Source organism: Phocoena phocoena, chromosome 10, assembly GCF_963924675.1.
Source record: "Phocoena phocoena chromosome 10, mPhoPho1.1, whole genome shotgun sequence".
NCBI classification, from domain to species: Eukaryota; Metazoa; Chordata; class Mammalia; order Artiodactyla; family Phocoenidae; genus Phocoena; species Phocoena phocoena.
In genome coordinates this window covers 84,233,031-84,302,709 of record NC_089228.1, presented here as the reverse complement: position 1 = coordinate 84,302,709, position 69,679 = coordinate 84,233,031, and the positions used below count along the sequence as shown (strand labels likewise).

At 42.2% G+C, this 69,679-nt stretch overlaps 3 protein-coding genes and 13 non-coding genes across 16 annotated transcripts; 13 read left to right on the top strand and 3 right to left on the bottom strand.

The window, feature by feature from the left end:
- Window positions 1-6,222: 6,222 nt before the first annotated feature.
- On the top strand, window positions 6,223-11,732 carry BTN1A1 (butyrophilin subfamily 1 member A1). The gene is made up of 7 exons (XM_065885376.1): window positions 6,223-6,301; window positions 6,560-6,907; window positions 8,737-9,018; window positions 9,847-9,996; window positions 10,492-10,512; window positions 10,611-10,637; window positions 11,059-11,732. The coding sequence occupies exons 1-7, from the start codon at window positions 6,223-6,225 to the stop codon at window positions 11,730-11,732; spliced, it is 1,581 nt and encodes a 526-aa protein (XP_065741448.1).
- Window positions 11,733-15,577: 3,845 nt separating this feature from the next.
- TRNAL-CAG (transfer RNA leucine (anticodon CAG)) lies at window positions 15,578-15,660 on the top strand. The gene has a single exon. It is a non-coding gene; the product is annotated as a tRNA-Leu (tRNA).
- A 5,143-nt stretch (window positions 15,661-20,803) lies between these two features.
- TRNAT-AGU (transfer RNA threonine (anticodon AGU)) lies at window positions 20,804-20,877 on the bottom strand. The gene has a single exon. It is a non-coding gene; the product is annotated as a tRNA-Thr (tRNA).
- A 4,608-nt stretch (window positions 20,878-25,485) lies between these two features.
- TRNAR-ACG (transfer RNA arginine (anticodon ACG)) lies at window positions 25,486-25,558 on the top strand. Its single transcript has one exon. It is a non-coding gene; the product is annotated as a tRNA-Arg (tRNA).
- Window positions 25,559-26,199: 641 nt separating this feature from the next.
- On the top strand, window positions 26,200-26,272 carry TRNAV-CAC (transfer RNA valine (anticodon CAC)). The gene has a single exon. It is a non-coding gene; the product is annotated as a tRNA-Val (tRNA).
- Window positions 26,273-33,435: 7,163 nt separating this feature from the next.
- Window positions 33,436-33,708, top strand: HMGN4 (high mobility group nucleosomal binding domain 4). The gene has a single exon (XM_065885679.1). The coding sequence runs from the start codon at window positions 33,436-33,438 to the stop codon at window positions 33,706-33,708; it is 273 nt and encodes a 90-aa protein (XP_065741751.1).
- Window positions 33,709-43,353: 9,645 nt separating this feature from the next.
- Window positions 43,354-43,426, bottom strand: TRNAK-UUU (transfer RNA lysine (anticodon UUU)). Its single transcript has one exon. It is a non-coding gene; the product is annotated as a tRNA-Lys (tRNA).
- An 834-nt stretch (window positions 43,427-44,260) lies between these two features.
- Window positions 44,261-44,332, top strand: TRNAA-CGC (transfer RNA alanine (anticodon CGC)). Its single transcript has one exon. It is a non-coding gene; the product is annotated as a tRNA-Ala (tRNA).
- A 475-nt stretch (window positions 44,333-44,807) lies between these two features.
- On the top strand, window positions 44,808-44,881 carry TRNAI-AAU (transfer RNA isoleucine (anticodon AAU)). Its single transcript has one exon. It is a non-coding gene; the product is annotated as a tRNA-Ile (tRNA).
- Window positions 44,882-46,005: 1,124 nt separating this feature from the next.
- TRNAP-AGG (transfer RNA proline (anticodon AGG)) lies at window positions 46,006-46,077 on the top strand. The gene has a single exon. It is a non-coding gene; the product is annotated as a tRNA-Pro (tRNA).
- Window positions 46,078-47,422: 1,345 nt separating this feature from the next.
- Window positions 47,423-47,495, top strand: TRNAK-CUU (transfer RNA lysine (anticodon CUU)). Its single transcript has one exon. It is a non-coding gene; the product is annotated as a tRNA-Lys (tRNA).
- Window positions 47,496-53,290: 5,795 nt separating this feature from the next.
- Window positions 53,291-53,387, top strand: TRNAY-GUA (transfer RNA tyrosine (anticodon GUA)). The gene is made up of 2 exons: window positions 53,291-53,327; window positions 53,352-53,387. It is a non-coding gene; the product is annotated as a tRNA-Tyr (tRNA).
- Window positions 53,388-54,799: 1,412 nt separating this feature from the next.
- On the bottom strand, window positions 54,800-54,872 carry TRNAA-AGC (transfer RNA alanine (anticodon AGC)). The gene has a single exon. It is a non-coding gene; the product is annotated as a tRNA-Ala (tRNA).
- Window positions 54,873-58,215: 3,343 nt separating this feature from the next.
- TRNAY-GUA (transfer RNA tyrosine (anticodon GUA)) lies at window positions 58,216-58,303 on the top strand. Its single transcript is given in 2 exon segments — window positions 58,216-58,252; window positions 58,268-58,303. It is a non-coding gene; the product is annotated as a tRNA-Tyr (tRNA).
- A 452-nt stretch (window positions 58,304-58,755) lies between these two features.
- TRNAY-GUA (transfer RNA tyrosine (anticodon GUA)) lies at window positions 58,756-58,845 on the top strand. The gene is given in 2 exon segments: window positions 58,756-58,792; window positions 58,810-58,845. It is a non-coding gene; the product is annotated as a tRNA-Tyr (tRNA).
- Window positions 58,846-59,983: 1,138 nt separating this feature from the next.
- On the top strand, window positions 59,984-62,278 carry ABT1 (activator of basal transcription 1). Its single transcript, XM_065886175.1, has 3 exons — window positions 59,984-60,228; window positions 60,909-61,114; window positions 61,269-62,278. The coding sequence occupies exons 1-3, from the start codon at window positions 59,988-59,990 to the stop codon at window positions 61,647-61,649; spliced, it is 828 nt and encodes a 275-aa protein (XP_065742247.1). The 5' UTR covers window positions 59,984-59,987; the 3' UTR covers window positions 61,650-62,278.
- Window positions 62,279-69,679: the final 7,401 nt, after the last annotated feature.

Sequence of the window (69,679 nt, the reverse complement as noted above, 5' to 3'; positions counted from 1 at the left end):
TTTATTAGCTCTTCCCTGTCTCATTTCTTCCCTTCCCCACCGTGTTTTCTAGGATCACCTCCCAAATAAATTACTTGCATCCATATCTGTGTCTGAGGGCCTGTTTCAGGGAGAACTCAAACTAAGACAAGGTCTGATCAGGGAACATAGAGTGACATCTGTGATAAGAGGAAAACAAGGTGAAGTCAGACCAATAGTGAATTCATGGCCTGCTTCTAAAATACTAAACTCTGTATTTTCATGTTTTCTATAGCCTGTCCTCCAGAGGGTGGATAGAGCCCTGCTTTGGAGGAATTTGCCCCACCAGGTAATGGGAAGAGAGGGTGCAACGGGGTAGATTCTAAGAAGAACTCAGAGTGGTCCATACAACTGCTCCCTTCCCTAAATCTTCTAATTTTTCCCTTGCACACTCCAAATTCATTTTATTGACTCCCATATGTTCCTTTCCTGACCCTCTTCTTTGTTCTAGGAACTCTCCATTTCAAAAGCATTTCCAGGAATATGACTCAGAGATGTCACCACTCAACCAGACCTCAGCCTCTTGCTCCCAGGGAATACATTTAACCTCACTCCACCCCCACGAACCCCGCTTCTACACAGAATCCCATCGCATCTTCTTCAGACCTCTTCAATTTCTTTCCAGTCCCCATTCACATATGCAAACGCTGTTGGGCTACAATGCGCATAATTTCTTTTCTTCCAGTTTTATTGAGACATAGTTCACATACAGCACTGTATATGTAAGGTGTACAGAATAATGATTTCACTTATGTATATCGTAAGATGATTACCACGATAAGTTTAGTGAACACCCACCATCGTATATAGATACAAAATAAAAGACAAATTTTTTCCTTGTGTGGAGAACTCAGGATTTATTCTCTTAACAACTTTCATATATATTATACAAGTGTTAATTATATTTATCATGTTGTACATTACATCCCTAGTACTTATTTATCTTATAACTGGAAGTTTGTACATTTTGACCACCTTCATCCAATTCCCCCTCTCCCCACCCTCCACTTCTGATAACCACAAATCTGATCTCTTTTTCTATGAGTTTGTTTGTTTGTTTGTTTGAAGTATAATTGACCTACAGCGCTATGTTAGTCCATGCCGCACGCCACAGTGGTTCAATATCTCTATACATTACAAAGCGATCGCTACACGATACACATAAATTTAATACAGGCTTGGTAAATAGGGGGGTTATGTCAGTATTATAATGTCAACATATCGTGAGGTCACATCTAGTTATTACCAGTATGCCAGTAGCGAGAAACAGCAGCTGACCACAAAGCTCACTACAAGCCCAGGATACGGTGCTGTGCGTGATGTGCCCATTCGCACCCAGCCCTTTGTCTTAGCTCGGTTTAGCCACGTGCAAAAGAAATAAGCCCAAGACTTAGCCAGAACCATCCCCCAGGGTCATCTCCGCAATTCGTGTAGAGCCAGCAGCTGCCTCGTCAGCTGCGGATTCTGAATAAGGAAGAGAAAAAAGCTCCTGTGGAACGGCAGCAGCCAGCAGGGAGAATCCTGGTAGCAGTCCAGACCTAAATCAGAACGTATTTTTAATAAGACCCTCCAGTGAAGTATATGCTCATTTAAGTTAGAGAAGTGCTGCTCTGGGAGGGATGGGAATGGGGTTAGGGAGGGGTTGTAATAGCACTAATAAATTACCTGAGATGTTTGACTACGGAGACTGTACTTAGAGACTGTTAAGGGCTGGGGAAAATCTGTGATGGGAACACAGAACACTAAACAAAGGAAATAAGGTGAATCATTTAACTCCCTCCCTCCCCCATCCCCCTCAAACACAAAAAGTTGTACAGGAAAGTAAAGGTAATCATATGTGATCCTCAGCTCCATAAAAATATAGCCACAAAACCATGGTATTAGAAACACTGAACAAAAATGATATATTTCTATTGGTGATATAAAAGAATGATATTAGTCAGAGTTCTCCAGAGAGACAGGACCAACAGGATATACAGTATACAGATATATAGAAAGAGATTTATTATGAGGGATAGGCTCACGTGATTATAGAGACAAAGAAATCCCACAATCTGCCCTCTGTAACCTGGAGGCCCAGGAAAACTGGTGGTGTAGTTCCAGTCCAAACTCGAAGAACTGTGAACCAGGGGAGCCAATGATGTAAGTCCAGGTCAGAGTCCAAATGCCAGAGAACAAGAAGTGCTAATGTCTGAAGGCAGGAGCTGGAAGTCCCAGCTCAAGCACAGAGCAAATTCGCCCTCCCTGCATCTTTTTATTCTATTCAGGCCCTCAAAGGATTGGATGATTCCCACCTTGCATTGGTGAGGACGGTCTCTTCACTTACGGATTCAAATGCTTCTCTCTTCTGGAAACAGCCTCACAAACACACCCAGAAATGACCTTTTCCCAGTTACCTGGGTAGTCCTTAGCGCAGTCAAGTTGACACATAAACTCAGCCACCACAAGAACGAAATCATCACTGCTCATGATAGAGCATCGAAAAGTAATATCTAAAAATGGATTCATCAAGAATAGCAACATAAATGTTACTCCTGAGACATATCTAGATAAATACCAGACAAAATAACAAAGCATTTGAAGAGGCTGTTCCTAGGGAATGAGGAAGGATAGGGTGGAAGTGGGAATAGTGCTTTTCTTAAAAGCTCTTTATACTTTTTTTTTTTTTTAATGCTTTGCATGGGCTTCCCCGGTGGCGCACTGGTTGAGAGTCAGCCTACCGATTCAGGGAACACAGGTAATGTGCCCCGGTCTGGGAAGATCCCACATGCTGCGGAGCGGCTGGGCCCGTGAGCCATGGCCGCTGAGCCTGCGCGTCCGGAGCCTGTGCTCCGCAACGGGAGAGGCCACAGCAGTGAGAGGCCCGCGTACCGCAAAAAAAAAAAAAAAAATGCTTTGCATGAATTACTTTGACAGAATAAAAACTACTTCTTAAAAAAAAGGAGTAAGTGGTTGCCTCGGTCAAATGCTGTTGGATGTCAAGTAAGACGAGGAAGAGAATAATCATTGGATCTAATTTATAATATTAGGAAATTTGAATCGTGTGTGGTGAGAAGGGGAGTGTAGGGGGAGAAGGCCTGACATCATGTCATCGGAGGAGCACATCACACTCCTCAGCCCAAATGGTTTCATGTCTAAGAGGAAACAGTTTATGTTTCTAGGGCCCCAGAATAACAGGAACTTGCTCATAGTAGCCCCACATCACAAAGGCACCTAAAAAACAATGGGAGCCATGAAAACTGGGGGCACCTAGAATGTCTGTTCCCTGATTGAGCCTGGACGATTCAGAGATCCTGCCACTGATTGTCCAAAACTGCTAGTTTCTGTCGAAATGACTCAGATATTATCCATCAGAACCTTGGCTGCCACATAATACCTTGAATACCATTTGCTCTCTATTTCCCCAGCTCCTTTCTTTCAGTCTAGCTCTCTTGGGTACAAGTAAAAGCTCTTCCTCCTGCCCCAAATTTTCCTCTAAGATATTTTGACAATGTAGAGCAAGGGATAGAAGTCTAATCAGAATGTGTTGAGGAGAGGAAACTCATTATCGGTGATATTTTTGAAAGTTAAGCACAGATGGGAGCTGAGAATGAGGCAGGCACATTTCAAACTAGGAAAGCCAAGGACTGGTGGGTGTGATTGAAGCTGCAAATTCTACTTCGGTCTATGTGCTGATAAGAGGTCAGAGACCTCAAAGAGCTCAGGTTAGGAGGGGAAGAAAGACTTGGAAACAAAAGACAAAAATAAACATATCTGCATCACTCAGTAGGATCCAGGTCAGATTTGTGCCAGCAAAGAGGGAACAGGAAGTTGTCCATGTCACAGGATAAACCTGGCCCATCTTCCTGGAGAGCTGATTTCACTTGGACGGGGCAAAGTCTAGCTAGAGTCATATTTTTTTTTAATTTCATGTGTAATGCAGCAAAATGTTTAATTTACTTTAAACATTATAGATAAGACCAAAGACTTCAAAAGTGTTTCTCATGTGAGTTGGACAGACTGAGAGGCTCTGGGGAGAAGAGGCTGAGAGGAAGGAAAGAGGGAGGCCACTAGATCTTACAGCACTTTCTTGACCAGATTAAGGTGCCTGAACTGGGTGTTGGGGTCACTAAGGAGACATGTAGGGATTTTTAAGCAAAAAGTGACAAGATCAGATTTGTATTTGAGAAAATTCACTCTCCTAGCGCTCAGGTGGGTCCACTGGAGGAATTATTTTTTGTTGGTCTTAATCATAGTCCCAATTAAAAGGCAAAGACCAAACGAGTGGTGAAGGTTTTTTGCCACACATATAATACAGGGTTGATGTCTTTAATTTCTAAAAAGTTCATACATTTTGATTAAAAAAGAAAAAAGAAAAGCTCCAGAATCTATCTAGAAAAAAAAAGGCAATTAGCTCAAAAAATTCACTTCTGGAATATATTAAAATATATAAACATGAAAAATGACCAGCCTCATTATATAAACACATGTGAAGTAATAATTTGGTCAATATCATCCATTCCATTAGTGATGCTGAGAAATAATAGCCCTCAATGCTGGCAGGAATTAGGTGAGAAGGACATTTCAGTTGATGGTGTGATAGGCTTGACATTTCAGGAAGAAACTTTGACAATATGTTCACACCGTTTGACCTGATGACAATATTTCTGGGAATTCATCAGAAAGTTTATCAGGAAACTATCAAAGATGTGGACAAAGACTTGTGTATAAAGCACACTATTTATAATAGGCAAAAAACTCAAGATGTCCCACAATCTTGGGAATTATAGGAACCTTCAATATGATATTATGTAGCTATTAACAATGTTTCAAATTATATTTACAAAAGTATCAACAATTCTGCCAGAGGCTGTCGTTATTTGCTGACATTATGAGTGATTTCTACTTTCAAAAATATACATATTTTAAAATTTTCCATAACGATAAGGGGTTTAACCCAAAACAAGAAATTGCAGGCCTCATGAATTGCTTTTAGGGAAGTAGCTTTGGCAGAGAGACAACTTTGGGGCCCTGAAAACTGAAAGACACAAATGTATTCCTAGCCTATCTTTAATTTTCAACTCACATAAATAATAATAGAATAACAACGTTCTCTCTTCTAAATCCCTATTATATGCTAAGCACTTAACATGCTTAATCTCATTTAATCCTTGCAACACCACTCCAAAGAAGGTATTATTAACAATACTCCCATTTCAGAGATAAAAGAACTGAGGCTTGGAGAGGTGAATTAACGGCCCAAGGCTTTACATTTTCTTTTAGTGTTTTCTTGAATCCTCTTTCTTTTTTGCCCTGTCCCCTTCTGTTTAGCCCAGGTCATCAATGCATATCCTGATTTCTCAGCTGAAGACCACAAATCCACAGACCTTTTCCTCTCCAGAAAACTTTTTTTTTTTCCCCAAAGTAAATACATCAGGGACCTGGGGGCAGGCTTTCCTGAGAGCACTTCCCCCTTCCTTCTCCTTTAACTTTTGCCCCTGGGGCCACAACCAACTTTCTCATTTGGTAGCAGAAGCTTGTTGGTGCCTTTTCCTCCAACATCAGAGGTCAGTATCTGGGATTACTCTCACCCCCTGAGAGAGCCAGCAGCCAGGAGGCATTTTCTCTCCCCCTGGCTCCTTCCTCCCTAGTCCTAGGCCCTCTACTCTTCAAGCCCTTTAGCTCTCTTCAGCTCCCCTTTCTTGTTCTATCTGCTCCCAATCTTTCTTCCTTTCTCCTCCAACTTATTCCCCTGGTCTCCATCTCTACCTCCATCACTGTATCTTCACTATCATTGCTAAAAGCAAATGCCAAATTATTGTATTTGAAAGAAGAGGTTTTTTAGGGCAGTGGCTCCAAGGTTTTTCTATTTATATGAAACCCATTAATGGGTACTATGCCTCACAATTCCCTTCTCCTAAGTCTCTCTTGGGGATTCAGGGCCCATTTTGTTGTTTTATACAGACAAGATTGACCAGACTTAGGGTGGTCGGTGAGAGCGTGCTGAGGGCCGCCTGGACTGAAAGTCTGCCCTGTGGGGGGAGGTAAGGAGGAAGCTTCAGGTGCAAATGACTCTTTCCAAGTTGGAAAGAAGTGCTGGGAGGACGCTGGGAGAACAGTGTCTCAACAACCCATAGCTATCTCCTATCCCTTCATCTGTCTCCTAGGTTGAAGCTCCTGACAAACTCGAGTCCACCAGCATCTTGCTGCCCACAAAGGTTGGAGATGGCAGTCTTCCCAAACTCCTGTCTCCCTGGGTGTCTGCTCGTCTTCATTCTCCTCCAGGTGCCCAAGCTGGATTCTGGTAGGTCTCCCCTGTCTCTCTCTGTCTCTCTCTCTCTCTCTCTCTCTGGCCTACAAGGTTGAAATTTCTCAGCAATTGTAAACAATCCCATTTGGTTCTCCTTAGCGACTTCCATAAGGGTCGAGATGGACTCCCTTGGGCTGTCGTAGGAATAAGAGAAATGGTGGGAGAGTCTCCGCCCTTCGGCGGGATCCTGGTCTGTATCAGTCCTCATCTCCCACCTCCACATTCTGTCTGACCCTCCTGGTTTTTTGGCAGCTCCCTTTGACGTGATTGGACCCCCGGAGCCCATCCTGGCGGTGGTGGGTGAAGATGCCGAGTTGCCCTGTCACCTCTCCCCCAACGTGAGCGCCGAGCGCATGGAGTTGCGGTGGTTCCGAGAGAAGGTCTCTCCCGCGGTGTTCGTGCGCCGGGAAGGGCGAGAGCAGCCCGGAGAGCAGATGGCCGAGTACCGGGGGAGAGTGACGCTGGTGGAGGACCGCATCGCGGAGGGGCGCGTCGCTGTGAGGATACAGGACGTCAAGGCCTCTGATGATGGGGAGTACCGATGCTTTTTCAGGCAGGACGAAAACTACGAAGAGGCCACCGTGCATCTGAAGGTGGCTGGTGAGTAGACCGGTTTTGACTTTCTCCGGTGACTCCATGAGGGATATATTTTCCTATGGATCTGTTACTTTGGAAGCCATCACATTCATTCCCCAAATCCCTTTTAGGTTGGAAGAGGTTGGCAGGCCTAGGGTAGGAGATGAGTATGAAGGGGGTTCGAGTTGAGAGTGGAAAGGGAGCGGCGGAATTATCTTTCTGGGCGGAGCTTTATTTCAATGATGTCCTGCCTTTCTCTCTCAATTATAGCATAAGCATTTCCCCATGTTATTAATTAAATAAGTGTAAGATGCAATGACTGTATAACATTCTCTTCTATTAATAGACCATAATTTGCTTGATCAAAGCCCAGAATTAACCATTTCAGTTGTGTCTATTTTTCACCATTACATTAAGGCCGTGGTGAGCAACCCCAATGCATACTTTGACGCCGCTTTATGGATTAGTACCCAAAGGCCAATTTCCTAAAATCATGGAGCGTGGCTGCTTGTTAAGGGTCTTGATCTACCTACAAAAGTTTTTGGTTTTGTTTCCTTTCTCCTTTCAAGCCAAATTTCAGAGTAAAACAACAAGGAAAATGGTAAACACTCAGGAGGAAAGTATACATTGAGGTCTGACTTTCCCACTTGGCATCAAACAAATCTCTTTCTGAGCTATATCTCCTACTGTAAAACTGGGAAAGCACCACCTCTCAAGCAAGGTTTTGCAGAAATGAAATAAAATGAGACAATATATGAGAAACTGCTTTGTCAATTCTAAAAGCATTATGTACTCGTAAGATACTATTACTGTACCTCGACTGCCCTACAATGTATAATATACAACTATATTACTTTTCATGTATGTAGTCAAATAAAGTTTGAAAAATACGTGGGTGAAATCTGGGTCCCTGCCTCATAACAGAGTGCCCCACGTGGCAGCATCATATATAACTCATATTTCCTTTTTAGGGAAGTATCTTAAAGTTTGGTTATAAAGCCCTAGAGATTTGATAGCGTAAAGCTGTCGTTGTTACCTTTTCTGAGTGATAGACACCTTTGAGAATCTGCTAAGGGTGGTGGCCCTTTTCATGAAAAGAATACACATTTTCACGTACACGCACAACTTGGTATATGGATTTAAACCAATAGTTGTGGATATGTGTTTAAGAACTCTTCTCTGAAGCTTGCTGTTTTTCTGTACTTTGTGGAATTGTAAGAAAATAATTAGGCTGAACAGAAAGGAAAAACAGCTTCATGTTGATTTATGTCAACATAATAAACAGCTTCATGTTGATTTATGTCAATTTAATTGGGGGGTGGGGGTAGATGAGGTTGAAATCATTCAAGAAAATGCCTGAATCAGTATCACAGGTAAGTGAAACTTAAATTGTCTACTACAATCTCAGTGCAAAGAACATCCAATCCCCCTTCTCCTCGAGGATACTCCTTCTCTGTTTATCCTTACATTCTCAATCCTAGCCCTTTTCCTACCCAAAGCCTTCTCATGATACTTCCAACCACAGAGCTCTCTCCCGTCTCTGGAGCTCCCAGCCTAGACTCACTAACCCACCCCTAAGCCACCGGGCTTGCTGTTCCCACTGACCGGACCCCTTGTCTGTCCACCAAACTCCTGCCCACAATTCCAACACTAAATCCCAACACAGCACCCCTCTCTGATAAGATGTATTCTTTTATTGATACCTCTGTTTCCTTGTGTAATAAAATATGGAGATGAGTCCCTCTCACTCCCAGTTCCCTTGGGTTTCTCTTTCTCAAACTATGTAGTCCTGTGGTTATAAGCCTCCCAGAAGGATGTCCGCTAAAGGAGTAAGTTGTCTCCTCTCTCCATAGCTCTGGGCTCTGATCCTCACATCCACATGGAAGTTCAAGAGAGTGGAGAGATCTGGCTGGAGTGTACCTCAGTGGGATGGTACCCAGAGCCCCGGGTACAGTGGCGAACTCCCAAGGGAGAGGAGTTTCCATCCGTGTCAGAGTCCAGGAACCCTGATGAAGAAGGTCTGTTCACCGTGGCAGCTTCAGTGATCATCAGGGACACCTCCATGAAGAATGTGTCCTGCTGTATCCGGAACCTCCTCCTCGGCCAAGAGAATGAAGTAGAGATTTCTATACCAGGTCAGTGAAATCAGTGCTAGGTTCCTTTTTGACACAGCTTCAGGGCCACATCACATGGGACACCTGCCCGGCTGTAACCTCATGGCAGACTTGTCTATTTTCCTCACCTTAAGCTTTCCCCCACCTAAACTCTTGCCCACCAAGCCCCACCAGCCTCACTAGAAGAGTAGAGATTCTGAAGGCATAAATTTTACCTAGATCTCATACAAATTCCAGATTTTCTATCTTGGGAGATATATCTTGGTAGAGAAGCTTTGTCTCTGGGTGGGGGGGTCTTCTGGATCTAACTAAATTAGTTCTCCTGTTTCCTCCCTTGCCTTGCCTTCCTCCCCATTCCATGCTAGAGCTCTGGCTAAGTTTCCAGGGTCCTCAGGGAAGCAAATCTTCTTATTATTCCTTACACACTATCTCTGGTTCAGGCAGGAACTTTTCCTTATTCTTTGGTCATTGAGTCCCATTCTGTTGCACTCAGATGTGACATTTCCCCTTCCTTATTTACTTCCCTCAACCCCTTGGCTCCCATCCTGCATTGATAGCTAAGGAGAAATTTCCATGAAAACAGGAATTGGTCCATTATATTCTTTATCTCACAGGTCCTGTCCCCAAATGACTCTTGTTCATCTTCATTCCTCTCTTTCTCTGCTCTCTGTTACCTAAGATCAAAATTTATCTGAAAAGCTCAGAGTGGCACTGGAGGGACTATTTTGCCATGGGAGGAATGTGAGAGGTCCAGGTCATCCTCTCTTCCACCCCCTTTTGGAGTCAGGAGAGGAGCTGGACTTGCTCTGAGCTTCTCAACAAATGTCCTTCTTGGGGATTTTGTTTTAGCTCCCTTCTTCCCAAGGCTGACTCCCTGGATGGTGGCTGTGGCTGTGGTCTTGATGGTCCTAGGACTTCTCACAATTGGGTCCATATTCTTCACTTGGAGACTATACAAGGAAAGATCCAGACAGAAGAGGCATGAATTCAGCTCTAAAGGTAAGTCACAGAATCCCAGTCTTCTTTTTGGGAATGCTTCCAAGTGGGGTTGGATCCAAGTCCTTTAGGATGACTGCCAATGGGAAGATAATTGATTCCAGAATTCTGAAAGTCAGAGGGGATTATAAGGCTTCTGAAGTCAGTGGCACCCAATATGAAGAATAACAGAGGTTTGGGGTACAAGACGAGTCAAAACCAGTTCTAACTGAGAGAATAGACCTGATGTTTATTCACTACTCACCTTCAGACTCTATCATTACTTTTAACTTGGTTTCCCAGTAACGACTAAAGATCTGATCCCAAGCCAGTAGGAACTTCCTGCATGTTTCTTAGAAAACAAAACATAATCCCTGTTCTTCACTTATTGATAATGCTTCAACAATCAGGTAGTCATGAAGTAAACAGTTAGTCCTTTGTGTGTTTCTTACACCTGTTTTGTCCCCTCCCTCATGCCCACTCTAGAAGGTCACTAAGGTATTTCTGTTTGTTTTCCAGAGAAACTCCTGGAAGAGCTCAGTAAGTTCTATCTTCTTCTAATTATTTCATCCACAAGGTTTTCTCTCTCTTATTATAAAACATGTCAGTAACACTCTTTCCCCCCTCCCCCCTTGCAGAATGGAAAAAGGCTACACTGCATGCAGGTCAGTGACTCTAAATATCTCAAGGGCTCCGAGGATCTACCTTGCAGGACTTCAAAGTCCTACAGTACTTGGAAATAAAAACCACTAACATATTTTAGTGATGAGGATATAGAGGGGATAGATGATGGCAAATGGCCTCAACATTTTCCTTGAGGCACACAGAGGGTCCTTGGAAGATGGCTAGAAGACAAGTCCCCTCTGACAGGGTCCCACGGGGCACTGGGGACAGTCAGTTCATACATCACCCTGTGGCTGTGGATGGAAGAGAGGACTAGAGACAGCTGAGCAGGCCAGGCAGCTCTCTTCTGGAGGAGACCTGTCAACTGCTAGAGCAGTGTCCCACTTCTTTGGAGAAGAAAGGATAGTTCTCTCAACCTTTAACATTCACTGATGTTCAGACTCACTTTCTCTCTGTCTCTAGTTGATGTGACTCTGGATCCAGATACCGCCCACCCCCACCTCTTTCTGTATGAAGATTCAAAATCTGTCCGACTGGAAGATTCACGTCAGAAACTGCCTGAGAAACCAGAGAGATTTGACTCCTGGCCTTGTGTGTTGGGTCGTGAGGCCTTCACCTCGGGGAGACATTACTGGGAGGTGGAGGTGGGAGACAGGACTGACTGGGCAATCGGGGTGTGTAGGGAGAACGTGATGAAGAAAGGATTTGACCCCATGACTCCCGAGAATGGGTTCTGGGCTGTGGAGTTGTATGGAAACGGGTACTGGGCTCTCACCCCCCTGCGGACCCCTCTCCCATTGGCGGGACCCCCCCGCCGAGTTGGGATCTTCCTGGACTGTGAGTCAGGAGACATCTGCTTCTATAACATGACTGATGGATCCCATATCTATACTTTCTCTAATGCCTCTTTCTCAGGCCCCCTCCGGCCCTTCTTCTGCCTGTGGTCCTGTGGTAAAAAGCCCCTGACCATCTGCCCAATCACTAATGGGCTTGAGGGAGTCACAGTAGTTGCTGATCCCAAGGACCTTTCTAAGGACATCCCACTCTCGCCCATAGGGCAGGACTCTGCCTCTGGGGATACAGACACCCTCCATTCTAAACTGATCCCTCCCCAGCCCAGCCAACGGGTACCTTAAGGAACACCCCAGCTCAACCGCTTCCCTTCACTCTTACCCCCTTCTCTATCACCCCCTGGGGCTTCAGCTGCCAGCTGTACCCAGCCCCTGTTTCTTCCTGTTGGGTAGGGGTTAATTAATCTTGAGAAGGTTGTGTTGCTGCTGATAGAGTGTGGGGTGTAGGACCTTCCTGATCTGTTTCTGTTTCTGTTTCAATATTCAGGGGGCAGAGAGGGGACTCCAACTGCTTCTCGCGTTCTCCTGGCCCTTGAGGCCAAAGCCTATAGGAAGGCACTTGAAGCTCAGGGATCAAGATGGGCTTAGGCTGGCCTAGGGTTGTGACAGAAACATCTTGGTGTCCAGAATACGAATATGTACAGGAACAGGTTTTAGGCAAGCAGAAAACCCAAAGGATCCTGGGAAGGGAAGATCCGAGGCTGAAATCCCATAAAGGAACTTGCGGGGAAAGTCATGATAGAAGAAAGTGAGGTGAACCCAGGCCATTGATGGACATCTGGCCTGCCCCTAGAGTTTTAGGGCCTATATGTCAAATTTTTTAAGTCATATCCCCTGGGGTGGATCTGAGCAATTGGCAAGGAGAGTAAAGAAGAGATGAAATGAGCAGGGCTAAGGGATCAGACAGAACGTTTGATAGAGGGGAGAATTTTATATAAAATTCAAAGGTTGTGTTCACAGCCATGCCTCGGCCCTGTTCCCCTCTCTGCACCCGCGTTTCTCCCTTGCCTGGGGCTCATCTCAACCTCACTTTGTTGACTCCACAAGTCTCAGGTTCTCTTCTTCTTTTTGATCTAGAATCTCTCCATTTCAGAGGCATTTCCAGGCATCATCGTTCAGTAAGATCACCACTTTATCAGCCATTGTCTCAGCCTCAACCCAACATTTGGTTTAGACCCTCCACCATACCTTTAATTAGCTTCGACCACCACCCACTTCCACACTGCACCACCAATCGCTCTCTCCCCACCCAGCTTTCCTACACGCTGCTTCTCCTCAGTGTTCCCTGAAGGCTGCATCATTGTGTCCAGCACAGCTGGATTGACCGCAGTTGTCTGTATTTGCATTTTCCTATATATGTGTGTCTTGTCTTCCCAATAGACTGCATATTTACCCAGGCTCCAACCTTCCATTTCCACTGGGTTTTCCAGTTTCCAGGATAGATGTTGCCCATGGTCTTAACCTAATAAATAAGTCTGTCTGATTGCTGAAAACAGCATCTGCACCTTCCTTTCTTTATCCCAACAAGTGGAACTGAAACAAAAACAGAGGAAAGAAACCTGCGTGGGAATGCAGTGAGCCAAAGCAGTGTGGTTCTGTTTATCCAAGACCCATCCCCAGACCTGATGGCAGTGGGCTCACCAGGGAAGGGGCTATTGTCCCAGGACTGTCCAGCTATTTACAATAAGGCCACAGTGCCAATGGCTACCCGCCCTTAGCCTCTGGAGGAAATGTTTGGGAAATTTTAGTGGTGATGCCTCATAATTGGAAAAACAAACAAACTTGGGTGATCTTTAAACCACCGTTCCAGAGGAAAGGCCCTTTAGATTCCTACTCTGAAGGCCCTGATAGTTCAGTGAGATGCCCACTTTTCCCTATTTGCCCCAAGCAAGGATCAGGAATAGTCCCCCTCACAGAGGGTCTGACCTTAATGCAAATCAAGCCGTTTACGGGCTTCCCCGGTGGTGCACTGGTTGAGAGTACGCCTACCTATGCAGGAAACACAAGTTCGTGCCCCTGTCTGGGAAGATCCCACATCCCACATCCCACATCTTGCAGAGCGGCTGGGCTCATGAGCCATGGCCGCTGAGCCTGCGCATCCGAGCCTGTGCTCCGCAAGGGGATAAGGCTACAACAGTGAGAGGCCCACACACCGGAAAGAAAAAAAAAGTATTCATTTGTGTTCAAATTGTACTTTTAGAAAGTAAAAAAGTTCAAAACACAAAGAAACAAGTCCAAGAAACAAAGTCCGAAGTTCTTTAAAAATACTTGAGAACCTCAAGCAGTTGTTTTGCTAGTTTAATGTACAATGTGTATCCTGAAATGTATATGTAAAATCTCACTCCGAATAGATGGGACTGCCACAGGAACCCCTCTCTGAGAGTAGAAAGAGAACTCGTCATAGGTTTTAATTACTTCTGCGACTTCTCTCCCCTTCCTATTTCCTCATGATCTTCAAGGAAAATGGTTACCAAACACAGTACTGAGCTGGTAGTAGATTCTTAGGAAACATCTGTGTCCACCCCCCTCCCAGGTTTAGCCTCTTCACATGAGGCACTTATCTGATGAGCCCTGAGGCTTTCTTTCCAGCTGGCACCAGCTACCAGTGCCTGGAAGAAATGAACAGTCTTGGTCATTCTGGCTTTATTTTCAAACCTTCCAAAAGAGAAGAAAGATGGCCTTGCTGATGCTTTGCCAAAGCCCGTCTTAATCACCTGAAGCAGAATCGGTGATACTGTGATTTTAGAAACACCAAAAAGGCGTCTCTTCCACCACTGCAAATAATTGTAGTATTTCCAAGGCCTGATTTTCTTTTTTAACCAGAAACAAAAACCTCTCACCCCACAGCTAAAGATCAGCCCCAAAACGCAAATGCTACTGAAATGATAGTGATAGATTTCATTTCACACACCAAATGCCAACTCTGGTCATCGCGTGTTTGAAAGGGCCTGCCTCTCTTTAACAGAGATTCTGTGAGATAGTTGAGCTCAGACATTCAAATTAAGAGAAAAATAACTGTACAACTTCTATCATCCCTTAACAACAACTGCTCCGCGCCATCTCTCTGCATATCCCAATTTATCTATCTGTCCCTTCTGCCTCCAGACCCACTCAGGTCTCCTCAAAATTCCTTCTCACAACCTCTGAGTCCACTCCCAACTACATGCACATTTACTCTCATTTTAAAATTTTAAATGGAAATAGCCTTTTTCCTTGAATACATATGGAAGTTCATTTAAAAAAATAAAAATGATCAAAATCTCATCACTCAAATATAACCGATGTCAAAATTTGGGTTTATCCTCTCCTTAAAAAAAAACAACAAAAAAACTATATCTCCATGGTTTAGTTCTAAGGACCTAAACTAAATTCTCTTTGAGGAGTGTTCCATAACAATTAGAAACTCTTTGTGGTACAGATCTGGTAGCTTTGCTGGACATAAACAGAGATTTAGGAAAGCCATAAGAATTAACGGAAGATAAAGCGATACACTTGTAGAAAGTGAAAGGCAGAACTGGTCTTAGTTTGAGGCCTCCTTTTGAGAACAGTATAACATCCATACAGAAAAGTCCACAAATCCTCAGTGTACAGCTAGATAACTCGGAACAAGAAGCAAGACACCCGGACACCCTTACACCGGTCCCCAGGGTAACCCCAGCGGGGAGATTTACAACAGAAAAGACAGGAGGGAGGAATGAGCGAGCGCCCGAGAGGGCTGGGCCTCGGCGAGCACCAAACTTGAATAAATAGCCTAAAACCTCCTGGGAGCAGGTGTCAATTTAAGTAAGGCAACTTCAGCAACGTTGGTGCCATTATTTGAACAAGAATTCTGTCGAGAATGGAGAAAAAGTTCCCTTACTCTTGGGTACCCAGGCCCGCGCCGCCACGCCCGCGGCAGCCTGGAATCGAATCCGCTTTCATGCAGAAGACGCCCCCCGGCGGCCCCGGCAACCCGGCACTTATCCTGCGTTTCCACCCAGGGTCGGCGTCCGGGTCCGTTCGCAAACTTGTGGTTTCGCTTTTTAACCGAAGAATTTCCACATCCTCAGGAAAAAAAAAAAAAAAAAAAAAGTTGACTAGCGTTGAAGTAGACACGGAAATGAAATCCGAGCGTGGAGTGAAAACAGCGAGTCAGGATGGCCGAGCGGTCTAAGGCGCTGCGTTCAGGTCGCAGTCTCCTCTGGAGGCGTGGGTTCGAATCCCACTCCTGACAAATCGCTTTTCAAACTATTCAACGATTGTATGGGTATCACGTTCTTCCATGTTCACCTCGTGAATTCATCCTTTTTTTTTTAAAAAAAATAAATTATCCGAAATAAAAAAATTAAAATATTAAAAAAAAAGAATGAAAGCACTCTGTACCCAGAACACAATTTAAGATCTAGTCATTGTAATCTCATCTCCTTTCACTGTCTCTGGTTGTCTGTTCCTCTCTCTCTCCTTCACATTCAAGGAGTCGAATGAATGTTACTCCTCAATTATTTATCACTGATGTCCACAGGGCCCTTCATTTGTTTTATTTATTTATGGATTCCTTTTTAATTGCCTTTCAATTTCATTTTTCGTCTCCCACCCCCATAAGAAATCACTGGAAAGATCATCCTTTTCTTTCTTACTATATGTTTTTGTAGAACATGTATTTTTGGTTTCGGTACATGCGTTTTTAATTTACATAAATGACACTGTGTCATATATCTCATTCTATTTTTACTTTGTCCCTTTCATGCCACAGTTTTGTGTGTGTGTGTGTGCCAGTTTTTCAATCTGTGTTGCTGTGCGTACCTCTAGACCCCATCTAGAGCTATTATTTTTAATTATTGCAGAGGTCTGCAGTGTGTGTCCTCACCCAGGGATGACTCCCAGATTAGGTCCAACGCCCTCCCACCACAAATAAGGGTGCCATCAATGAACATCTTCCTATGTATTACATTATGAAGCTGTGTAAGATTTTCTGCAGGATTGACTTGCAGGTCATGAGGGTCTGACAGTTTACAAATTTTGCAGTTCAGAACAGCACCCAGGACCCAGGACCCAGGAAGGGAGATTTAGACACACACAAATTCATGTTTAGTGACATCTCCAGAAACATCCCTCAAATTCAATTTTCCTGACGTCCAGCCCGCTTATTTTGAGCATTAATACTACAGTTACAAATATTAACCTACAGTGTTTCCATTCTGAACTCAGAACTTGGATAGTGAATATTATTTTTACATAATTTATTGCAAAGCCCCCCAAAATCAAAAACCTCAGGTGACTGGAATTTTCTCCTCTCCATTCCTTTTTTAAAAAAGAAATCTAATCTAATAACAGGTTACAAAGGCAGAAAATAGGGTGAATCTCTTATGATTATTGATATTTAGTATTGTTCTGCCCTCTCTCTCCTCTAAATTCCTCAGAACTCACAGAAAGGTTCATACATACACTGAAAGAAAAGTGAATTGGTATGTCTTAGAAAGATGGTCATTAGCAAGGCTAGAAAAGAACAAACAAATGAAGTTTCCCTTTATTGCCTAGGTGACCACATATTGTCCATTTCTGCCCATTTAGGGTCCCCACGTGGGCCCTGGAAACATGAGAAAGGAGGAAATGGAAAATAGGCACAACTCCTAGGGTAATAGGAGAAGCACTCAGAAGTGCCTGGAGGGTCACTAGGTGGGTCCAACACTATTCAGGCTACCTGGGCTCTGCCACTTACGAGCTGTAGGACCTTCCAGGCAAATGACTTTGTATCCCTTGCCTTGGTGACTTCCTCTTTAAAATGGAAGAAATAATTGAAACTTACCCCATATGTATGCTGTGAGATTGCATGATTTGGTATATACAAAGTGCTTGGCAAATAATAAAGGCCTGATAAATCCCAGGCATAAATGCCTAATAAATCTTTTTGTTGTTGTAATTGAGCACCCACTGTTTGCCAACGCCTGTGAACAGGACAGGTGCAGCTCCTACCCCGAGGAATAGACATGTCGGCAGCAAAAACAGGTATGGAGCAAGTAGATGAGTGTTGCTACCCAGGAAGAAATGGGAAATAAAGACCCTTTTAGCTGTACATCTCCATAGGAGAATCTCAGCAGCCCAGCTAGAGGTCCCACTTAATCCACAACTTGTAAATTCAAGTTCCATCCATACTGCTTTGGTAATGTATGGTCTTTTCAAAAGAAAACATGAAACACTTGAGACTTATCAACTGTCAAACCAAGTCCAGCTGTGGTTTTCTTGATGCCATAAATCAGCAGTTCCCAACCTTTTTGGCACCAGGGACTGGTTTCGTGGAAGACAGTTTTTCCAAGGAGGGGGGCGCGGGATGTTTTCGGGATGATTCGAGTGCATTACCTTTATTGTGCACTGTATTTCTATTATTATTACATTGTAATATATAATGAAATAATTATACAACTCACCATAATGCAGAATCAGTGGGAGCCCTGAGCTTGTTTTCACTTGTCGCTCACTGATAGGGTTTTGATATGAGTCTGCAAGCAATTGACTTATTATGGTGTCTGTGCAGGCAGACCTCTCTGCTAATGATGACCTGTATTTGCAGCCGTTCCCCAGCGCTGGCATCACCGCCTCAGCTCCTCCTCAGACCAACAGGCGTTAGATTCTCATAAGGAGTGCCCAACCTAGATCCCCCCCACGTGCAGTTCACAGTAGGGTTCGCGCTCCTGTGAGAATCTAATGCCGCTGCTGATCTGACGGGAGGCGGAGCTCAGGCAGTAATGTGAGCGATGGGGAGCGGCTGTAAACACAGATGAACTTTACTTGCTCGCCCGCCGCTCACCTCCTGCTGTGCAGCCCAGTTCCTAACAGGCCACGACCGGTACTGGTCCGTGGCCCGGGGGTTGGGGAGCCCTGCCACAAATTATGAGGATGCCTATGGTCATCGCCAGACAAAGAAGAATATCAAGATCTGTACACCCCATTGTCTAGTTGCTTCCGCTTACCTGAACTGAGCGTCCTCTTTCTCACCTCTAGGCACACACTGTTCCCTTTGCTTGGAGCACCTCTTCCACTTCTCTCTCCAGCCCACTCTCTTGCCTCGATCTTGCCTACATCTCCTCCATGCTCAGTTTGGGTGTCACTTCTTCCATGACGTCTTCCCCACCTCCTTCTATCTCCACCCAGTCTGAGTTAAGTATCAAAGCGTGGCCTACAGTACCCTCCACTCCCAATGGTGTTATATCCCACTCTACTGTAATCGCTATTGAACTGTTTGACTCATCCTCCCACCAGCCTCTTTAGGACGGAACTCATGAGCCATGTGAGATTAGCACGGTGCCTGCCACGTGATAGGCACTGATTGTAGCATCTGATTGTAAACCATGGTTTACAAGCATCTGATTGTAAACCATTTCCACTTGTACACATAAATCATTTTCACGATTGATACATGGAGAGTTCGGAAGATTTTTAGGTTTTTGGGAGAGATGGTTAGATTCCTCACCTGGAATATTCTATAACTTCAGTAGCCAGCAACACTACCTCACTGGTACAGATCAGGCAATCTATTGAGGGCCACTTGGCTGGAAGCATCCTTGTAAAGATATTCCTAGAGCCTGATGGAGTAGAAGGGTGAAGGTTAAGGCAGGTTTGGTGACAGGATGAAGGAGTGGTCTAGTGTTGACGTCTATACTGGGACGCAGCTGGCCTCACCATTTGAGGGAGGTGTGTGATCCGGGCCTGGGAAAAAGACTTTTTTGAAGAGAAGATAGGAGAATGTGAAAAAGAGGGTCTGTCTTTTGATGAAATAAAATTTATATTTTAAGGCAGGGCAAGAAAAATTAAACATAATATTCTCTGTCTGTGTTTGTTTGGACCTCCTCCCTCATGTGCAGTGTGCATTTGCATTACACGTTAAACAGAGCACTTCAAAGATGGGAGTGACTGCTCCACCATAAAGATCATATTTTCCCCCTTTCTGCTGATGCTAGCGATGTAACTTCTTAAAAGAATAGCATTCTTTACCAAATTTGTAGGGGGTCATGGTGACTTGCTGCTCCCTTTGTACGTGCTTACATGGACTATGTATAGCCTTGGTGAACTTTATGTAAAATGTCAGTAAACATATCCGTACTTTTTGATGTACTATCCTTTGTCTCGAAAATGTATATGACTGTGCATTTGACTTCGAACAGGTGGAGCATTTCTCAGAGCTTTCTGAGAATCTGTCTCCTGGTTATAATCCTCAGTTTAGCTCAAATAAAATCCGCTTTTTTTTCTTCTCAGCTTGATTATTAATTGAATTTTCATTGGTACTCTCCATTGCTGTGTGATGCCTATAAAGAAAAGTAGGGAATCAAGCTTCAGAGTGAGTGCAGAAAGTCTCCATAAAAGCAGAATTGTTTCCTGAACTATTCTTCAAAGTGTTGGGACATTGTGTTTCTGCAGACAGAACAGGAGATCACATTTCAACCCTTGACCATCTACATAAAATAATGTGCTCTGAAGGTAAAAGCCAGGTTGGTGGGACTTTCTGGGCCAGGTGGAGGGGGGCTTGGTCTTGGGAGATGAGTAAGAGGGTAACAGTTACAGTGAACTTCATTTCCCTGGTCTTGAGTTTCTATGTAAAGGGGCCCAGTAATGATTAAAACTCCAGACTTCTCTTCCACCTCTCATGTTTCCTTCCTCTCTCTTACAGAGAGTTTGGAAGAAGGCACCTCAGCCCTTTCTGGACTGCTTCTTCAAGTCAGCCTGCATGCTAACAGCTTCAGGTCTGTGTGTTCTAGTGGGCTATCCACTCCGTGGATATGCAATCAAAAGGATGCTTCTCCCTCACAGCTTCTTTTCTGAAATCACGGGGACAAATATTTTTCTCTTTGATTTTCCTTTCCAAAAAACTCTGACCACAAGACCACCTTTTAAAATAGTTATTTACAACTTGTATTGTATAGTTGGATTTTAGTGGCTGCTATGAACTGAGATGCTGCAACCTTCTCAACAACGCATTTATCAGTCATTCCAGAGGCTGATCCTGCTAAAAAAATAATGCCTGTAGATTATGAAAGTGCATCCACTTGGGATTTCCCCAGGAAAAATAATAGAATGACCAGAGATTATGACGTTGCTTATAGTTTAAATCTGGCGACTTTGCCTTCTGCTTTCCCTGGTTCCCTTTTTGCTTGCTGAAAAAACACTACATAAAAATGCAAGAACGTCAAGAAAGATAGAAATTCTTCTGAAAGAAAAACAAATTCATCTTTGTCTCTTCTTTTTCTTTTTTGTAAACGATAAAACTCTCCCCACCCTCAGACTCATATAACACAGTTCCGTGAAACTCCGTAGGGAAAATTTACCCTTCAGATTGATTACATTTTAATCCCCCCTGCCATTTTCCAAGGCAGGAAAACCACAAAAGGCCCCGCTGGGATTCGAACCCAGGATCTCCTGTTTACTAGACAGGCGCTTTAACCAGCTAAGCCACGGAGCCAACACGTCCGCGGCGTTGCAAATAGACATGGAAAAGGAATGATCTTAGCTTTTGTTCTGAGCATCTGTTTCTTCATTATTGAGGTTCACGAGCCCCCCAAGATGGTCTCTCAGACCCTAAAGCTGAACCTCTGCTTCGCCCCCAAAGACCTAAGAGACCGCGCAGCCATAGGAAAACTGAGACCCTCCGCGCGGGGGTGGGGTGAGGGAAACTCTGGCGCGAGCCTGAACCCTCAGGCGGCGCCAGAGGAGTCTTCCCGGAACTGCCAGGAAGGGCAAGAGTTCAGCAGCTGCAGCTTCCTTGGGCGAATTATGACCTGGCGCCCCTGGAGGAGAGGAAATTGGCCACATTTAGACCAGAACACTTCCAACATCAAGAACTGGTCCCTGCAGGAAGCAAGCTATGTGTTCCTTATTTCACGGATTTTAATTAAAATTCCAGCTCTTTCTTACCCCATTTGTTTCCGTAAAATTGGGTTCCACCTGCATGCTTCTTGCTTAACTAAGTTGCATCTTTAAAAAATTCAAGACTTCATCATTAAAACCTTGTTTGGAAAGAGACAAAGGAGCAGTCTCCTGTCCTCTGCAGCTAGAGGAAGAGAGACGCTTTCTTGTCCGAAAACTTGTCCAAAGGATCTGCTTGACAAGCTGTCAAATTGAAAGCATTCACAAATATTTCTATATTTTCATGGGGACTTGTGTATTTGTAACTGTTCCAAATTCATTCTGTTCTCTGTGAAATAGATCCGTCCTTAGGCAAAGGGCTTTAGTGGAATTCGGAAGAGTTTACAAGTCGTTGCCATAGCTGTGAAAGTAACTTCCCAAATGAAACCTGTAATTATGATTGGCTGCTTGCTTGAAATCTGTTGCCGTTCTGAAAACGTTGAAATGAACATTTCAGTATTTCTGAACTGTATCAATATTGAAGGATTTCTCTGTCTCACTTTAAACCAGTCATTGGCACTAATCTCTGCCTACAAACATGATTTGGGGGAGAGGTTAAAAAGCCCATGACTCTGCTAGATTTCTTTTTCATAAAACGATTGAAAGTCTATGAACTCAACACACAGTCTGATTCACTCCATGAAATAAGCACCGATTTCTTTAATAGTATAAGATTAACCATTGTATTATTAATGTGCTTGGAGCCAAGATAATCATAAACAGCAGAGTCACACCTAACATGACTTTGACCAAACTGTGGTAGACATTCAGAGAGACAACAGAGCCAACAATATTTGGTCTGGGTTTTTCCTTAGACTGGCAGCTGTCAAAATTTGCACAGAAATTCTGGGAAGTCAAAGGAGTTTTTTAACAAGCCAGAGACAAGTCTTGGGAGAAAAATTAAGACTCAGAGCAATCACTTCCAGAAATCTGGGTGTGACCTGCAAAGACCATGGAAAGGCCCCTCACAATGGCTCTGTTCCACACAACTGAAATTGGAGAAGGTGCAGATCGTGGTGTCATAGACTGCTGACAGTGGAAATGGCTGGCAGTGCTACTATTTTCCGAAGGCTTGGGAGAGAAACTGGAAGAATAGTGCACTGTGACCCAGAGGAGGAGGAGAGTCCACCGCAGTAATGGCTGGTTTTACATGTCAACTTGGCTAGTCTATAGAGCCCAGTTATTCAATTAAACATTAATCTAGATGTTGCTGTGAAGGTATTTTTGCACATGTGGTTAACTTCTACAATTAGTTGACTATAAGTAAAAGAGATTATCCTCAGTAATGTGGGTGGGCCTTATCCAACAAGTTAAAGACTTTAAGAGCAAAATGGAGGTTTTCCTAAGAAAGAAGAAATTCTGTCTCAAGACTGTAGGTAGCATCAGCTCCTGCCTGAGATTTTCTAGACTGCCAGCCTACACTACAGATTTCAGACTTCCCAGGCCCCACAGTCACATAAGCCAACTCCTAGAAATACATGTATATTTTCCTACTTGTTCTGTTTTTTCTGGACTCTGTTTCTCTTTCTCTGACTGGAACAACTACTGAAGAAAAGACTGGAAGCTGGAAACTGGAACTCTCAGAAAAGAAGTCCCAGTAGAAAGATATCTAAAAACAAAACGAAAGCACGCCTCAGCTCATGTCAGAGCATCAGCAGAGAAATCTGAGGCAGCCAAAAGAAGCTTTCAAAACCTTCAAGGCAAAACAAAAACAAAAAAAACCCTTCAAAACAAAGGGAGGAGAACAAATTTGCAGACATGAGGAGAGCAGATGTGAGCATGGCCTCCAGCTAGCTGGGTTGAAACCCATTTTAGAGGTGCAAGATGGGACCTGTGACTTCCAGGGATGCCCTGGAATCTGGCCTTCCCATCCTGGGTATGTGATGAGGATAAAATAGAATCAAGAGGTACCTCAGTTTGCTTCTGTTGAGCTGCACCCCACAGGCCTGCAAGCGCTGTACTTGCCCCACCTCAAGACCGGAAGAAAGAGCTCAGAGTCAGCTACAGAGACATCGGTGGTTTAATGGATGGGGGATCTTACACATCTGAAGCCAGGTCCTGGAGTGACACCCCACCGTGTTCGGTATTTGGCAGTAGCCTTTCGCTCCCAGGGGAAGAGGGAGGTTACCAGTTATATGGGGAATTGACATCGGGTTGGCTCATCGGTTACCAGGGAAACCAGCTGAGGAGCATACCCCTCACCACCCCTTTGATAAGCTATCTTGGTGGAGATGTTCTGATCTAAAGATTAGAACAATCAGTAGCTGGGGCCCCGGGTGAGTATGTAGGCATTTACTGATTTGGCTCTACAATTAAGAGGGAAGGTCAGTCATGTAAGTAGGGTGTAGGTGAAAGCAGGCACTGGTAGAGCAGGGGATGTACAGAGAGCAGAGAACAGCCAGCTTGAGTTGCCTAATCATACAGCTTCATTTCTGAAAATTCAGGCGCAATTGTTCATGTTTCCAAACTCCTCTTTAGAACAGAAATCTCTTTTTCTTCTGATAGGGAGGGGATAGTCTGTAAGCTCGGATGGGAAAATAAATTTTTATTTTGACTAACTTCTTACTGAAATTTTGTATTTTCTTCCATTATGAATGTAGGCAACAAAGCACAGTATATTTCAGTCCTTTTGACTTTATCGCTATTGGCAATCACAAATATTTTCACAGAAAATTACAGTTGTTGCAAGTTTCTTAAAATATTATTTATGCTCATTACTGCTTTGAAATTATGGTATTTATTAGAACTCCTGCTGGATATTATCATTTGGTGCATTAATAAAGGAGCATAAATATTATAACATAAATTTTTAATAGTTTGATAACATATTTCAATATAATTGTTTTCCCCTTGAAATCTTATGTATTTATCTTTTTAATTTATATTTTAAAGTATTATTCTGTGATGGAGTCCATAACCACCAAAGTTCCTAGGGGTACATAATACCAAATCTGGGCAGAAGACCCCTATTTACTATCTAGGGAGAAATCCCTAACTAGGTCTACCTTAATGTTTATGCAGAAACAGGAACATGTACATTTTTCTTAAGGGCTGTTGCAACCTTATGAACTGAAAACAAAGATTTTCTAAACACAATGTGTACATTCTCAATGTCAGGCAGTTTTACTCTGTTTAGTAGCCCTCAACTTAGTTCTTTTTGGGGGGCGTGAAGTAGAAATGAATAGCTTTATTGCTTTGCCAGGCAAAGGGGGCCACAGAGGGCTAATGCTCTCAAAACTGTGTGTCCCCAGCCCTCAACTTATTTACGATGCTCACCAGGCATGGAGATAATGATTCCTTCTCAGAAATATAGACAGGCTGAAAGGCACACATAAGAGATGCTTCCTGAGAAAGCAAACAAATGCTCCTTTTAAAGGTGTTAAATTCTGAAATGTATGTCCTGAGGTAGGAGCAGCATATGGTGAGGGTGCTTAGCATAGAGTCTTGCTTAAGTAAATATTGAAAACAAAATGTTTTCAACGACCCAAGGAGAGACAAGAAAGAATGTCAGATATATTGTCACCCTACAACGGCTTCCAATTTCCTACACAGTAACAGCCAAAGCCCATACAAGGGTGTACAAGGCCAGAGGTCATCTCCCGGAGGTCTCCTAGCCCTTTCCGCTCAGCACTGGCCTCTTCGACATTGCTGGAACATCCCATGCACGCTCCCACCTCCACGCCTTTGCCCTGGAGATTTCCCCAGTTCCAGGTCGCTCTTTTCCCTGATACCCGTATTTATTGTTCATAACCTTTCCTGCTGGGCTTTTCCATTCTCTTTCCCGTTTGTCTTTTTTCCTCTAAGTGCTTATCACCATTATTTTATTTATTTAGTGCTTTATTATCGTCTTCGCTACGTCCATGCAATCTTCTTGAGATCAAGGATCACTTGTTTTCTTCACAGTTGTATTTCCGGTGCCATATTGGTTGAATGAATGAATGCATGAACGAAGACTTATACAGACTTATACAGACAGACTGAGAAAGCAGCATAGACGCTAGGGCCCGGGCAGGCGAACTGGCCGCCTGGGGAGTCCACGCGCTGCAGTCTGAGTTAGCCAGGAGGACGGGGCTTTCAGGGCCAGGCGCAGACCCCACAAGGTGGACCGGTTGCCGCCGCCTGGTTTCTGATGAAGGCATGCCCGCCTGCTAGCTCCTCAGGTGCAGGGCCAGTGGCGCAATGGATAACGCGTCTGACTACGGATCAGAAGATTCCAGGTTCGACTCCTGGCTGGCTCGGAGTACACATCCCTGTTTTACTTCTTTCCTCTGCCGACCACTGAGGAACCCAATGCAGTTAGAAAATCCATTACAAGGTGAAGTTTGCCTGGAAGTCTCAGGAGCGAGAAGGCCCCGCTTTTGACCACAGCCAGGGTCATCATTCCTTTGCAGAGTAAATTCCGCGTCCGGCCATGCGGTGGCGCTAGCCAAAGCCAGACTGAGAAATGTGCGTGGGCCCCGTGTCACGCCCAGCCCCAACTCATTCCTGCTGGAGGATGGGTTTGAGGTAACCTGGTAAGCAGTGAGGAAGAAATTAAGATCCAGAAGTTCAAATTGAGAAGTAATAGTGAAGGGATTGAAGTCTCTTTTGTTCTCCCCCATCCGGTCATTTCCAGAATAAATTATTAAGAATTTCGCTTCAGATCTGTACGCTGCAGGGGCTTGGTTTGCGCATCTAATTGGCCTCTCTGATTTGGGAGAGTGGTACAAGACGCACGCGCATATTAACCACGCACATTTGCTGGGACGAAGCGGCGGGGGGCGGGCGGGCAGGGCGGGTGGGAAGAAGTGAGGGAGGGAGGGAGGGAGGGAGGGAGGGAGGGAGGGAGGGGCGTGCTCTGTCGGGAGAACTATCAGCAGGGGGGAATAGTTTCCACCGAGTTTCCGTAGTGTAGTGGTTATCACGTTCGCCTCACACGCGAAAGGTCCCCGGTTCGAAACCGGGCGGAAACAGTGTTGTTTTGTTTTTTTCTTTTTTTCCCCCCCTACCTGTGTGGATCTCCTTTAAAACTCCATTTATTTAAAAACTCTTCACGCCTCCTTTTCTTGTCTCTCTTGCCCCAGGCTGTGGTGCTGAAGCGACGCTGCTCAAGGTGGGTCCGGAGCCCGCGGCCCCGGAGGCGGACACAAGCATCGCGAGGGAGAGAACCGGGCTGTCCCCGGCTCTGCACGGCGGCCCGACGCCCGCAGCCCCGGAAGCGCATCCTCGCCTTGCCTTCCTGTTCCCGGCAGCGCCCGGCTCCGGGCGTCGTCTCTTCGCTGGCCCACTGTCCGCGCCGGCCCTGCCCCAGCCGAGAGCACCTGCGCGGCAGGCCCGCAGCTGGCAGCCTCGCGCCCCTCACACGGCCGCGAGACTCGGGTGAGTACCTTGGGGGCCTTAGCGTGCGTCTCCGGAAAATGGGGGTAGTCCCGCCGCCCTCCATAGATTTGGGACCCTCCTGCAATCTGGCCCTCGTCGTGATTAGGTGACCTCGGACCCCCGACATTTCCACCTTGCTTTCCACTCTCCAGAACAACTGCAGTGGCTCTCCTGGGCTTCGAGTGTGAGTCTCCGGGAAAAGCGGAAGCCGGGAGGTGAAGATCGCAGGCCCTTCTGGGATAAGTCCCCACAGAGACTCTAGCGCAGAAAAAAGGGAGGCGAGGAGGGGATTTGAAAGCTTTGGGCCAGCAGGGCCGTGGCCTGGAAGAGGTCGTGGCGGGTGGGCTGGGCTGCCCTGGCCTGGGTTCTTTCTCGCCTCCCCTCCCCAGCTTACGAGGTGCCCCCTCCCGAGGGGACACCGAAGGGCCGAGTCTTCCTCCGCTTTGGCCTTCTGCTCTTCCTGTCAAAAAGAAAAAAAAGATCCCAAAGTTAAGAAACGGGGCAACTGTGGATTTTGCGTATTGCCTTGAAGCAGTTAAGAAACGGGGCAACTGTGGATTTGCGTATTGCCTTGAAGCAGTTAAGAAACGGGGCAACTGTGGATTTGCGTATTGCCTTAAAGCTCGAGAAAGGTCACCGGCAGCACTTGCTCAAAATCAGGACTTGTGCCCTGGTGTCTGGCCTCTTACCGCTGTTTCTGACATGGCCTGCTTCCATGTTAATTGGATCTATCAAATGCTTTTCTGGGAAAGAACTCTTGATATAACACCAAACAGCCTCAGGTATATTCTCAGGATCTTCTTCTTAGATGTATTATTATTATTATTACTGTTTCTAAGAGTTAGCCAAGGCCTAGTCTCTCAGATCGCATTGCTCCAGATTCCCTCAAATGACTGACAGGAATGTGATGTTTTTATGGCCATAAGACAAGAATAAACTGTTTACTCTTCCTCCCTCCCTTCCTTTCCTTTTTTTTTTTTACAGGCAACTTGTATAGGCATCCCTTCCCCAGCCCTATTATTCCTCCATTTTCATACCTTCTCTGAAACACCCATGCTTTTATCATCTTGTAGTTTCCCTTGTTAGCAAGACAATAAGTTTGGCAGGTGCTCAGTGCAAATTTGTCTAATACATTTTCATTTAAAATTCCCTCTATAGGGAGACGCAAGAGGGAGGAGATATGGAGACATATATATATGTCTAGCTGATTCACTTTGTTATAAAGCAGAAACTAACACACCATTGTAAAGCAATTATACTCCAATAAAGATGTTAAAAAAAATTTTTTAAATAATCAAATTCCCTCTATACCACTCAGAAATACAGTTGAGTTAATGTGGTGCCCGGCGAGGAGCAAGGGTCTTGGGCCTAGGAGGTGATGGGGATTTGTCCTCTCCATCTTTCTATGATGCCAAGGGGCAGGAATACTTTAGTTGGGAAGCTGAGTGTGCCCCATGCCAACCTGTTGCAGATGGGTGACTGTTTGAAGCTTATGGCTCTCTCCTTCTCTTTAAACCAGGTGTGTTCTGACAAGATGAAGCAGCAGTCCTACCATTTTAGACACTCTGCCCTTTCTCACCTTCTCCCACTATCCCTCCCTCCCTCCCCCGGTCTCCCTCATTTAACCTCAAATGGAAGCTCCGGGCTGCTCACCTTGTCTGATATTTCCTTTGAAAGGTGGAGAACAAATAGGCCCTGGGGAGTGGCTGACACTGTGTGACCTCTTGCTCCTGTATAGCGCTGCACCTTGAATAGGGTCTTTTGTTTGTTTGTTTGTTTTTACTATATCCTCTATTCTCTCCTTCTTAAGCTTGGTGTTGTAAACTTCTTCCAAGTCTTCACTCCAGCCCCAAGGCACTATCTTGCCATAAATAAGAGGCAGAGAGAAGGGGGTGGCCTCCTGGCTTTGGGGTGGGATTGAGACTAGACCCCAAGTTAGAACAAACTCCTTGGAACCCAGTTCAGTAACAGTCAAGGGAGCGAAAGGACGTTGCTAAAATGTGCCTCTGCTGGGGATGACATGGGAGTGTGTATTGGATGAGGTGGGATTTGGTCCTTGGGTACTGGAGAGACTCATGATGAAAGAGAAAAAAAAAACATGGAAAAAATATTCTGAGAGCTGGGCAAAACATCAAAATTAATCTAATCCGAGATGCGTCATAGGTCATTGGGATCTTTATACTCTTTCCTTCTGTATTAGTTTGCTAGGACTGCCATAACAAAATGTCACAGACTGAATATCTTAAATAACAGAAATTTATATTCTCACAGTCCTGGAGGCTGGAAGTCCAAGATCAAGGTGGTGTCAGGTTTGGTTTTCTTGCTGTATCCTTACATGGTCCTCTCTCTCTTTGTGTTGTCTGTGTCCTAATCTCCAGTATAACATTAGTCATATTGGATTAAAATCTACCCATAAGACTTCATTTTACCTTAATCACCTCTTTAAAGGCCCCATCTCCCAGTACAGTCACAGTCTGAGGTACTGAGGGTTAGGACTTCAACTTATGAATTTGTGGGGGGAGCGGGCACGGACACAAATTCAGCCCATTTCTGGGAACAGAGATTGGTGTTTTTTGTATATTATTGAAGCAGTTTGGGGAATTCCCAGAGGTTAACTTTGCAGAAGATTTTAGCATACCTGCGTCTCCTCATCTTACTAATCATTTGCATATTTTTATTGCAGAAGAAATGCATCATTTGCTTTTTATTTCTCTATTAGTCTTTTTCTTAGGCTATTTCTGTCAGTACATTTAAATATATAGGTCTTTTTCTAAAATTAAAAAAATTCAAGTCTTCATAGGTAAGAAAAGGACTTTAAGAAATGGATGTTCCCTCTCCCCTTGAGGCTGTTAAGAGGGATACCTTTCCACATCCTAAAACCAGCAAGTTCATTAAATGAAGAGTTAAACTGAGACTTTCACAAGAATTTCAGTCCAGTTCTTTACAATATGAAGACATGTTATTCAAAAACTTCACTAACTTGTTCTATTGTCTGTTAATATAGTTTTGCCCTGGAAAGTGTTATTTTAACAAAAGGGAATTGTTAGATTCCTAAAACTTTTTAAATTGTTGCCATGTCTTGGGAAAATAACCTCAGTATCTATCTTGATAATTTCTTGCCTCATTGATAAATCTCTGTATTCCCAAAAGTTATATTACTTAAAAGATTTATCTGTCACTCCTGAAACTAAAATAATATTGCACATCAACTATATTTCAATTTTAAAAACTATAAAATTTTTAAAATAAAAAAAAGTCTTTAAAAAAAAGATTTATCTGCCAGTTAATAATTTTTCTTTTCATTCACATGCATGATGGAATATTTGTAATCCTATGACTTATATATTTTATTACCTAACAAATTATTTTTTCTTTTTTTAATTCTTAAAATGTATTTGTTTGTTTTTAGTTAGTAGACCTTATTTTTTTAGAACAGTTTCAGGTTTACAGAAAAATTGAGCAGAAAGTACAGAGTTCTCATATATTTCTCCTCCCTCTACCTCATTTTCTCCATTATTAACTACTTGCATTGGTGTGGTACTTTTGTTACAATAGAAGAGCCAATATTTATACATTATTATTAGCAAATTATTATTGTTAACTAATTATTATTATTATTTACATTAGGGTTCCATGCTTTGTATACAGTTCTATGGGTTTTGTCCAGTGCGTAATGTCATGTATCCACCATTACAGTCAGTAGCATACAGAATAATTTCATTGCCCTAAAAATCTTCTCTGTACTCCATCTCAAATAATTTCTTTTAAATTAACACCACTGTGTGGTGAGAGCCTCTCCCTCCCCGACCTCCTTGGCCTTCATGAAAATGAAATAACCTTTTATCCCACCAGCCCTTTTTCATTATTTGTGCATCTGTCTCCTATATTTGTAAGGTCAGCCACCTGTTCTCCTGATAAGCTTCCTAAATGTGAGTGTCAAGGAACTAATCTATATTCATATACTCAGATCCAGAATCCAGCTAGTGGCCTCTTTTCCTTGAGTTTATCTTTATTGTCACCTGCTGTGTTTGGGCCTTTGACACGTGCCGATCATGGTTCCCCTGCTTGGGATGGACTGCAAGGGATCCAACATGAAGACTGAGCCTAGGAAACAGACTGTGAGCATTCCCAGGACAGGACATGGGCTAAGAAACACAATTTTGGAGTGAGATGGAAGGAGAATGGTATGGAGTGTCCATTGTTTAGGGAGGTGTGTCGTAGAACAGAAGCTCTCACTTTGGTTTCCTCTCTCATTCTCTGGTAACAAAAAGACCTTTAAGAATATATGCAGATTATTTAGGGTGACCTTATTTATTGTCCAAGTTGGCACACTTTTGAGAGTAAAAGGGAGCATTATTAATAATATACTAGGGCAACAGGCGCAAAACAAGTCACCCAATATTAGACCAAATGATTTTCATGCCGTAAAAAATCTCTCAATATTGCTTTCTTCATGGTAAGAACAGCTGTCTTTTCCTCCCTGTTCCTTTCTGGGCACACCATTACCATACCCAGAGTTGACCTTTGTGATCTCTGGCATCCTTCTCAATTATTTTCTTTGCACATTTTTTTCTTCATTGTGTTCGATTTTGGATAAAACAACAACAACAAAAAAAAAAACCACTTTTGTTCTTTAAGAATTGTCCAAACATTTCTTTAGTGGTGCATTTGGGAGAGAGTAAACTAGGCATAAATTCATGTGATGTCTAGGGAAAGATGTCCTCGGGAGCGAGCAGGTTGGGTCTGGCTGGGTCAGCAGAATTGCAGGGTGTCTCTGTGGCAACCGGGACTTTTGGACCCACCAGTAATTTAGAATATTAAGAGGCAAGGCAAGAGCACAGTAAGGGAAGAGAAGGGCCCAGCTAATTCCTTATTAGCTTTTCAGTGAACTGCTGTTCAACATGAGATTAGAACTGTTTCTCCTCTCAATTTTTAATCTCTGTTCCCAAAGTTCCTTACAAGGTACCAAGGGAAATAATGACTGATTCAAGGCGCACTCCCACTTTGGCTTCTTCCCTCTTCTTTATACTAACTCTCACATCTCCCTCTGTTCCATGAGAAGAAAGGAAAACTGCAAAATTTCCGGAAATTCTAGTCATAGTGGAAAAATGGGGGAAGAATAGATAATGAAAGTAGATAGAAAATAGAAAAATAGATAATGAAATTATCATATAATCAAATTACCAAGTGATAATTTGATGTTTTTGCACCATTTACAGGTGGTTGCCTTTGTTATCCAAAGAACATAAAGATCAAATCTAAGTTTGCTCAAAAAAAAAAAAATCTAAGTTTGCTCAAGGACCATGTTTGCCCATTCTATCTAGATGGTGAGTGAGGTCGAGCAAAAACACAAAACAAAACTCTGGAGCAATTTAGAGAAAAGATAATAATTTTTTTTTCTTAAAATAAAACATTGTGGAGTAGGGCAGGGCATAGGGTTACAGAATTCCCTAGGAAACATTTTCAGGGGTAGGGCAGAAGGTGTGAGTGGCTAGTTTTGTCCCAGAGCTTTAAAAAAGTCCCACAGTGTTTGAATGCCAGCCATGGACCTGGGTCCTAATTGCCCAAAATCGAAATAAATCACGTCTATTTGTGTGGCCTTGAATCTGTGCTCGGGGCTGCGCACCTTCTTAAAGTGGCTTTTATTCTTGAGCAGACACATAAAATCACTCTCTGTAAAATATAGAGAATAATGGTGTATTACCCCTGTGTTGTTCCCCACCCGCCTCCAGTTTAAGGAAGAGAACTCCGTGCCCTGTCCAACCACCATCCTTTTCTTAACTCCCTGAGGTGACTACTGTCCTGATTTTTAAATTTATCTCTTGCTTTTTTGACTACCTACTTGTAGCCTAAACAAGTCGTTTAGTTTTACACTTATAAATGGATCCATACTGTAGATCCATTTTGTAACTCGCTCTTTTTTGCTCAACATTATGTTCTTGAGATTCGTCCATGGTTTTGCATATAGCTGTAATCTATTCATTTCTGCTACTGCATAGTATCCCCTTGCATAGATATTACCAAAATGTATTTATCTATTCTATTGCAGGACACTGAATGGTTTCCAGGTTTTTGAAATTACAGGGTTGATAGAAACATTCTTGTAGGGGTCTCCTGTGCACAGCCCCAAGAATTCCTCCAGGTAAACACCTAGAAGTGAAATTGCTTTAAATAATGCCACACACTAATTTACACACATATAAACACACACCCTAGCAGTGTATGTGTTTTAATTGTTCCACATCTGCTGAGCCCTTAATATTGTCAGACAATATAGTTTTCACCAATTTGATGGATGTGAAATGTTATATCCTGTGATTTTCGTATTCATTCCCATATTACTAATGAAGTTGACTTTTTTTTTTTGCTTATTCACCATTCATGCTTTTTCTAAGAAGTACGTATTAACACTTTTGCCCATTGTTTTTAAATTTTCATTTTGTCCTTTTCTCATAGATCTGTAGGAATTCTTTACATATTCTGGACTCTGATCCTTTGTCAGTTTGTCAGTTATATGTATTATGAATATCTTTTCCCCAGCTTGTAACTTATCTTCTTTTTATGCATATTTTTGCTATATAAAAATTACTAATTTTAATATAGTCAAATTTGAATTTTAATGTAGTTAAATTTGTCAGACTTTTCCTTTACGGTTTACACTTTTTGTGTCTTGTTAAAGAAATCTTTATAGGAGCAGTGAGGAAGACAGAAGAACCACTTGGGCTGGTAAAGCCATCTGCCAGGCACTACTGCCACCATGCCCAAGAGAAAGGCAAAAGGAGATGCTAAAGGTGACAAAGCAAAGGTGAAGGATGAGCCACAGAGGAGATCGGCACGGTTGTCTGCTAAACCTGCCCCTCCAAAACCAGAGCCCAGGGCAAAAAAGGCCCCTGCAAAGAAGGGAGAGAAGCTGGCCAAAGGGAGAAAGGGGAAAGCAGAAGGCAACAAAGATGGGAACAACCCTGCAAAAAACCGAGACGCCTCCACAGTCCAGTCACAGAAAGCAGAAGGCACCGGGGATGCCAAGTGAAGTATACTTTTTTGATAGCTCTGTACTTCTAGTGACTCTACTGTTTGAAATACTATTTTTTTTAAATCAAATTTTGTAAAAACGTAGATTTTTTTTTTTAAGTTATGTTGTTAGCACACAAGACGCTTTGTTGTTATCTTTTGTGGAAAGGGCAAAATAACCACTAGTAGAACGTTTCAGAAGCTGGATTGAAATGGGGGAAAACAGAATTTTCTATCATATTTGAAGATTATTCTTGGTTCCCAGGAGAGATTCTCCGACATTCACACATGACAGCCACTATGGCTCAGAAGCCTTACCATGTGGGGAAGCAAAACTTCATGTCTTCTCCTTTCCTGATGCCATCAAAAACACATCCTTGACTTCCTGAAACCAAGAGTCATGATGCGGCCTTGGCACCCCTAGAATCAGCTGCGTCAGGTAACAATACTCAGGATTTCTAGTGATGACATCAAGATGGTATTGCTCAAAAGAGCCAGGATTCCTGTTTGTAGTTTGTGGATCATCTCATTAATAGTCCTGGAGTTTTTAGTTCCTTTCCTCCATGTCAGAGGTGACCTGTGAAAAGCTCTTATATGCCTCATGTGAAATATTCACCCTTTCTGAAAACTTTTCCTGTTCATTGCAGCAACAGACTTTGTTGACTTTTTGGAGAGGGGAGTTTGAAAGTTGTAAGATGTTATGGATTGTCACCCATGTCCTGCTGGAAGTAACTATTTTTGAAAAGTATCTTATAAAGCTGGATACAAGTTGGCTTCATGGGAGGGGAGGGATCATTTCCTACTCCAAGTCATAAAGATATCCTTTACTGCCTTGTAAAAGTTTTATAGTTTTGCTTTTCACATTTGTCTTTAGTCTTCCCTGAACTGATTTTTGCAAAAATATGAGATAGTAATTCAATATAATATTTTTTCCATATGGTAAGTGGTTGTCCCAACCACTTGGTTGCCCCAACTTTTCTGAAAAGTTCATCCTTTCCCCACTGATCTGTAATAGTGGCTTTTTTCATAAATCAAGTTTCTTTTGCGCGGGGCGGGGGGTGGGGGGTGAGCTGGGAGAGGTCTGTTGATGGTTTCGATTCTGACTCACTGGTCAATTTGTCTAACCTTGTGGCAATACTATACAATCCTGAGTACTACAACTTTAGAAAAAGGTCTTGATATCTCAGGACAAATACCACCTCCACCTTTAACATCACCACCAAACTTTTCTTCGTTGGAGTATCTTGGCTATATTCTTAGCCAACTGCTTTTCCATATAACTTCTAGAATTAGATTGACAAGTTCCAAATCAAACTAACAAAAGGTGGAATTTTTATTGGATTTGTATTAAATTTATAAATTAATTATAATATTGAGTCTTCCAATCCATGAACATGGTATAATTCTCCATTTATTTAGGCTTTCTAAATGTCTTTCAATAAAGTTTTATAATTTTCTCCATAAACGTTTTCTTTTGTTAATATTTCTGAGGGACTGTACACTTTTGGATGCTACTTTATATGGTATGTTTTTAGTTGCTACATTTTCTGTTTTCAGCTGATTTTTATATTCAACAACCTTGCTAAAACTCATTAATTCTTATGTCTGTGTATTCTTTGGGGCTTTCTACATAGATAACTATATATTCTTTGTGTTTTGTTTTGTTTCTTCACAGTCATTATACCTTCTTTTCTTTTTTTTTTTTTACCTTCTTTTCCTTTTTCTAGTTCTAGGCATTGTCTAAGTGCTGGAGGTACAACAGTGAACAAAACAAAGTCTCTGCTTTCACCAAGCTTATACTCTAGTGGGGGAGGGTGTAGAAGATGCACAAATGTATGTGACAGGGTGCTTTAAATAAACAAGTATAAGTGGGTGCTGTTTAGATAGGGTGATTAGAGGAGTCCTCTCTGATGAGATGACATTTGAGCAGAGCTCTTAATGAAGTAAAAGAATAAGCTCTTAATGAAGTAAAGGAATAAGAGACTGACTCTGAGGGGAAAACATTCCAGCAGAGGAAAAAGCAAATGCAGAGATGAGGTAAAAATATGTTTGGCAGGGCTTCCCTGGTGGCTCAGTGGTTGAGAGTCCGCCTGCCAATACAGGGGATACGGGTTCGTGCCCCGGTCCGGGAGGATCCCACGTGCCACGGAGCGGCTGGGCCCGTGAGCTGTGGCCGCTGAGCCTGCGCGGCTGGAGCCTGTGCTCGGCAACAGGAGAGGCCGCAACAGTGAGAGGCCCGCGTACCGCAAAAAAAAAAAAAAAAATGTTTGGCATACTGAGGAAGAACAAGGAGGCAGAAGTGGCTCCTGAAAATGATGGGATGCCATTAGAGTTTTGAATAGAGAAACCACACAATCTGAGTTATCTGTGTGTGTGTGTGTGTGTGTGTGTGTGTGTGTGTATGGCTGATGCATGGGCAATAGGGTGTAAGGGGGGGGAGAGTTGAAGGAGAAAGAACAGTTAGATGGCTGTCACAACTGAACTGCTGGAAATTCTACTTTGTCCTGTTATGTTTCCATCCTTCCTCTGCTCAACTATTCCCACCCCATTTTAATTGGTAAATTACAAATATTATCTGTGCTTTCTCTTTGCCAAACAACAGAACAGGATCAAAGATAAACATTCCCTGTTGTCAAGAATCCAAAGTCAAATTCAGGAAAGTCAGCCCTGTGTGCTTGGTGTTGCGATAATACTGCAGGAGGCCCTGACTCTGATGCCAGAGCATGAAAGGGTATTAGGAAGCACTTTCTGAGGCATAATTGACACCTAAGCAGCAAAATGAAAACAGAAGTTGGTCAAGCAAGGGGTGGGTAAAAGACTTCTAGTAAGAGTAGTAACATTTGCAAAGATGTTAAGAGAATATTGTGCATAGTAGGTGTTCCATAAAGCATTCTTGAATCAAAAACAGTTTGAATGTGTAACCAAATAAGTTATATTGGGCTTTTTAAAATAATAAGGTATTTCTCATTAAGTGCTTATTTGTTTGCCAAACACTGTTCTGCTCAGTGATTTATAATACGTGCATAATTTTATTTCCATGACCCTATGAATTGAATCATATTACTGTTCCCATTTTTATATTTAGTGAAACTGAGACAGATTAAATAATTTGCCCTGAGGTCATACAGTGAGAGTAAAATTCAGATTAAGACCCATGTCCAGAACTCCAAGGCCAAGAAGGCTCCTCATTGTTAAAAAGATCATTGGTATAACCTCAAAGGTAATCCATCCAAAAATATATATGGTGTTTCTGAGTAAATTAAGGAATTTCCCAAGATACCACTAGGAAACAGTCAAATGTAAGTAATAATATTCTACTAGCTAAACAGTTGTAACTTCCAATGAAGAAGGTTAGTAATGCAAGGTAAATGAATTCCAGGGGAAAAGTGGTCATATGGAATTTAGAATTTTAGTGTATCTCTAGCAACATAAAGCTAGAAGGGATATTATTTCTGTACAAGGATGATAATTTTTTAGACAAATACTTATGAAGTGGACAAGAACAAATTAGGAAATTATAAATTAGCCTTTAAATCTCTCTTGCCCACTCTTCTGATCCATTTGGCATTTACATTCCTATTTGTAAATTCATAAATTAACATTCCTGGTTTATTAATACTCTGAGAATTTGGGTGTCTGACATGAAACAGCCTGAGTGATCCAGAGTTTTCAGTAATCAAATTTCTGACCATCAGAATTGAGGCATTGGTCCCCTAAGAGTTGGAAAGAAGAGGGAGGGAAACATTTTTCGTATCTGCCCTTGTCCCCTCTTCGTTCTAGTCTCAACAGTGGTCACTGTGCTCCTTGGGAAATGTACGTCATACCCTTGCAGACCCTGCGATAGCTTCCACCCGGGGTCATGCAAATGACCTACAAACGCCGTACTTGAACTGTCAGCAGACGTGGCCAGACGCGCACCCCGACGCTCCGCCCCTGCGGCCGCACGGCGCCAGGACACACTTCCGAGCCCTTCTAGGTCGCCCCGAAGTCCGTGCTGCTAGGAGTCGCCTCGCGCCGGCCCGGCTGGAGGCTGGGACCACGAAGTTCTTTCCCTGGGTTGCTCCTCAGACCTTTCGCAGACCTTGCTCGGGCTTCCGGTCCCGGGCTCCAACCCCGCGTCCCCTTCAGTGAAGTCTGGGCCAAGGTCATTGCCAGCACCCGGCGGTCGCTGCGGGCGCGGGGCTTCTTAACCTTTTCGGTGCCTGGGAGCCCTCTGGCTTCGTGACGAAGCCAATGGAGCCCTTCTGAAATTATATTTTAAAAAGCATTAAAATAGGATAACAAAGAAAACCAGTTATACTACAGAAACAGTTATCAAACAATTAAAATAATTTGCGGTATAGTAACACGTGTGCTTCTTCATTAATATATTAAATATTAAACATCAAGACCCGTGTTACAACTACTGTAACTTCGAAACAGTTAAGTATGAGATATTTGTAACATACTTCATATCTCAGATATGGGGTATGAAAATGTAACTTTTCTCAGTGACAAAGCCGCGGGTACTTATCTTCTGACTGTAATTTGTTGCCAACATTCATCCGTGAAGGACATGCTAAATTTCAGTTAGAGGTTAGAGATATTAAAGATGTCATTTCTTTTTCCTATCCAAGTTCACCAGTCCCCAAGTTAAGAAAACCTCCAAAAGTGCTTAACACGGTGCCCGGCACAAAGTCCCCTCTTCACATGTAGATATTAGTAATTTTATTATAACTTTTCTCGCATCTGTTCAAATTTCTTTTAGGTGACCATGATGAAGTTAATCAAATGAAATCTTGAAAGAGCACAAAGATAAATCGAGTTCAACCCATTAATTCTTTTTTTTTTAATTATTTTTTATTGAGGTATAACTGACATATAATATTGTATTCGTTTCAGATGTACAACATAATGATTCGATGTTTGTATACATTGTGAAACGATCACTACAATAAATCTAGTTAACATCCATCACCTTACATAGTTACAAAAATTTATTTTTCTTATGACACCTTTTAAGATTTACTTTCTTAGCAACTTTCAAAGATGTAATGCAGCATTATTAACTATATTAATTTCAGTTAATAACATAACATATATAACTAAATATGTTATATATAGGTTACATATATATAACATTCTGTTTATATACATACATATATATATTCAGTTATTTATATGTGAGTTCTAAAAGAGTGCTGTCTGCACACTCCTGCTGAAGTATAAAGGAAAGGAAAATGTGAATTTGGTGGTTGTAGGGAGTGGGGGGTTGGCAACTCGAAGAGAAAGAGAGGATGACATGTTTTTAAGGATTAATTCCTTGATTTATCCAGCAAATATTTTTAGAGCTTCGATTATGCGCCAAGACTACAAGGCAGGCCCAAGGGCCTTGCCTTCACCAGCGAGTGATGATACTCAGCTCCCGGAGACTGAGAAAAAGCTCTCCCATCTGAAGGAAGAGTAGAAAAAAGCAAAAGTGAACAGCTCCAAAGTTTGACTCCATCGTTTCTAAACCATCCATCCTTGCAAGGAAAGACTCAAAGCCTGCTTTGCCCAAAGGATTTAGCTCTAGGCATGACCTTTGATAAGAAGACCTAGAAAGTGCCCATATCCTTCCACAACCCTGCAGCCACAGGTTAAGTTGAGGTAAGATGAAGCGTAAGAACGAAGAAGTAGGTTGTGGGGAGAAATAACACCAGAGACAAAGCAGTTCAGAAAGGTCTTTCCCTTACAAAGGAGTTCAGATTTTATCCTGCTGATCTTGAAAGTTTTAGCCCTGGGGAAAAGCCAGATCAGATTTGCATTTTACAAAAACCTCTGTGTCCTTGGCTTTTGTATGGTTGAATTAGAAGGAGGATATTGGAAGTGGAGGTTTCCCGCCTGTAAAGTATACTGCTTTATTCAGGCCTAAAAAAAGGACTTTCAGAAGGATGAGGCAGAACACATGCCTCCCTTGCTAAAAAAGATAGTTATAAGACAGTTGCCATACTCCTCACACGAGATGGCAAGAACTTGAATTTGGGTAGTAGGTTGGGAGCCGAAATGGAAAAATTTTCACAAAATTCCCTGCATCCTCCCTCTTAAGTATTTAAAAGGTAGACTTAGTTAGGGATTGGATATGAAAGAGTGAGGTAAGGGAGGGAAAGGAGTCTGAGAAGGGACCCTAATTCCTAGCTTTGGCATTTATGTGGACAGTTGTAAAACTAACTGAGATAAGGAATATACGAGAGAGAAGAGGAGAGGGGAGAGACTGATGAGTGTAAAGAAACGTGAAAGTTCTGAAATTTACCCAACTTGCGAGCTCAGCTTGTTAAGTTAGCCTACCACACACAGTTTCATGGATGCTGGTTCAACTCACGAGACTCCTGGGTCAGAGACAATGCACAGTTTATTATTCCAGGAATAGCAATAACCAGATTATCAGCATATTTTCTCTGATTCCCCACCTCCAATTTCCAGAGGGCAACACATGACATCTGTACATTCAGTGGATTGTGTTACAGGATGGAAACCCTAAACCTGGGGATCCCAATTCTTTAATAATGAGCAGTAAACATGCCTGCCTGTTGCTCTGGAGAGAAATATTATCTCTGTCTTCCAACGGTGTTTGCTATATAAGCATCCTTGAAAACATAATCCAGAACAAAGGACAGTCAGTGCCCCACTAGCAATACATGCAGAAATGTGAGCGATCCATGATGAATTACCTCCTAACAATGAGTTGTTTTCACTAGCTGAGTTTTGTTTTTTAAACAAAGTCTTCCAAGACTAGATGAGTTGGGTGGAGGGTACGTGAGATTTCAAAAGTGAAAAAGAGTGAGGCCAGTTTACCTTAACAGACCAGAAGCTCCAAAGAACCTCCACAGAACTGTTGACATCTAATTAGTTATTTGTATGCTTTTTCTGTTTTTTTTTAATATATATATAATAATAAACAGTAGAAAAGAAGTGTGGTTGACAGTGTAGCTTGGGAATCTGAAGGTTTACCTAAAGTTACCTGCCTAATAAAAGGGTAAATGACCCATGGAATCTTCTAGTAGCTTTTCCCTCTAGGCACTACCTCAAGGTACCTAGGCTTCTTGAATGGAGGATGCAGGTTTTGACTGGTAAAGCAAATTATTAGAATTAGTTGTTTTTTTTTTAATTTGTTTTTAAATTGAGGTATAGTTGACTTACAATAGTATATAAGTTTCAGGTGTACAACATAGTGATTCATAATTTTTAAAGATGACACTCCATTTATAGTTATTATAAAACATTGGTTATATTCCCTGTGCTGTACAATATATCCTTGTAGCTTACTTATTTTATACGTAGTAGTTTGCACCTCTTAATCCCCTACCCAGAACTCATTGATTTTAAGTGTTTGAAGATATCTAGGCTAATGGGGACAGGTTTAGAGATCGAGAGAATAGTGTAGGTTGGAGATATAATTTATCTGTTAATTTAATCCAGTGCCATTTTGTAACTACCTACTATATAAGCAGCTTGACTCCTGGAATTGGAGTAACATTCTTGGCAAGTCTGTCAGTCAGCCAATGGCATCCAGGTTGCACACAGATAACAATCAGTTGTCGTTGGCGCACAGATAACAGTCAGCTCAGGAAGGCTGGTGTTTCAGCCCACTAAGATCCAAGCTGCAAAATGTAAAAGCTCAAATGATTGTCTTCTCTTTCTATCTCAAACCTCCCCCAAAGGCTGCAAATAGAATCTTTTGACTCTCAGCTAAGTATACATACTGACATATCGGTAAGTCCTTCATCTTCTCAAGAAGTGTAGCAGCTCAACATTTATGATCTTACTGCTTGGCACACTTTCTGAGACCAGGTCGGAATCATCTGGAATTATTCAATTTTATGATCACCCCCCCTCACCGCTTATTTTAAAAATGTTGTGAGAAACATTTTTAAAATGTTGTGAGAAAGAGGAAAGTTTAATTAAAGTTCGAGGAAGTTTCTTTTCTTTTCAAAAAGCTCGGAGCGTTGTAAAAAACAAAACGAAAAAAACTTGTGGGGTCACAGCCCAAATGGGCTTCCTTACAGACAGAAAAATCTTTCATCTACAGGTGTGTGGCCTTCTCAAAGTTACAAGGTGACAAACGCTGAAAGAAAAGATTTCTTGTGTGACTCTAATAGCAATAATAATGATGATCACATTGGGTTACTTCTTCTGCAGTATTTTCTTGCTGCAAAATGCTACGCTCTCTGAGGATTGGCCTCGAGGCTCTCACATTATGAGGCTCATATGCTGCCTACCATGCCAACAAGGCAAATGACAGGAGTGTTCTGTTATTCTTTTCTAGAGGTTTTATAACTTGTTTGATAATTTTTAATAGCAAAGTAAAATCTTATTTGTCTGTTATCTGCTGGATCCATTGGGATGAAATTTCTGCTTTGGGGAGTTACCAAACGAGGTCTCAATCAAGGGCTGCCAAGTTATGCTGCTTTAGTAGTTCCTAGCAGGGCAGAGATGGTGTTGGTGCCCCTGTGCTCAGGTGACTTGAGGCTTTGGGTCCTCTAGAAGAGTGAACTTGGATTTAGAGGAAAAGGTGGTATAGGCAGGTTACTCAGCATGTAATGGGGAAGAATAATTTACTTTAACCTTTGTATTCTATCGCTTTGGCTACAAGTTAGTCACTAAAGGGATGTTGCCTATAAGCTTAGCTTATACATTATGGCTCATCTCTGGGAACCCTTCCTCCCATGTAATGAGCGTTAAGCTAAAATACCTTTGTTTAGCTCACAGGAAACCTCCTGACCAGGCCCACCTGTGAATGGCTGCAGGAAGGAAGAAATTAACGTATCCTAGAACCAGGACTTTGCTCCCTCCCCTTTTAGTGTAAAAGAAGCCTGAATTCTAACTCAGGGAGATGGTCCTTTGGGACACTAGTCCACCATCTTCTCCTTCTGCTGGCTTTCTGAATAATGTCGCTATTCCTTGCCCCAGCAACTTGTTTCTCAATTTATTGGCCTGTGATTCTGCTAGCGGTCTGAGCTTGGACTCGGCAACAAGCACAGTACCCATTGTTCTGTACTATATGTTACGTTTCATCTTTATGATCACCCTACAGCCCAGTGTTTCTCAGTGAGGGAGATATAAAATGAATTTAAGCATGGGTATCACCCAGCATTTTCGAGAATAACATGGAATCTGAAATAGAATGCAATGCATGTGGTAAGTGGTAATTCAGGCAACTTTTGTTCCTGTTACACATGTGTGTATGGGTCCAGATGTAAACTAAACTACAAACTGGTCATGGCCAAAAATGTTTGGAAAGCACTGCCCCTAGGCCATAAATTCTGAGTATGGCACCACCTCCTCTATCCAGTTTACCTGGGCTGGGCATCCCCAGAGCTGAGCTCTGAGAGGAGCACACCAATGTAGAGAAGAGTGAGCAGTTCTGCACATTGGTTGCTTTTCAAGAAAGAGTTTGGCCTTTGATAATTTGTTACCATTGTTAATGAAACTTTTACTCGAGCTCTAGATGAAATGTTTTGTGCTGTGGCTTCCGGCTAAAAGGCCCTTCTATTTTCTGAAAAGGTCCTAGGTTGTGATAACTATGCCATGCTCAGGGTCCCCTCTGTTTTTCTTTAGGGAAATCGGCTTGTGATTTGAGTTTACCTCCCTTTCTGTTACTATTCTTTAGAGATGAATATACAGGAATAGGAAAAGAAAACGACAACGCCCAAAGAGGGTCTTGAACCCTAGACTCTCAGATTAAAAGTCTGATGCTCTGCCAACTGAGCTATCCAGGCTCACACAAGAAAAAAAAAAAACGCCTTCCACATCAACTATAGTCAATTTATGCATACATTCAGAAGAACGATTTTAGGCATTTCGCCTGTGATTCCAGTTAAGAGCTGGCTATTCAGAAAATGCTTGGCATAGAAACTCAGCCACAGTGAAGGTCTTTAAGGCCGCGATAAAACCATATTGCATTAATTATAATGTCTCCCCAAATTGTATCTTTCTCGCTCACTCTAGTTTATATACATACTATATGTATATAAACACTATACCTCTATGTAGCATATAGAGATATATTCTATAGTACCATATAGAATTCAGTGCAGTCAAAAACTGCAGGTTGGCCTTTAGTTCCTAGGCTTCCCAGAGAAGTCAAATATTCTACATTTGGGCCCAAACACTTTCAAAAGGAAGCCAATCCAATGCTGATGCTTTTAAGGGATAATTAAATCACCTTTCGGTCACTCTTTGGATACCTGAATATAGGTCTAGGGACTGAGGGAGCGATTTGATTTCGTGCTGGGTCTCAGCTGTCTTTGGAGAGGGGGAAAAAAGGAAAAAGAAAAAAGGAAAGAAGCTTTTAAAGGAGAGTCCCACTCTCTTTTTTCTCGTCAGGTTTCGTTCCGTCTCTAAGTTAAGTGCTTGACAAGGGTCCAATGACTGGAAGGCTTTCTCCACTCGAAATACCCATGAACGTTGCCCCATTAACCATTTCAAGATTTTGCTGAATAAGCAAAGGAGAATTTAATTTAAGCGTTCAGAAAATCTTAGAGTTGCAGAGGGGGGAAAAAAATTCAGATTCAAAGAATTGGGAAGTGCTACAAACGCTTTTGCTGCAGGATGGGGATGTAGCTCAGTGGTAGAGCGCATGCTTCGCATGTATGAGGCCCCGGGTTCGATCCCCGGCATCTCCAGGTCCTTTTACCTGCATAATCAGAAATTGCCCTTTAAAAACATCAGTGCTTACTTTGTATCCTTCTCTAATTTTCTCGGTACTTTTTTAGCCACGGCGTATAGAACTGTATACGTAGAGAGGAAAACAGGATACCTTTGAAGTTTTTTAGGATATCTGTAATGAATGAAATTGAAAACGCAGAAAAGCACACCCAATGGACAGATGGCCGAAGAGGAGCAACTTGGAAACTTGCCCAGGATCCATTAGTGAACGGCTAGCTGTGGTAACTGGCCTGAAAACACTCAAAGGGGAGGAGGAGGTATTGTTGCTGAGTCATGGTACTGAAAAGAAGGACAAATGTTGGGAAACGGACGAATCCTTGTTTGGTGTAGGCGAATCCAGCAGCTCAGATACACAATACTGTTCCTATTATCAAAACATCAAGAACGAGAAAAGTTTCTTGTAAAGGCTTCCAAAGAAGTGTTATAATGCGTGGCCGGTTAGCTCAGCTGGTTAGAGCGTGGTGCTAATAACGCCAAGGTCGCGGGTTCGATCCCCGTACGGGCCAGAGTCGCCTTTTAACCACCACTGTGATTTAACCGTGAAATAGTTTTGATTACTTTCCAGCCAAACTGCCCAACGACTGTCCTACGAGACAACCTGTGGTATCTCCACAAAAGACATTTTGCCACAAGTCCAAACCATCCTAGGGAGTCCAGAGCACACGTCTTTGAGCAAGACAGATTGCTCAAAATTTTGTCCAAGAGAAGCAGAAAAGCAGCAAGACACCTTAGGAGTTATTAAGTTCATTAGAAGGAAAAACTGTCACCAGTTTGTTTAGTGGCCAAACACTGCCCTCGAAATAGTCTGAAAACATACTGAGATGCGGGGCAAGTGTGAAAAGGCAGTGTTCATGATATCCGATTGCTCAGTTGAGGATTTCTATTCGGTTAGATCATCCCTCACATGAAGGGAGGACTCCCATATTGGGGAAAGTGTTTTCTTGTTACTTTTATTTTTTTAGGTAAGAAAGGACTAAGCCCTTTTCCAGAATCTACTTTGCCGTCTGTCACCAACCAGTTGGTCCACGTTGACCGACACAAGCAGACCCTCTTTCGTCCACTTCTCGATGTTACGCCTCTTGAATCAGTCTCATTTCCCACCAAAACCGACTTTCTGAACACTAATTATGTATCCCCTTGATCCTTGTACAACGAATTTTCTTTATTCATTCACGACCTCAGAACTTTATATCCCGTTGAGTGAATTTTCACTATTTTCCGTGGAAAATACTGAGATCAAGCCAAGAGGAGTTAGGGAGCTTGTCAGAAATGCAGCTTATTGGGCCTCACCCCCAGGGACTTCGACTCAGTAGATTTGAGGAAGACTACAGGTTTCTTTATTTTAAATAAACGCCACCGTTGTTTCTTACAAAGGGTGGATCAGCGATCTCTGAGAAATAAGGCTTTATACAGACCAATCTTCGAAGGATTCAGTTGCGGGGAAATCCAGGGAACTTCTGAGCCAAGTCGATCTGGTTTTAAAACTAGGAAGGGAGGGTAGCAGGGAGACAGAAACAAAGAGAAACAGAGACGGAAAAAAATGTTATATATCCAAGTAGGAAAGAAAAACGGAGTAAATATTTAGGAGAAGTAAATATTTAATCTATTTAGAAAAATTGTTCTTGCAGGTGGCTCGTTGGTCTAGGGGTATGATTCTCGCTTAGGGTGCGAGAGGTCCCGGGTTCAAATCCCGGACGAGCCCAGGTTTTGCGGCCTGCACCCGCTATTGAATGTTTTATTAACTCACTCAAAAGAAATTGGTACATCTGCTGTTAAATTAAACTGCTATATTTTCATGTAGAAATATGTAGGCTGTATATGCACTTGATTCAAGTAAGTAACTAGATAACTCTTCTAGTTAAGAGAGACAAGTACTTTTCAGCTTTGGCTCTTACTCAGTTTTGCATCAGCTCTAAATTGACTCTTGCAAAGGCCAAGGTTTCTGGTTATTCTAGAAGTTCGACTCCACGGTTGTGGTCATATGAAGTGTATAGGAAACAACATTGTAAAGCAACTATACTCCAGTAAAAGTTAATTTAAAAAAATCCAGGTAATAAACATTATATTTTTAAAATTAAAAAAATAGTATAGGAAGACGACGGTCATATCTCAATTCAATGTCACCCATCATTCATTCATCACATCAAAGAAATGGGTTCAAATGGAAAAATCAAATATTGACCTATAGAGTTGGGATGCTGGAAACCTTTGTACAAGTTATTTCGGCTTTCCTTGTTGCGTATTCTTCCATCATTCAGGAATAGGGGCTCTGCTTCATTATTGAGAAGGGGCACTTTTTCTCTTTTCCCGGAGCGTACTGTTGGTACACTCTTTAAACAGATATTTGTTTAGCATCTATTATAATCAATGAGCTTTTGCAGTCTGTGGTAAACAAAATACACAAAAATCACTGGATCCTATATTCCAGTGGTTGTCAAATATTTTATATTAAAACGCAATTGCAACACCCCTTCCCGCCTCCCTTTTTTGTGTGTGCAAGCCCTGATTGTGGAGAAGGACAACAAATGAACAAGAACAAGCGGCCTGAAAAGGAGGGAGAAAACCGCAGGGAATTCCTTTAGGACTACATTTACACAGCGTGGCAAGAGGGGCCAGAGTTGACTGGTGATAGAAACAGGAGAGGAATGTCTCAGTGGGTTACGGAGAAGGCCCAGTGCAGTGTTTTGGTTCGAGGACCTGACCTTTGGGACTGAGCTTGGAGCCACATTGGCAACCAGGCCTGGAGCTCTGGGAATGCCAGAGCTGGGCTCACCCTTAGAGCGTTCAGAGATTCCGACTCTTGGATTCCGGAAGGATTTTGTGGTCCACCAAGACATGTTGGTGAGAATGAGGCGAAGAGGGAAGATGTCGTGAAAGCGAATGGAATGCATGCCAATAATTTCAGACAATGCTTACATTCTTTGCGTTTCACGTCATCTTATATAACAAAAACAGTAAAAAAAAAATCTAGAATCCTATTAATCCCTGTCAGTCCAGGAAGAATTTTATAGTCTCTTAATTCACTGAAGGAAGCTCGCGCGCGGAGTGCCCGGCTAGCTCAGTCGGTAGAGCATGAGACTCTTAATCTCAGGGTCGTGGGTTCGAGCCCCACGTTGGGCGAATAATCTTTGTACCTTTTGCTCGCAGCCACATTTCTGCACCTTCCCCTAATCTCCAAAACAAAGTGCCTCACCGTTGTCAAACGAGAAATTTTAGAAAGTATTGAATTGCGGAATCCCGGCGACCAGCTGTGGTTTACTGGCTCTGTTGAACTATTCGGCCAGCTCTATGACTCCAGCAGCGTTAAGCCTCATCGCCCCCTGGCGGCAACGCACTTCTCTGGCTTATTAGAGCTTTTGTTTGGGTAACTAGAGATAACATGGTCTCTGGTAGGGCATTTAGGCTCCTGGGATGATTCTGAAGCACTATCCCCACCGAAAAGGGTTTAGGTTGCAGGGATGTTGGAAAACGTAGTATGAAGGTGGAGACGATCCAAACAAAGGAAACAGTTTGATGAGCAGAGGCTCAGAAGCAGCAATGTCCATGGAGAGTTTTGAGAATGGTGACAACTTTCTGGCCCAAGCAAGTGTCATTATGTAATAACGGGAGACAGATTTTCTATTACCACTACCTCATACACCCTTTCAGCTCCTGATCAACTACACCTAAACAGCACAATGGACCTCCTTTTAGATAGTGCTGTTTCCAACCTTTCTTCCCTTCCTTCGGCAAGTAAAAGAACCAACCAACCCACAATAGGTTGCAACTGCCTGCAAAATAAAATCTAAAGACTTAAGCCTGGTTTTTATAGTCCAAATTGCATTTCTGCCATTCTCTCTTGAATGGGAGTGTGAAGGATAGTCAAGAATAACTTAAAATCAGAACACCAGCTTTATAAATTTATACTAAGAAAAAAAAACTAAGTGGCCCAGTGTGTTTTTATTGGCCCTCAAATTTGGGAAGGCAAAACTCATACGAAAGGTTGCCTAGTGTATAATCAGAGTAAAACGAGTTAGATGTTAAAAATATTTATGTCGCTTTGAAAACCTGGTAATGCTGTCTACACCCATTGAGACCAAGAGCCCCAGTACTATCAATATTGTATTGAAAGAATGCCCACTTCTGAGCATGCTGGAGACAGGACAATTTACCACTCTCCATCCTCTCCCATCCAAACCTTCCTTTTTTCTTTACTCAGGAACCTGAATATTGTTAATATATCCCTTGCTCCATGTGATGTTATATTCCGTTTTAAAACTATTCCGTATTTTACCTATTTAGATGAATAGCACCTATGGTTGGGCACATGGAATCACATGTTTTAAACTAGGTAGACTCCCTACAGTTTGGAAGTATTGTCAGTATATACACGATGAAACCGAGAATCATGAGTCAACTTAAAATGGATGGACGAGAAACAACTTTCCTGGAAGAGTTCACTGAGCCTTGACTGTTCTCCAGGTCTCAAGACATCTTTCAAATTAATTGATGAACGTATTTTTATTAAGCGCCTTTTCCCTGTTGGATACTTAACATGAAAACATGCATATAACATGGGCCGTGCCTTCAAGAAGGCTATCATTTACTTACTGGGTGAATGTAACTGACTCAAGTGAAAATTAAATTCTCAGTTGTATTTTAACTGTTTAGCATTAGGAAATGAAGGTGCTCGGAGTGACTGTTTTAAAAAATAGGTGATGGTGACAGAAACGGAGTTAAGAAATTACCAGCGTTTATCCAGTAAAATCAAGGGAACAGAGGCCCTGTATCTGACTCATATGAATATTCTACTTACTAGAGAGAACAATCATTGAAGATTTACAGACTCCATGTTGTGGGTATTAAGCCCTAAGTCTTATTGTAAAGCCTGAACTCTTGATCACCCAGCAGCATCAACTTAATGTTTCGGTTTCCTGGTATGATGAAAACTATAAAGGGATGTCCTAGACAGAGGAACAAGTATTGCTGGTGTTAATAAGCCACATGTCCTGTTGTCAATTAACTTAATGGATTTCTTGTTTATAAACATTTTTTGAGTTGCTTGGAACAGACTGCTTTTTCCCATTCTTATGGCCCTTTGGCTATATTGTTAAAATTGAGTTGACATACTTCAAAATTGCATTTCTGAACTCAAGGCCTGTGCCAACATCTCCAAGGCCAAGGCCATCCTGAGCTTGGTCCTGAGCACAAGCTAACCTAACTCCTTAGACATAACACTTCAACTGCAAAGGAGTCCTTGATTAAAGGTGGTTAAAAAGGGCACAGGTTGGGGGCTAGTGTCTTAGTCTGCTTGGGCTACCAGAACAAAATACCACAGACTGGGTGGCTTAAACTGAAAAATTTTAATTTTCTTGCAGTTCTAGAGGCTGAGGAATCCATGATTAAGGCACTAACTGATTCAGTTTCTGGTGAGAGCTTTCTTCTTGGCTTATAGAGGGCTGCATTCCTGCCACATCCTCAGTGGAAGAAAGAGGGAGTGAGCTTCCAGATGTCTCTTCTTTTAAGAACACCAATCCAACCTTAATTACTTCCTTATTCCAAATACTGCCACACTGGGGGGTGGGTGTTAAGGTTTCAACATATAAGTTTGGGGGGGGGACAATATTCAGTCTACAGTAGGGGGGACAAAAAAAGCAAATCACACTATGACATTTTGGAATTCAGGACTTTGACACACAGTAACCTCTCACATATTTGTTGAAAGAATAACTTAGTTGCATTGCCTTTAGGATACTTAATCTTTTATATAGATAACATTGTTTAATAAATCTTATCAAATTAACTAAAAAAAAACTTAGTGGCTTTTCCTTAGGACAGATAATCTGAAAGCAGAGTCCACAGATTCTCTATTCCTAACTAGAGCTTGACTGATACTGGCCTGAGCCAGATATGAAAGAAAAGCCAGAGGTCAGTAATTTGGAGGCTGCCTACAAGAACATGTTAGCCTACAGTTAGGTCTGAACTTGGGAGGACAGTCTCTGGAAGAAAAGCAAAGGCAGACACATCTACAATTTTGTGAATACACAGGTCTGTTCAGAGAAGGTTATCAACAGCAAATTGTATAGTCAGGTGTGCTTCAGGAAGTCTTGGTAGTTGAGAAGAGTAAACAAGAGACAGAAGTCAGGGCCTTAATCCTGTTCCAGAGCAGACTTGGAAAGCTGGGGTCATAGGTAAAGGGAAAAGGAAGTATTCTACACAAGAGTATTATCTGAGCCAGCAGCCCAAGGTGACAATATCTCAGGCATTCCAGAAACAAGCCAGTATTATTTTTTGAACATGAAATAAAGAGGAAAATATATGTATGCCAGAACATATTTTCATAATCAGCTGGATTCCAGAGTTCAGAGTCCTAGGACTTTTTCTAAAAGATAAATGTTTACATCAGCAGAATACACTTTTATTATATATATGGTCTAAACTACCAACAAGAGAGGTCCCACTAACTTAACTACCAAGCGTTTTGAGTCAGAGCCTTCAAAGCTGAAAATCTTTACCTCCATGATTGACTCAAACTTACTGTTTGAGCTTTTCAATTTGACACCTTTTGGGGACAGTTTATCTTATTTGCCTCTGTGTGTTCCCAGCACTTAGCATGGTGCCTGGAATAGTCAGTGCTCATTGCATGTTTGTGAATATTAAAGGTTACTGTTGTGTATAGTTACCTAGTTCAAGTTCACACTGCTTGCCGCATGACAGGTCAATAAATTGAGAGACAAGTTTTGGGGGCACGGAATAGTGACTTTATTCGGAAAGCCAGGCGTCAGATAACTTAGTGATCTAGCGTCCCCGAGTACCATCTTATCAGGGGCTGGACGCTAGTTTCTTTTATAGAACAGAGAGAGGGAGGGGATGAGGAAGTGAAGTAAAAAGGCCTTAAGTCTTACAAAAGACCTCCTGGTTTTGGCCATCCTCGGGGAGGGGGATGCGTTAATTTCTGCTTTTCTGCAGCCATTCACAGGTGGGCAGGGTCAGGGTGTTTCCCTGTGGGCTGAACAAAGGCACTTTAATTTAACATTCAGGCAGAGGGGCAGGGTTCCCGGAGGCAGGCCATTATGTATGCCTACAGCTATAGACCGAACAAAAGCAATGGAAAGCACAGGTCAAAGTAAAAGAAACAGATCCAACATTGCAGTCAGATTTTGCTCTTCCCTGTTGCAGTACTGGGGCAAGGGCGGCGGACCGAGAAGATAGAAGACAAACGTCCTCAAGAACCATCTTGCCTGGCTTTGGATGCTAGTTCCTTTTATGGAAAAAAGAGGGGGAGGTGAGGAGATAAAGTAAAAAAGGCGATAAGTTGTTGCAAATATTTCCTGGTTCTGGCTAGACTCGGGAGGGGATATGTTAATTTCTTCTTTCCTGCAGCCATTCACAGGGAGGCTAGGTCAGGATGTTTCCCTGGGAGCTAAGCAAAGGTATTTTTAGCTTAACCCCTCAGGCATGGGAGGCAGGGTTCCTTGAGACGGGCCATTATGTATACTTTAAGCCTTAGGCAACGTCCCTCTAGTGATTAATTTATAGCAAAACTAATAGAATGCAAAGGTTAAAGAAAAAGAAACATATCCAGTATAGAGTCATATTTGTTCTTCCCTATTGTGGTGGGATTCGAAATTCATCTCCCACCTGCCTCTAAGAATACTGAGGAAGGCGAAAAAGAAAGGAACACCAAAACTTTCCTGCTTCTTATATTTTCAGTTATATTTTGTTGTGTAAATATATGGAAAAGAAGGCTAGATATATATGGAAGAACCAGACGTGATTCTTGACCTATGAGAATTCAAGTTATTTACATACACACACACACTCCTCAGAATCCCTCAAATCTGCTTGTTCTTTTCTCAAGGCTCCTTAAAGGCCTGTCTAGCTTTCTCTGTCTGAATCTTCTATAATGTGGAGTGGGAGAAAAGGAAGGAAGGAATGGATCCTTTTTGTAAAAGCGTATTTTTACAAAATGGATAGTACTAAATACATTTATAAAATAGGATAACTTATTCAGTCAATTGGGGTTGGAGAGGAGATAAAATTTTATATTTAATTTATTCAGACTAGCCCCCTCAAAACAGATGTTTCATGAAGACTTGAGCTAAATGGCTAAATTAAGTGATTAGCAGCTTGCTTTTAATTCCAATTCAGAAAAAAAAAAATCTTGAGCCATAGAGGAGTGAACACTGGTCTCAATGTTCCACTTTCACAAGGGGCATCGTTTGTCCTATGTGTATGGCTCCACTGTATGACAATGTAATGATTTTTAGTGGAACGTGAAGAACAAAGATTCCTGATATCTGTTGCCACCTCATGTGGATTTCACTTACATGAGAGTAATAGCCATTCTGAGCTTCAGACTGTCACAGAAAATTAGACTAGACTCACACTTTGTAAAATTAGTGTTTGAATGACATTACTTTCTACCTTGTTAAGATAATTTTAAAAATATTTTAGCTTCCCATCGACAGGTTTTTTCTGAGTTTAGAATTAGTGTGTTCGTCCGGTTTATCTACAGGGAGTTAATGTCAATTAAGAACGTCTTAGTATGGTTTTGAAGAGTTTAACCCTGTGCTTGTTTTCTTCCTCCTCCTCCTTCTGTTAATTATCTGTTAAAATTGCAGATTAAAGTACTTCAAATTCTAAGATTGGTTATTTAAATTCATTTATCATAGTAAAAGACACTCATTGCTAAATTTTTGTCAGTTCCTCATACCTCATTATTTTATTTTCTTCTTGCAAACCAGTGGGTGCTAGCGTTTTCTCCTTGGTCCAGGGCAGCGGTCCTGTGAAGGAGTGCTGGGTTACAAAAAAAACGTGGAGGCCACTAGAGCAGACCTAATCAACCGCACTGGTGAGTAAAACAATAAGCACCAATGGCTCTCCAACCTCGTGCAGAGATGGCATGCTCTGCGGGGAAGACAGTTACCGTGATTCCTTCGATAGCTCAGTTGGTAGAGCGGAGGACTGTAGCTGAGTGTTTGTTCCTAACCAGGCATCCTTAGGTCGCTGGTTCGAATCCGGCTCGAAGGAGTTCACGTTTTGCGTCTGCTTTTTTCACCCTCACCCTTAAAAAGGTTTATCTCAGCTATATATATCCTTGCTGTGCATCTTTTTAAGAGTAATCTCAGTGTGCAACGAATCTAATTTGTTTAATTATTATTCTCCGTAATAATTACTAATACGCGATCAAACTTCAGGCTCATAGTTCATAAAGGGCCCGTGCCGCAAAAATGTCCCGAGCCCCAACCAGGCGGATCAGAGGTGGGCCCCCTAAGCAAAGGATCCAGTGACAAGTCTCCGCCACCCTACCCGGCATCCCAAGACTAGGGGAGGGGCGGCCTGCTAGGAACATAGCTGACCAAAGGTTAGTAACTGGTTGGGCACGGGCGCCCTCTCGTGGTATTAGAGTCCTGAGTCTCTCCGAAGGTTTTGTTTGTTTGTTTTTTTCCCAGGTGGACGCTCAACTACTGGCAGTCGCCCACAGACCCTGGGGCACTACTCCCACTTCTCCGTTTAATTATGTAAAAGTGATTCTCAACCCTGGCGCAGAAAAGTGGGTGGATGTCAGTATCACCTGGGACTATTTTACAAAGCGCCTTTAGTTGCGGCACTTTGAAGGTGGGACCCAGGCATTGGTAGTTTTAAAAGCTCCCAGGTGATTTTAATGTGTTGCAAGGTTTGAGAACCACTGCAGAAGAGAAAAATTTTAGAATTAAAAATAATAGACAAGGGGAAAATTGATAGAATTTTCTACCCACTTTGGTCTAAACTGGTAGCTCCCTTGCTCTTTGAAAGCGACTCGAGGGCAAAAGAGTAAACAAGAAAAATTGTCCAATTTTCAAAGATAACATGGGCCTTGGTTGCAAATTTTATTAGATAGTCCTGGACTGAGCGTCTCATCAACGCACCATAGATTCCAACCCAAACAAGTTCTCCACCGCAATTTCCCTCCCATAATTGGGCCATATTCTGCAACATTCCAGTATCAATTGGCAGTAGTGGCCCCACCACCCCCGTAGAAACAGCCAGATGACTCCAAAAGAGGACGAGTGAATGTAAAAAAACCAAACCTCAAACATACCTACATATTTTTGGCTCTTCAAAATTTCATTAAGAAATAGAAATTATTTGTTCCAGTTGTAAGAACTTGAGGTGGCCCTCAATAGGTCATACATGTGGGAAATAGATTCTGAGAATAAAAATGTAATATTAATGCATAAATAATTTAAGTGTAGACTTGTAAATCCACCTGGCAGAGACCAATATTCAAATCTTCGAAAGGCGAGAGAAATCTCAAAGAATCCAACCTTCCCTATCCTGTCACTGGAGAGGAGGGAGAGGCCATCAATTAGGAATTGGGCCCTTACGTGGTAACGTTGTAGCGAGGTATTTATTTACAGAAGCATGGAAATAAAGGCCAAAGAGTAGGCGGAACATAAAGCTGGAGAATGCGGGCATCGATCCCGCTACCTCTCGCATGCTAAGCGAGCGCTCTACCACTTGAGCTAATTCCCCTCCCCATTATGCTCTTCTGCCTCCCATACTTTAATATCCGAATGTAATTCAGAACGCGTGGCCACCTTGGTATCTAGTTGGCGTTAGACAATAGGACAAAGTACGGGTTATCAAACAGCCCCTGGGGCGCCACCTATAATCTGTTCTACGGTACTGGATCCTGTTGAGAGAAGACTGCAGGGTGCAGGTGGACCAGGGCGTGGAATCCATAGAAACACCTGTCTTCGAAATTGGGCAAGAGTTTAACACTGGAATCATATCTCCGGGGACCGGAAGGAAATTGTAGGTACATCCAGGAGGGCAAATCAAGTTTCTCAGGCAATGAGACTAGGCTTTTGGCCATCCCAATAGTTCCTGCCAATCCCCGCACTCCTAAATTTTCCACCAATTGATTCTGCTAGTACCAGAAACAGATTCTGCAGAGTTCCTACAAATGTCCCCTAATCTGCTTTCTGTATGGCTTTTTTTATAGATAAAAATCACCGTCGGTGGACACAAGGTCACGAGGGGGTGTGCGTCCCAGTTATTTTCTCCCTTCATTCTGGCTTCGTAGTCCCGATTTCGATCAAGGGTGTACAAGTTATTTTTCTAAGGTAAACACTAATAGAAGTGAATATAATCATGGCTGCATGCTTAGATCTGGATTCCTTGCAAAAAACCGAAAGTAGTAGTTGCCTCTTTTTCTTCTGGGCCTGTGGAGTACTAGGTACCAGGTACTGTGCTTAGGTGCTCGGTACTTCACAGAGCTAGTTCTTCAGAGGAGAACTCTTGAGCATTGCCGGAGACCCATCACTTGCAGGAAAGCCATGTGAAGACCCTTCCCGTCAACTGGTTCTTTGTCTGAAATTCCATCATTAGAAACATTTTTTCTTTTTGGTTTAATGTTATTTTCTAGTCTCAATGAAATTGGGAAAAAGTGATGAAATGGAGATGAAACATTTTACTTAAGAAAGTGACTCTATGTCCCTATGCTGTGCAGGCACGCTGCACAGGCCTTTCCAGGACCCTTTTAATGCCCTTAATGCTTGCTCTTCTCTTTTCTTTTTCATTGCGGTCAGGGCTGACAAAAAAAGTGAATAACTTTCTGTGGGAAGAAATCCTCCACCTTCCTGCACCCCCTCCATTTGAGACAAAAGAGTTCAAAACTCAGATGTTCTAAGTGGGTGTGTAGAAACCCACCATTCATCTCAAAACTTGGCTCAAGGTCAGCCTTGCCTTGATTCGCTCCACCACCTGGGTATTCTCTCCTCACTTCTCCTTGGACAGAATTTACCCAGTTACAGAAGTCAATTTGGCCTCCACTCATTTTTTTTCTCCATTTATTTTCCATGATTCTATTAGGGGTGCAAGTGTGGAACTGGAGTGAAAGAAAGTGGACTAATTCCATAGCTCAGATCCATGGATTAAGCTTTGGGATGACTGACTGTGAACTGGGAGCAACTGGGGGCTTTCAACCATGAGCTGGGAGTTCTAGTTTCCAATACATTGGATTAGGTATTAAAATTTCAACAGCTTAGCTTGCACAGAGGTAAAATGAAGATCAAAAATAATATCTTAAAATTCACATGGAAGTTTTCCCAGTTGTTAAACTACTGACTCAACTTTAAGCTCACTGTTCTGGACTGCACTGTGTTCTTCCAAAATCCAAATGTGACTGTATTCAAAATTGGAAAGTAATTAAGGTTAATGCAGTCCTTAGGGTGGGGTCCTGATCCCATAGGATTACTATTCTCATAATGGGAAACACCAGAGAGTTCTCTCAAGTCAGGAAGAGAGCTCTCACTGGGAATTAAAAGGCTGTCATCTTGATCTTGGACATCCCAGCCTCCAGAACTGTGAGAAAATAAATTTCTGTTATTTAAGCCACCTAGTCTGTGGTATTTTGTCACATCAGCCAGGGCAGACTAAGACACTCATCCTTCTTTAATCTGCCTTGTGATAAAGGAGGTAAACCACACTGCTGACTTACTACATGGCTCCATATTAGGCTTTGCCAAAAAGGAAGCTAGAGGGAGAATGCAAGGTTGGAGGAGGAAGAGGAAAGGTGGACTTGTCTTTTCTGTTTCCTTTCGGAGAGCTTCCTGTTCCTCTAAGTATCATCCCAGGAAGACTTCTGCATCCCAAGAGACGACAATTCTGTAGCAGCAACTGAATCCAGCACCATGCTGAAATTTTACACTTGTTGGCATCTCTGCTATTTTCCACCTTGTATTCAAGGTACAGATAGGAGGACACTTGACAATGAAAGAGAAACTCCACGTCCTACAGTCTCTCTTCTCCCGCTGCTAATTCTCTATTAGGTCAGGAACACTGAAAGTTGCTAAATGATATTTTCTTGGTTTGTCATGGAAAGGGATTTAATTACTGAGTTCAATATGGACTACGTCCTCTCAGTACCCCTAATAGAATGCATTGGCAATTGCCACTTGAAAAAAAATTTTTGGAATTCTTTTTAATAATATCATTTTGTAGAAATAATAGTTTTGTATAAATTTGTAGAAATAAGCACAGATATTTTATAGAGAAATACACTTAATCTTTTCCTTAAGCATATTTCCAAAGAAAGCCTTTTCTCTCCAGATAATTTAGTGTATTCTCCATTTGTGTCTATTTCTGCTTTAGGCACAAGTGTAAGGCAATCTCTGTTGAACCTCGATGTTTGATGATTTTCTTTGAAAAAAGAATATATTTGCATTTAAATTTTTTAGGGGTTTTTGTTTCATTTTAATTGCTCCACAATAATTATGCAATATAATATGAACCACCCAAATTATTTGTCCAAGTAAGAAAACTCACACACACACTCCACACATTTCATCATTAGGGCTATGAATACACACGATTTCCCATTAGATTTTCAGAAAGGAGAATCACAATGATACCAAAATGCACTGGATATTGCTCTGCTCACAACTTTGGGATCCTCTTCAACCCAAATGTCTGTGTTTACGTAATTATATCATTTATCGAGCCAACCTAGACACTTTTGAGAGAAAAAGGAGAAAGTAATTAGAGGGGACAGCAGGAAATAGGGCGTAATCCAGGGAATTCACCCTAGGTATATAATACTTAGGGAGGAGGGCATGCGATACCGGTAGGGTTTTTGTTTTGAGATATACACAGAACAATATCCTAACGTCTTAAATGTACAACTCAATGGATTTTGCATGTTTATTAAACCCAGGAAACCAACTACTCAGATCATGACATAGAACCCGTTCAGTGCCTTAAAAGACTGCTTAAATTTGATTATACTTTCAAAAGTGAATATGAATATTATCAAAGCGGAAACCATCTGGATAGACATTAGGATTGGGATTCTAAAATAGTAGCTATAAGTGGTCCTTCGATAGCTCAGCTGGTAGAGCGAAGGACTGTAGATACAACACTTAGATATCCTCAGGTCGCTGGTTCGAATCCGGCTCGAAGGATAAGAATTTTGAAAATTGTAGGCCGAAACAAATCAAACATACACATAAAGTGAGTGAACTCCTTCCGGTCCAAAAGAATAAACTGGACAGTAACTCCGCTTCAAGATAATAGCTCCCTCTTCAACCCATTTAGGAAAACCCTTTCATTTATGGCTCACTTCTGATCGAGAGAGGAGGCGCTAAGCTGATGAGACAGCAGGAGTGTCAAGGGTGATGGTCCTATCTGTCATGTATCGAAGAGCGCAAGATAATGAATTAAAGCACAACTCTTTATTGTTCAAGGGCATTAATTTTTTAGTATACTCCTATAATCACTACCCATATCAGTTTTAGAATATTTCTAGCACCCTTCATGTTTGCTTCTACTTTTGAAATAAACTTATAGTCAAAACAAAACTACAAGATTGAGGTAAAGATTATTTAAAGTATTCTAAGACCTTTCCCTCAAAGGCCCTTCGATAGCTCAGTTGGTAGAGCGGAGGACTGTAGGTGTTTGATCGTTGGTTATCCTTAGGTCGCTGGTTCGAATCCGGCTCGAAGGAGTCCGTTTTTGAAAGGTTGTCATTGACACTGCAGGCCTGAACACGATAGAAAAATTGAACAGTGAACAGTCATTTGTGCTCAGATCTTGCAGGAATGAGTGTATAAACACACAAGCGATCGTCAGGTACGCCCAAGAGCCTGTCAACAAAGGTTGCTTCAGCGAGACAGAAGGTGAGTCAGAGTGTCCTCTTGTGGTGACCATTTCTTCGGCACCTTTAATTCAAAATAACGAGTACGCCATTGAGGCATATTTTTGGGTGGCCTACCCTGGACCCCAACACTGTGAAAACAAGTCCTGGAGAGAATAAAGCTCGCGGTACAGGCAGTCGCCTAAAGCAGGGCCACGTATACATTTGACAATAGGTATTTGTAACATAAGTATAAATACGAATCCATGCATCAACACAAATGTAAAACAGGCGCCAAATAAGTTTTTAAAAGAAATAATTGTCAAACATTAAAATTTTTTAGACATTTTATTCACAAAATCAAATTTTAAATTAATATTTTAAACTAAAAATTTTTTAACTAAATGAAAAGGTTACAGATGAAATTTTCAAAAATTAAATCTCAACTAAATTTCCAACACTTGTTTGCAAAGTTAAATTACATTTTCAAAACTTAGATTTAAAATATTCAAATCTCTAAGTTAAATTTTGAAAAATAATTAAAATTTCAAACTTAATTTAAAAATTGAAATTTAAGTAACCTTTAAAAGTTGAGCCATCCCCCAACCTTGAGTCTCACCCGAGTCCCTTGGGTAAAATGCTATTTTGACCTGTAGAATACAAAGAAACCTCCCCTCACTCCCAAAATAGTTCTCCAAAATTTCCGGAAGAGCCTGCTTCATCCCGTCCTTTTGCATCTCACCGAGGAGTGCCATAGGGTAAGTTACACTTGGAGCTCTACCTCTCCGGTTCTGCCTCATCAGCTCAAGTTCTCTCACGCTTTGAATCTCCCGGCGGACCCGGGACCCACTTCCGCTCTCTCCTCTAGGCCTAGACTTGCGGGCACCGCCCAATCTTGTCCTTTCCTTTGTCGTCACCCGGACCGACCCCGCCCCCTCGACACAGGCAGTCGCACAAAGTGTGCGTCAGAGGCGCGGCGCTTTACGGCTGCCCTGCTTTACCTACCCGCAAGCATGGAGGCAGAGGAATCCGAGAAGGGAGGCGCTGAGCTGGAACCTCTGGAAGGGAGTGATCAGAAATCAGAGGCAGAGGAGGAACAGGAGGAATCCGAAGGGGCGGCTGGCGGCAGCAAGAAACGGGTAGTGCCAGGTATTGTCTACCTGGGCCACATACCGCCCCGCTTTAGGCCTTTGCACGTACGGAACCTTCTCAGCGCCTACGGCGAGGTCGGGCGCGTTTTTTTCCAGCCGGAAGGTAAGTGCTCAGGCCTTGGCGGTGAGGGTAGGAGGGTGATGCTCGCTGGCAGTGAGCACGCAATGCAGGTCCTGTTGCCTCAGCTTGCCCTGGTCCGAGGCGCTGACGGAGCCGGGGACCCGCGTCCGGCTTCTTTGGTAAATCGGTAGCGCGCATGTCTTTTAGGAGGCGGCGATGGGATGTGGATAGCGCAGTATATACCTCGCTGAGCCTTAGTTCTCGGATAGCTAATTTTTGGATTTTAACTTCGGCTCCGCCCGCCCATCTTTCCTGAGCCGAATTTACCAGTTTGTTAAATGGGTACAGCCTGAATTTAAATCTCAGTGGTTTTCCCACAAAACTGAACGTATCTCTTTGTCATCGCGGCCCAGGTCAAGAGAAGGTTTATGATCGGCCGTCCCCAGCTCGCATACAGACAGACACTAATTGGAATTGGGGTTGGGGGCCTGTGCGGGTTTTAAAGAGAGCGTTTAGGGCAGACCTGATAAAGGAGTTAACATTTGAGGAAAGGATTGAGTTAGACAAGGGGAAAAGGGTGGACTTCGCAGTTATCCGCTTCCGGGCAAAGACGTTGAGGTGGGACTCTGGCCTGAGGGAAGGTTTGGAGAATTCGGCGAATGGGAGGTGCAGTTGAGCGGGTGCTGTATTGGCCTCGTTGACCACTGTTCTTTGCTTCGCAGACGGGTTCGTGAGGCGCAAGAAGAAGGCAGCGGCAGCCTCCGCTGCGGGAGGAAAAAAGCGGTCCAAGTACAGCAAGGACTACACCGAGGGCTGGGTGGAGTTCCGGGACAAGCGAGTAGCCAAGCGTGTGGCGGCCAGTCTTCACAACACGCCCATGGGCTCCCGCAGGCGCAGCCCCTTCCGTTATGACCTGTGGAACCTCAGGGTGAGGGGATCGGCTTGTCTGCCGCACCGCTCAGCCTTCCGTCTTCCCAGCCCCAGCCGGCGCACCCCTGTCACCTCTTGTTGGCCCCGCCCCCCATCTCCTCTCCATCCCAGATCTGCCCTCCTCAGATCTTTTCTTGTTTTCCCTTCCGCAGTACCTGCACCGTTTTACCTGGTCCCACCTCAGCGAGCATCTTGCTTTTGAGCGCCAGGTACGCAGGCAGCGCCTGAGGGCTGAGGTTGCCCAGGCAAAGCGTGAGACTGACTTCTATCTTCGAAGCGTGGAGCGCGGACAGCGTTTCCTTGCCGCTGATGGGGACTCTACCCGCCCGAACGTCTCCTGGGCCTTTGCCCAGCGTCCTACTGAACAGGAGCTGAGGGCCCGGAAGGCAGCTCGGCCAGGAGGACGTGAACGGGCTCGCCTGGCCAACGCTCAGGACCAGGCCCGCTCCAACAGAGGGCTTCTTGCCAAGATCTTTGGATCCCCCACCCCCTCAGAGAGCATGGAGGACTCCTCACTGGTCAGGAACTCTTGAGGGGCAGGGAGGCCCCTTCCACCTCCTAGCCCAGCCCAGCGTCCTATCTACCTGATAATGACTACCCAGGCATTTTATTGTGTTTCTCAAACCAGGAGTGAGTGCTCAGACATAAAAGTTTTGAAGGCCTCTCCTTCCCCCTCCAATTCCTGTACATGCCTCGCTGAGGCACTTAGTTCTTACTAGCATGATTATGACTACTGCACATGTCTGTTTTGCCTTGTTTGATTCTTGGCGACCTGCCTCCTGCCCACTGGGGCCCTCTAAAAATCCTGCTTTCTGGCCCCAGGAAGAGCCTTTATTTTGAACTAGACTGATAATGGCTAGTCCAGACAGCTGTTTACCCACCACATTACTGGGCATCAGCAACATCCTTTTTATTTAGAAAAGATTAATAAGGACAGGGCTTAATGGGTTAGAGTGGCTTGGGAGCCACCTTCCAAATGTATTTATAGAAAAGAAAATATATATATATATATTTTATATGCCTTTGTAGTTTATGGGGGGTGGGGATGGTCATTGGATAAGTTCCAACTTCTGTCTGTGTCCCATTCACTCACCTTCATTCCATCTCCTGGTCTCAGACCCTCCCACTCCCCCCGAATTCAACCTGGACCCTTTTCTATGTATCTAATCAATTTCTTAGGTCATGTTATTAATAGTTATCTAATGCAGCATTTACTAAGTCGCTGTATGAGGACATAGAGTGACAGTGGTTCACATGGCCCTTGGTGTAAGTCTTATAGACCAGGGGTCCCCAACCCTTGGGCCTCGGACCGGTATTGGCAGCACAGCAGGAGGTGAGCGGTGGGCAAGAGAGCAAAGCTTCATCTGGCGCTCCCCATCACGCGCATTGCCGCCTGAACCATTCCTGCACCCCACCCGGCCCCTGTCCATGGGAAAATTGTCTTTCACGGAACCGGTCCCTGATGCCAAAAGGGTTGGGGACCGCTGTTACAGACCACTTAAAAAAAGATAAATGTTTAAGAAATAAATGCACAGAAGTACTACAGGCATCATGGTAGATGTGTCTAAGGGGTAGAGTGGGGCCATGGGAAGACACGGGTGACTCCATCTGCATGTGTAGTCGGGGAGGTCTCCTGACTTCAAGAATGAAGAATATGTGGACTCTTATTGTCTATCTGGGCAGGGCCCAGACTCCTCTCTCAATTGTCCTGTTACTCCCGGCTGGAGTATCTGTCCTCAAGGAACGAACTCAAACCATTTGCCCTGGGGGCCCATCTGTCTCCTGCCTCAGGGTGATTAGACTCAAAATACCAAAAGAGAAAAATCTCTTTTTCTCAAGAAATTGGCCACAAGAGAAAGGGTTAACCTGTATTTGAAACAGTTTCCATGATAAGTATTTTCTTTATCTAGAAGTACAATAAGTTATAAATGTTAAATATCTGGGACAGTTACTTATTCACTGTCCACTCTATGTGTGGTACCCTGGTAAACCAACATACACGATACGGTCAGGACTGGAAAAGGATGAGCAGAGACTTTGCAGTCAGGTGGCATTAATCACACTCAAGCTCTACCACTACCAACGTGCATGTCCTCTGACAAGTTATTTCTACGTGCTTCATTTTATTTCCTTTACATAGTAGAAATAACTTTTTAAGTTGTGATTATTAAACAAGATATCAATGCAAACCACAGCATCAGGACAGGGCATCTGACTTCTCAAGAAACATATAACCTCTTATTAGGATTATATCCATAAATTTATCATATGTCAGTATGTAGTGAATTCTGTAACAGATGAAGAGAGCATTTTGAATGTCATTGCCTATATAGTAAAGTAAAATAACTAATATTCTGTTGTTTCCAAGAGATACTAACTTTTGCATTTATGTAATCTTATCTGTGCACCAAACTTAGAGACTAAACAGGACTACTACTTATACAATTACATAGATGATGAACTTCCAGTTCAGAATAATTGGTAAATAACTGCACGTAATTTATACATCATGAAGAGATGATTTAATTGTGGATGAGGAAGTAAAAAAATCAAAATTATTATTTCAGTCTGAAAGGGCAGTTCTTGAGATTTCCCTACCCAGAGGAGGATTTAACTGAAGCTTAAGTCCATTAGAAGGACCCAGCAGTTTTTTATTCACCATTGTATATTCTTTTTTTCTTAAAGAGGGCCCCTCAATGTTTTAGAAGTTTCAAGCCCAGCCAGAACTGGCCTATCCTTGCTCTCATCCCTTTACTGGTAGAAGGCCTATGCGATTCTACCATCCAGAGACTGTCTGCATCTCCTGCCTTAATGTTGGGCTGTGGCAAGTGACCCATCATTGCACTGTGGGTATCGTTTGCAAACAGTATCTTTCCTGTTTTCTCCTACTCTCGTCCTCCCTGCTCTGGAGATTCATGTCCACTCTAGACTGCCCTTCCTCCAAATTTTGTGGTGAAATTAGCATCTGTGTGTGTGGTTTGTGGGAGGAGACTATGAGGGCTATAATGTGCTTTGATCTAGTCTACTTGGATACTAGTACTAATTAAGAACACTGATCAAATCCATATTTAGCCTTTTGCTTTTTCTGGAATACACTAGGTTTTAGATCCAGAGCCTTCATGATAATAACGTGATGGTATATTTACTTTTAACCTAATAACACTTCAATTTTACTGTAGTATTTTATGCTGAATAAAATTCAAATAAAATCAACTGTGCAGATTATTTCAATAAAAATACACAAATATGTCTTGATTAAATTAATTCAATCAGTATTCACTCAGCTAATACTTAATAAAACTGTTACCATGTTCAGAAAATTATTTTGGAAACATCAAATAATCAATATCCCTATTTACTAATGATAGCATTAGCTAACAAGAGTTTTACTTTTCAGATATCTATGCAAAATTATTTTCTAAATAAGTTATTAGAAAAAGACAAGTTTATAAAACTTGTGTTTTATAAGTGTTACCAAAAATATGGAGTTCTCATCTTAATACAATCAATGAAGATACAAATTTCAGATTCTTGGTTTTTATTAATCAGGGTATTTCAACTATCTCTAGAGTTTTCTGCTATTCTCCCATATTATCTGTTTTAACTTTAATTTTTTAAAAGGCTGTAATTAAAATGCACATTTTAAAATGGAAATTCTCATATCTTGTTCCCCACAGGTACAGTTTTTAATAATTTATTTCACCCGCTGGTTACAGCCATAATAATACGCTTTTCCTCATGTCAGACTTGACATGAAAGTCACGAATTTATGTCTTTTACAACAAGTAACAGTTGTTGGCCAGGATGTGGAGAAAAGGGAACTCTCGTGCACTGTTCTTGGGACTGTCAATTGGTGCAGGCACTATAGATAGCAGTATGGAAGTTCCTCAAAAAATTATAAATAGAACTGCGATATTATCAGTCATATTCTATTACATTTGATTCTATTGATTTGAATCTAATCCAAAAAGTTATATGACCCCGATGTTCACTGCAGCATTATTTACAGTATCAAAGATATGGAAGCAACTGAAATGTCCATCCACAGATGACTGGATAAATAAGATGTGGCATACATATGCAATGGAGTGTTAGCCTTTAAAAAAAAACCTGAAACCTTGCCATTTGCAACAACATGGATGGATCTTGAGGGTAGTATGCTAAGTGAAATTAACAGTGAAAGACAAACATTGCACGCTTTCACTTACATATAGAATCTAGATAACAAAACAAATTGAAAACAAACTCACAGATACAGAGAAAAAAAATGGATGGTTGCCAGATGGGAGGACGTGGGGACTGGGTGAAATAGGTGAAGGGGAATAAGAGGTAAAAACCTCCATTTACAAAATAAATAAGCCACGGGGATACAATATACAGCATAAGGAATATGGACAGTAATATTGTAATAACTCTGTATGTGGACAGATGGTTAGAGACATCTTGGTGATCGTTTCATAATGTATGCAAATGTCAAATCACTATGTAGTACACCTGAAACTAACAATATTGTATATCAACTATATTTCAATAGCCATTTATTCTGTCTTCTGAAAATATTTATAACCATAGTGTCCCTTAATTCTTTAACTGTACATCTCAATAATCATAACGCTAATTTTGGTTTCTTCACTCCTTTCTATTCCCAAAGACTCAGTCACACAGTCATACAAATTTGTTATTAAAACTAACTCTCTCATTCATACAAGTGCATCTGTTTTTATACCCAAAATCCACAATCCTAATCCTCATATGTTGATAGTTACTATATAAGCTAATTAACCCTTATTTCTGAAGATCCTTAAGTTTCCAGCTCATCCTTTACATATATATTAGTGGCCATTACTGTACTTCAAAAAACTACAGAAACTTCAACCTAACATTCAGCGTGTTCAAAGATGTAATCAACTTTCTAAATAGAGTTTAATTTTCCATAGGAATATTGTACCTCACTCAGTCGGCATATTTCCTATTCTTGATACGTGTTAAGTAACAGTATCGAAACGTTGAAATAAGGCAAAAAGGCAGTTGGCATTGCTTTTCAATATCATACAAAGGCATTGTTTAACAGACTCTCCCAAGAATTATTTAATACAGGGAATGTACCTGTGTTTGTCTATGTGTTTATGTGTGTGTGTGTGTGTCACTATTCTGGGAACATGTAGTGTTTCTTCATCCCTTCCAACGATAAGAATTTCTGATCTAAAACTAAACTTTAAAATTTGTTAGAGAGCTTAAAGTAACAGCTGATTAAAACTTCTCTGTATTGTCACACCTGCAAAACTATATCTTGCAGTAACACTAGTGGTCAAAAAACTTGTGGTTCAGTAATTTTCAAGAACATCTTAGACTGTCTTTAGTTATACAAATAGTAATACAAAGGGTTTTATATAGTAATACACCTAAAATCTTAAATTGTGTTAGTTCAATCTTTTGTATTTTACTTTCTTTCGCACAAAAGAAAATCCTTGCTTGCAAAATGCTTTCTGCTATATAATCCTGAATTAAGGGCCCACGTGTCATTGATCATTACAAACAATGTATCATTAAACACTATATGGCTATACCTAATTACTTCATTAGAGTACAGAATGAGATTGAGCTTACCTGTATTCCTAGTTCCAAGAGGAGGACCTTCCAAGTATAAATTAAATACATATATACATAAACGGAAAACTGGAGAGAGGAGGAACAGAGAAAAACCTCTGTTGAGGAAGATGACTGAATTAGTTTAAATTTTGAGCAAAAATGACACTTGCAAGGGATAAGAGACAGAGGAGAAACCACATGGAGAGGACAGATAAAAATCTGGACATGGTCAGGGCATACCAAGTATGAAGAGGTCAATTCCTCTGTGGATGCCAGACTAACTGGTATTTTCTCTTAGTTATAACACAGCATCCTCCTGCAGAACACAGTAAAAAGCCTGCCCCAGGACAGATGGAAAGTACTCATTTAGTGCTGTGATTCTCACAGTGTGATCCCCCAACAAAGTAGCATCAACATCCCCTGGGAACTTGCAGAAAATGCACACTTCCAGGCACCACCTCTGACCTACTGAATCAGAAATATGTTTTAACAAGCCTCCAGGTGATTTGAATGCTGGCTACTGTTTGAGAACCACTGCTGTAGTCCATCTTCCTGCTTTCGAAGAGGACCCTCTCATGGTATTCCATATAGAGAAAAGCTAGTACCTATTGGAAACACAGGGCTACTTCTGAAAATTTCCTCTGCCTCTTCCAGTAACATTGTTAAATTTTCAATAAAGTAAATCCTTTACTTCCCCTCCCGTGGATACAATATTCTCTGCTTGCTTTTTTTTTTTAGTACCATTGAGTTATGTCACTCTCCTCGTCAGAGACCTCCACAGGCTCCAAATTGTCAGAAAATCAAATGACAACTATTTCTTTTGGGGTTCGGGATACTGCACAAGAGGTTACTCCCACCATCTCAAGAGGTTTCTCCTCATTGTTTTTCAACACAAACCCTGAGAATTCTACCCTTTCATCCCCAAATATTTTCTAATATGAGGTCTTGGCTCAGGTCAGTTCCCTCATGAAGAAGCAGCTTTGTTCTCCAACTCAGCCCAACATTTTTAGTTCGTTCCTTCATTCCAGCTCTGGAACAACCACATCACCCTCATGAACTCTATTTCATTTTAATAGATCATATGCTCCCCATTCACTAACTTCAGTCATATGGTATCTTCTACTGCTCTTGGAGGAGAGCGCTGCACTGGGATTTTGAGATCAGATAGGTCTGTGATTGAATCACTGCTCTACTGCCAACAGTGATATTCTTAAGAATCCTCTTTAAAAAAAATTCTGTAGTGAGACCAATATCATCCCTCAGCGTTGTTGCAAAGATAATAAAACTCAGCATAAAGCTTAATCCAAAACATACGAACTCAGAAAATATAAGCTTCAACCATCTTATTACCGTTACCATACTCTTGGTATTTAATCATATTGTATTAGTTTGCTAGACTGCCATAACAAGGTACCAAAAACCAGGAGGACTTAAACAATCAAAACTTCCTGTCTCACAGTTCTGAAAGCCAGAAGTGTCAAATCAAGGTGTCAGCAAGACTGGTTCCTTCTGAGTGCTGCAAGGAAGAATCAGTTCCATGCCTCTCACCTAGCTTCTGGTGGTTGCTGGCAACCTTTGGCATTCCCTGATGTGTCCTTCATCTTCGCATGGCAATCTTGCTGTTTTGTGTCTGTTTCCAAATTTCCTCTTTTTATAAGGACACTAGTCATCTGGATTAACACTCACCCTATTGACCTTATTTTAACTTGATTACCTCTGTAAGGACCAAATCTCCAAATAAGGTCACATTTTGAGGTACTGGGACTTCAACATATAAATTTTGAGGGACATAATTCAATCCATAAAACATATATTAATTCTCATCTTTATTTTTTCCTATTATTTTGTATAATGACTTATTCTCTAGAGTATAGGCCACTAAAAGATAATGTCATTTTAAAAAGTACTACTTTAATCAAACAGAACTTTGCTTTACACAGAGTTGAATGTGCTTCTTAGGGGGAAAAAGTGTAGGTTTAATGAAATAGATCCATGAAGAGATTCTCTGAATGAGTTTTAAAGTTGTGTACATTATAGAACAGTCAAATCATAACGCCTTACATTCACATAATATTCTTTAAAAAGAACCCAAGACCTAGACAAGACTAATATTTCTCAACTTTTAAATATGGGATGAATTAAGGTAGGTCAAGTTAAGATGAAAATATATCTACTGCTTTGGAAGTATCTACAACAGTATAGGTTGTCATCCATTTCTGCCTCCTTGAAACCATGAAGGTGCTAGGAATTTTGAAATTTAAACTTCTTTTTCCAATCTTACCTTCTGGTGTTTCCCAAGAAGAAACAATAGCACTGACTGAGTAAATGAAAAGGCTTAAATTCCTAGGATTTTTTCCCCTAGTTAAATTTCTTAGTCCACAGGGATTTAGTCTCTTGCCTTTAATTCCACTGGTGAAGTTATCTTCAATTTTTTCCAAGGTCATCAAGGTAATTGCTTCTGTTTCCAGCATAAGCTTTGTTTTTGATACCAGGTAGTAGAGAATGATCTGTTTCTTCCATCATTAATAATACAGACTGCTTCAAACAGTCACCTAATGTCTGGCTTTAACATCTTCACAATTTCTCCTGCCTCTGCCTGAGTGGTTCTCAAACTTAGATACTTACTAGAATCTTTTGAGGAGATGTTTCAAAAATGTTTTCTAGTACCTGACCTTTCTGGACTCACTGAATCAGAATCTCTTCGGAAGAAACCAGGCATTGCTATGTTAAAAATCTTCCCAGTTGATTCTATTGTGCAGGCTCTCTTCTTCCAAAGTTAACAATGACATCTTGGTCCCTGGATTTCATTGTTCTCTATCCCATGGAAAAACTTGTTCAATAAGCTTTTTCCGTTCACCCCATTTTCTTTGTCAGTTGACATTTTTAGATTAAGCTACTAATAAGCCTCAAACATGCTTGTTCTTCATTAAACAGTTTTCATACAATGCATAGGCTTGCTGCCAGTGATATTTTA

What these genes read in the sequence shown, in the direction of transcription:
- HMGN4 (XM_065885679.1), top strand. Translation starts at nt 33,436, where the DNA reads ATGCCCAAGAGAAAGGCAAAAGGAGATGCTAAAGGTGACAAAGCAAAG.
- ABT1 (XM_065886175.1), top strand. Translation starts at nt 59,988, where the DNA reads ATGGAGGCAGAGGAATCCGAGAAGGGAGGCGCTGAGCTGGAACCTCTG. An exon ending in CGTTTTTTTCCAGCCGGAAG is followed by an intron (nt 60,229 to 60,908) that starts GTAAGTGCTCAG and finishes TTTGCTTCGCAG; the next exon opens with ACGGGTTCGTGAGGCGCAAG. An exon ending in ATGACCTGTGGAACCTCAGG is followed by an intron (nt 61,115 to 61,268) that starts GTGAGGGGATCG and finishes TCCCTTCCGCAG; the next exon opens with TACCTGCACCGTTTTACCTG.
- BTN1A1 (XM_065885376.1), top strand. Translation starts at nt 6,223, where the DNA reads ATGGCAGTCTTCCCAAACTCCTGTCTCCCTGGGTGTCTGCTCGTCTTC. An exon ending in GGTGCCCAAGCTGGATTCTG is followed by an intron (nt 6,302 to 6,559) that starts GTAGGTCTCCCC and finishes GTTTTTTGGCAG; the next exon opens with CTCCCTTTGACGTGATTGGA. An exon ending in AAAGGCTACACTGCATGCAG is followed by an intron (nt 10,638 to 11,058) that starts GTCAGTGACTCT and finishes CTCTGTCTCTAG; the next exon opens with TTGATGTGACTCTGGATCCA.